At 51.8% G+C, this 72,089-nt stretch overlaps 1 protein-coding gene across 1 annotated transcript; it reads left to right on the plus strand.

The window, feature by feature from the left end:
* Positions 1 to 27,740: 27,740 nt before the first annotated feature.
* Positions 27,741 to 50,378, plus strand: FGF8 (fibroblast growth factor 8). The gene is made up of 5 exons (XM_078599431.1): positions 27,741 to 27,880; positions 29,239 to 29,275; positions 33,439 to 33,604; positions 43,341 to 43,447; positions 49,366 to 50,378. Exons 1-5 carry the CDS (start codon positions 27,843 to 27,845, stop codon positions 49,723 to 49,725), a joined length of 708 nt encoding a protein of 235 aa, XP_078455557.1. The 5' UTR covers positions 27,741 to 27,842; the 3' UTR covers positions 49,726 to 50,378.
* The last annotated feature ends 21,711 nt before the right edge of the window (positions 50,379 to 72,089 follow it).

The following is a 72,089-nucleotide window of genomic DNA, read 5'->3' on the forward strand; positions in this document are numbered from 1 at the left end:
ACGGGTAAACTGAGGCTTTACGTCGTTTGGGGTGGAAATCATTCACTCAAACCTTGCGAATCGATTAATTCTCACGAATCGGGTGTCACGGTTGGATTCGGCGATCGATTCTCATGTTGACTTTGCGGTGAGCGTGGGCGACCTCCAGCCGACTGGGGTCTCGCGCGACGAACCCATTGCATGCAACGTGTACGCATTGGGGGGGGGGGGGGGGACCAAACATCGATTCTCACGCTTGCAATTATTCGACGCGTGTTTCACGAGCTTTGTAACCGACGTGAATTTGATGAATTGGAGCATCATTATGTCCCCACTTGCCTGAGAATGGGAAAACTTGAACGCGTGCCCTCGCTGTCAAGGTAAAAAGTGGCGACTCAGGGCTTGTTACCTTGATTTGATGAGTCATGTCTGCACGGCTCGCGCAATCCATCAGCAGGGCTTGACGGGAAGGGCTTAAACCACTTGCAACTCAGCGAGTGGAGCAAAGTCAGCATAAATATACACACGCGCACGCACGCACGCCTGCAGAAGGACATTGCTGCCTGCCAGCCTGCCTCCTAATGCGACGCAAAGTCACTGTCAAGCACACACACGAACAAAGATCCCCGAGTGTAGCCTTGACAGACTGTTGGGGCAAGTGCTGTTAGCGAGCACCTATGAAGGCCGGCACGGCTCGCGAGGGGGTGGGTGGCCAACACCACGCCCGGCCGCCTTTGTCTCCCTAGTGGCGATGTTAACACACCGCACCAGGTACTCATTTGAGGCTGAGTCGACCTAGGGGAGGCCCAGGACCGGTTCTGATAATCGTCACTGGTGTTGGCCGTGAGCGGGAATCGAAATTCGACTCGCAGGGTTCTTAGCGCAGCGTGCTAACCGCTACACCACCGCTCCCCACACAAAGTCACTGTCAAGCACACACACTCACGTGCACACGTGCACACACGTACACACACGCCCACTCATGCGCAAAATTTGTTTTTTAAAGTCTTGCCCATTTTGCAGCAGTAAGCTTTTAACTATCATATTCACTTGAACATTCAAAAAAGATCAATATCCCCCTTTGGCCGTATTGACTGTTAAGATGAGTCCCACTAGTGAGCACCTATTAGGCCCAAAACAAAGTCTCTCCATTGCCGTTGCTTAAACACTGCAGCAGGTACTCGTCTAAGGCTGAGCCAACCTAGAAGAGGCCCAGGACTAGTAAGGATATCACTCGCCACCGATATTAACAGCAGCTGTGAATGGAATTTAAATCACACGCACACATACGCAGACAAGTTTCCCCTCTATAAGCTACATCAACTGTTGGGGCAAGTGCTGTTAGCGAGCGCATTATTGGTTCAAATATTCGCCACTGATGTTAGCTGTGGCCAGGAATCGAACTCAGGTCACCGAGTTCAACAAGCAGTGCGCTAACCCCTAGACCACTGCTCCACTGCACACAAAGACACGCACGCACACAGGCAAAGAGAAAGACCCCCCATACAGCCTTAATAGACTGTTGGGGCAAGTGCTATTACCGAGCACCTATGAAGGTCGGCATGGCACACGCTTGGCCGCCTTTGTCTCCCCAGTGAAGATGTTTACACACTGCAACAGGTACTCATTTGAGGCTGAGTCTACCTAGGGGAGGCCCAAGACCGGCTCAGATAATTATCATCACTGATGTTGGCCATAAGCAGGAATCGTACTCGGGTCGCCGGATTCGTAGCGCAGCGCGCAAACCGCTACACTACCGCTCCCCACACACGCAATGCCAACAGACGCACGCGCACACACGCGCACACACACACACGCACCACGATATCCACGAAGGAGGCACCCTCGGCTTTGCGGGCTGGATGTTGTCGAGCTGGGATATTTACGCTGCCCTGAGCCGCGTGAGCCAAGACCCGGCTCACCTGTCGGCGCGGCGTTTCAGCGAGCCAGCCGCACGGCAAGGGCACTCAACGATGAAATTAGAAACGTTTACTGAAAGCGCGCGCCATAAATCACGGCCTGAAAGATCCTCGAACTAAACGGTCAAAAGTCGAATCGGGGAAACGCCGGGCACGCAGCTCGCCGCTTTGATCCCCCTCCACATCGCGCAACGCGGTTTCGGAAACCGTCGCGAAAATAGAAAGTCTTACACATTTGAAATCCCTACCGGTTGAACGGTTGGCAGGATTGCCACGTCGGGGACGTGTTTGGACGGTGACCAAATCACCCGGAATGCGCCTGATCTCATCATCTCTCGGAAGCCAAGCGGGGTTGACCCTTGATAATGCTTGGATGGGCAACCGCCGCGCATAAAACAGGTGTTGCAGGCTGCATCGCTCCACGTTTTTTTTGTCCGCTCCCCCCTCCCAAGCGAGGCATTAGAAAACCTCATAGTCCTTTATCCCCCCCCCCTCCCCACCACCACCACATAAGTCCAGATGACAAACCCCTCTCGTAGGGCCTTGTCGACCTAAGTGACAAATGACGTCCCTCTCTAAGCAGGTGACCGGCCCACCGGCGGTGCCCAGCCTCCCTGCGCGCGCCCATCACTCGTGTCGCAGCGCAGCACCCAGCTGTGCTAAGTGCCCGCGTGAGCACCGGGCAGGGGACAACACGGCCGCCACTCCCAAAATGAAATACCCTCCCCCATCGAAGCCACGCTGAGGTCCCCCCCCCCTACAAATTAAAAACAATGTTCGTTGAAACAAATTTTCAACAATATTCATCGCTCCCTTGCGGTCTCGTGCGCAGATGCCAACGCGCTCGCTCTCCTTTTGGCGGCGAGGTGCGTCCTCGAAATGCCGTGCTAATTTTAAATGTTTCCACTCTGTGGGGAAGTCGCCCGTAGTTGTTTCTGTCCTGTGGTGGGACTCGCCCCTGCCATAGGGATGTGTAAGTTCCATGACGGGATCTGGGCTGTAGACGGTGCCTTTCTGGCATGGATCTGCCACCCAAAGCGCCATCATCACACGAGCACCGCCTTTATCATTTGTGTGAGGAAATGACCGTGATTTATTTATTTTAGAGTGCAGTTCTCCAATTGTTTTTACAGAACTGTTAATTCCATGGAGAATTAACTTACCCTATTAACAGTCTGTAATGCCCTTTCTATAACTTTATACATTATTACAATAAGGGTTCATAATAATTTAAACAACACCACTGAAACCACCAGCCACGATGCAATGTTGCAGCCGTGACTGCAGTGCTCGGACTCAACTGGGGCTGCCTAGGTCGGTATGCTCGTAGCGTTGACGCAGATAACAAGAACAATTTTGCAGGCTGTTCAATCTTTTTTTACTTTGGGAGTGCGATTGTAATTTTTTTCCCTCTAATTTCTTTCGGTTAGCAGGTAACCCAAATAACCCCGCGACACGCAGGACGCGTTATACCCACCTCCGCTATTTCGAGGGCGCACTGTAACCGCACGCTGGAATTGACATCTTCCATACCGCCCGCGATTGTTATTCGAAAGCAGAGTGATTTCTGCTGATGGTATGGGAATTCATCCTCGAACAAAAAATTCTACTTTTATGTTTCACCCGCCACTATATTTTATCATCAAAATCCGCGCGAGTGAATTTATTTAGAAAAGGCCCAATCAGAATTATTTTTTTTAAAGATGAGCTTAAGCATGACGGCAACGCGCGCGTGCGCGTGCTCAAAATATGCGGCGGGAGTGCTTTTCATGGAAGGTGGCCAACTTATGAAAAGCTCCGTCTCCCGTGCAGACCCGGACGATGTGGATGGCCGGCACCGAGATGGGAGTCGGCTGAGTGGAGAGACCCTCGTGGGGTCGTACAGCAACACCGGGAGGTCGGTCGGTCGGTCGGGCAGGCGGGCCGCGAATCTCTCCGAGTGGACTTGAACGCCACGTTAAGTGCCGGCGCGCGATGCGGACTGCTGGGGAACGGCGGCGACGTCGGTTGGCGACGCAGGCCGCCCGTTCTGCGCGGCGGATCGGCTCGCGCGGCCGATCCGCGTTGACGAGTGTCCTCGAGCGGCGAGCGCCGGCATTTCAAATTAAGTAGATGACGCACAGCTTGTTTGACAGTTGGGCTTTCAGCTTTTGCATTCTTGAGATGCGTCGAATGTTCCCGGACACTGTTCGCCTGCAAGCTTGGCTGACTTCGGTGGGGAAGTGCAATGGCGCGGTGGTTAGCGCGCTGCGCCGTGATACCCGGCTACACGAGTTTGATTCTTGGCAACGGCTAATGTCAGTGGCGAGGGACATCCGATCCGGTCCTGGGTGGTACCCCTGTTCAGCCACCCACACCTGACAAGCGTGGCAAACTTTTTAACCCCCCCCCCCACCACCCCCCATGACCAACACTGCATGCAGAGTCCTTCACCCAGCAGTGGATTTGACGAGGGGGTCAAGTTACTGTTACAGGCTGCGGTGGCAACGTCTCCGGTGCCTCGAGATGTCGTGCGTGGGAAGGCGGGCTGTGAATCCGAAATGATGATGATGATGATCCTCAAAACCGACCGGAGGGCGATCGAGTCTACGGCGGTGAAATTTCGTGGAATTTAGCACGACTCTGAAACGTGCCATTCCAACGCTTGTTACGAAACAACATTTGGCTCAATTGTGGGGGGGGGGGGGGTGAGGGGGGTTGGTGTAAAAGGCGGCGAGGCTGCCTTGGCAGGGCAGGTGGTGCCACTGGATTTGGCGGGGGTGGTGGGGCAGTGGTGAAGGGGGAGAAATGTGGCGTGAATGCACACATCGTGGATCGCACAAAAAAGAATCATACTCGGGAGTGGAACAATTTACCCGTGCCTCCCAGGAATCAATTCCTTTTTTAACATTGCAGTAAATGGTAGTGCCTCTAGTGGCTGCAGGGTTTGACGTGAACCCATTATATGCAGCATATACCAATGGAAATAGATTGGTTCTCATACGCACAATGCGATGTACGCACCTCCAATTTGATTTTCAGTATCAATCGATAAAGCGTTCCACCCCTAAAATGTCGCCCTTACATTTTTTTATACATTTTATAATTCGCTTGTACTCATTCTCACAATTCCTCAATTATCTTGCATGGTGCATAGAGCCACACATTAGTAGGACACCAGTTCACATTCAACCTGGTAGCCCTCCCGAAGTCATTCCCTTCCCCAACAGCACATATCTATTTATTGTATGATTATGAAATGGGCTCTTACCCCCCCGTACTGTGTTATTGTGAATGATATAGCATATATGAAGTGGGAGGCCTGAATTATGAGCAAAACAGCCCAAATTACCAGGTCAAATGTCTACATTTTTCAGAATGTTGACCTGGTTCACATGAACTGAATATAATACGCCATTAAATGATGCCTCGTTCATTAAAACCGGTGCAGCGGCCTGGGACAATCATATTACATGCAACCAGATCATCCCCTTGTTATGTACAGTACGGGGGATGCGGCCGTGATGAAATGGTAAGAACACTGCAGTTGCAATCCAGAGGTCGCCGGGTTCAACCTCCCGGCGTGGCAGTTAAAGCTTCTTAAATCCCGAGCCCCCGCCTCTGTCCATCCAGCAGCATAAATGAGTTCGTCGCAGCTCAATGATCGTAATGTCACGTTTGTGTGGGCCGCATGCCCTCCAGAGCAGCGGTGGCCGACTGGCGTCTCCCGAGCCACACGGGGCTCTTTAGTTCACCACGTGCGGCTCTTCATCGGTGGGGCATAACGTGGAACGTACTTCTACTATCACAGTAGCAAAGAATAATGGGATGACTCCCATTCTCCGCCGAAAACTGTCTATATATATACACGCGCATATTACACCCACACTTGGCTCTCTGCAGAACTCATGGGTACTTTTTTGGCTCTTGGTCTGTTACAGGTTGGCCACCCGTGCTCTCGAGCAGCTCTTTGGAGCTGCCCCGAGTGGAGTCCCTTTCCGCCATCAGTTGCGTGAGCAGCCAATTTCCCGGGCTGCATCTTTACCGTGCGTATGGACACAACGGGGTCAACTTCGCGGCACGGCATCCACGTTTCTTCCACTTTGCGGGGGCACGTGGATCTCTCTGTCCCTGCTGCACTGTGCGTGGTGATGCCAACTGCCGCCGCCGCCGCCGCCACTGCTGCCGTGGTTAAGTGCCACGTGGGCTCGGCTCCAGCGTTGGACGGGGCAACGTCTGGTTGCCGGCTGCTAATAATGATCGACGGTGGTGCCGAAATGCACAGCTTGCACATCGAGGGGGGGGTGGGGGGGGCAGCAGGCAGCGTAGGCGAGCTGGTATTTTTGCACTGCCAACTCGTACGCGACTCTGTCGCCGATTTTTACTCGCGTTGCCAACCTTCGGGGCCGATCTGTGCGGTCAAACTTTGCGTCCGCGGTCGGCAACTCTTGCCATGACCAATTGAGCAAAAACTGTCGTGGGACACAACTCGCTCTCGTGGCATTGAGAATTGCGTTTACTTTGGTGAGTACAGAGAGGGGAATGCTGGACGTGGATTTGGGGAAACGATCGCAAATCGGAGACGTTGTTTTTGAATTTTTTGTTTCCAAAATGTAAGTGGGTCTTCGTCCGGACAAATCGCTGGCGGGCACGATGGCCAGTGAGCGAGGCTGGGTCACGGAATAAGTAGCCAAAGGAGTGAACGACGTGCCCTGCAGGAGGATGGCGAACCACAGAGACGCGGCAGCGTGATCGGCTCATTTGGGGAGAGGCCTTCGCCCGGCAGTGAATGGACCATCGCTGATGATTGTTATTATAGATGGTGACAGGGCGGTGAGTCGACGTGACGCTGCACAGTGTTGTGCTGACTCACAGGAACACCGCTTATCGCCGTCCCAGCTTTGCTTCGAATCAGGAAACGGAATTGTTTGATTTCTCAATAGTGCGCGCTGGTTGAAATATCCCACGGCACTAATTGTTGTCCCATTTCCCCAGATGTTATCGGGAGAGTTATTTTGTTCAAAGGGCATGCGTCTGTTGTGCGTGCACACGCGCGGGCGTCTGGGTGTTTGGCCGCATTTTTAAGATCCTGCCCTTCTCGGTCGTGATATCGACGCGTCCTCTTTGGAAGGGGGGTGGGGAGGGGGGAGCAAAACAAAGTGACGTTAGTCACACACACTTAGGTGCAAGCGGCACAAAGCAGAAGGCACGCCGCCGCCGCTCTTCAACTTTGCTCCAGAAGTAACCACAAAAATAAAGAAATAAGTGTCTGGATCCGGGCAATCGCCGTCAAATATGCAATGTCAGTTCGCGATACGATCTTACAGTAGGGCTCTCTACCTTAAGAGTATCGAGTATCGGGTGGGATTAGCTGCCATGGAGAATGCGTGTGTAAGGTTAAGGTACAGTCTGGGCTGTGAGAGAGTAGGCTGGGTGGGTGTTTGTATCGAGGGAGCACACAAGCCGGTGGGGTGCGGGGGGGGACAGCGCGCGCCGCACAGGCTCTGATGAGTCTGGCGAGCTGAGTTCGATTCCCGTGCCGGCCGTTGGCTCAGGTCCGTGTTCCGTGGCGAGTGAGATCTTCTGAAGCCAGTTCGCGGCTCCGTTGTCGACCCGCGCTGTGACCACCGTCAAACGCGCAGCAGCCTCTTCACATCGCGTTTCGTGTCCGCGTTGCCCTGATGTGTTCACGTGACCTTTCTAATCGACGTTGCCGTGTTTCTACTCTCATAGACCCAGGTATCCGTTGGAAGGAGAGAAAAAAACACCCACATTGCATTATTTGGGTCTCATCGTCGGGTATGACCTATCCACTGCTGGGTGAAGGCCTCCCCCCAAGCTGTCACCGTACCTCATGGTCTTACAATCACAACAATCAAATCACAACAGCGTGCCACGGTGGAGAGATGTTAACTACCTCGCCTGGTATACAGGAGGGTCGTGGCTTCGATCCCGACCATAACACCTGCTCTATATTTGGAGTTTGCATGTTCTCCCCCGTGGTCGCGTGGATTTTTCCCTGGGTCGTCCACATTTAGAATCAACAGCACGCGTTTAAAGTATTTGCTCCAAATTTCCACTCGATAAAGCCCCTTCGTTGAGCTATCATCTGTGGCCAAGTCGCTGCTGAAAAAGATCCATATAGCTCATTGGGCCTTACCTGTTCAAATACAAAGTTTCGTTTAGTTATCTGACCAGCACCTGCCCGCATTCAAGCTGATATCATTGCTCCGTCTCCACGCTGAATGTCCTCTCTCGGGTGAGTTCTCTCCTTTGGTTCCCAACCTATTCGTTGGTCTCAAACACCGGCAACCACCACCACCGTCACCACCACCACCGTCACCACCACGGTCACCACAACCACCACCGTCACCACCACCACCGTCACCACCACGGTCACCACAACCACCACCGTCACCACCACCACCGTCACCACCACGGTCACCACAACCACCACCGTCACCACCACCACCGTCACCACAACCACCACCGTCACCACCACCACCGTCACCACCACGGTCACCACAACCACCACCACCACCACCGTCACCACCACGGTCACCACAACCACCACCGTCACCACCACCACCGTCACCACCACGGTCACCACCACCGTCACCACCACCACCGTCACCACCACGGTCACCACAACCACCACCGTCACCACCACCACCGTCACCACCACCACCACTGTCGCCGTTTAGCGACGCGCCCTGCCCGAGCCCGCTTTGTGATTTCTCGAACTCCTCTCTTCCATCCTCTCTGATCCATGTCTCGCTCCTCTCTGTCTCTCGGACCAATTTTCAAGCCTGCGCCTAATCCACGATTCTATATACACTCGACACAGAAGGCGGCAACAGTTTGTCTCAAGGTGAACAGAGCAAATGTGTTGTTCAAAAAAAAAGTTTGCAAGAAAAAAGTAAATTAAGTTAGATTTTGGAGAGACACGACTGTGACACCCTTAGGGCAATTACTGAAGGCAGACCAGAATCAAAATGAGGATATAAAGAGGTGTGGGTGATGGCAGCTTTGAGAGCTTTTGGAAAACTGATATTTGATCGCGAATTGCCTGTGATGACAAATGGATTGGAAACGTGAACATTGAGAGCATGAAATGGAACAAAAGCTGCAAAGTACACGAGCAGACATGCACAGGTGCGTGAAGAGGCCCATTCCACTGAGAGAAAGGAACGTGTGGATTAGAGAACACGTGCCAAGTAGAGACATCACAGTGACTGTTAGAGAAAGTTTGTGTTGGACTTTGGTAGAACGGCGTCGCAAGATGGAATGATGATGACCGGTGGTCGCGACTGACGATGGAGGAGGGTCCGTTATCAACGATCACGATCCCATCCAAGAATCGATTACTCATTTAAACTCTGCGGTTAAGGCCCCTAAGTGGTTGGAGCAGATCACGTGAAGCCATGTATAGACAACATGTTCGAATCGACGAACGTCGATGATCCCGCGCTGCGATGTCACACGTCGTGATCTTAAGAACACGAGGAAGATTACCAACGAGAGAGGAGTGGGGTTCAGTCCGGTCCATCTGGCTCATGCTATTGATCGTAGCAGATCGATTCTAGAATCTCGTCGTGGTGTGTATTGAAGAGTCCCAGTGAATCTGCTTCCAGCAGCACGTGGTGTCGCCGCGTGGGCAGGAAATGTTCCAAGACTCTCTCACCGCTCTATCTGCGCACACATCACAATCGCCTCCTCCTGGCTCTTGGTACTGAACTTTCCCACACGCGGCTTGCAAGCCTCGGCCTCCGGGGTCTCTGCGTTGAGATGAACGCAGTCGTCCGGATCGACGTGGTCGATATGATTTGTGGACCTTGATTAAGTGCCCCCCCCCCACCACTACACGGATTTCGTCTTTTCTGTTCAAGACGCAAGAGAAATCAATTGTAATAGATTAGCCAGCGCATCGTCAACGCACCTCGCATGTCTTACCTGCCCTGGTCGTGGCTTAGCCAGGCTCGCGCAGGTGACGGGGGGGAATGCACACAGCCACTGTACTCTCATGGTGTGGCCACGTGCTCGGCCCCTGTGAACACACGCGGTGTTGTGCGGTGCGTCACAGCGATGTGTAAACACGGCAATCGATCATACAAAATCAGGACGCCTTTAGCTGCAGGGATACGGCCTATCTTAGCAGTGCCCTATCCTTCCTGTTGCGCTGAATAAATCAATAAGTAAACTTTGTCACCGAATCGGAGCCATAAATCGGCTGGAGTGCGATGCATTAGCCTCGGATCCGTGCGCAAAATATTTCAGGTGAAGAAGTGCACTGTACTGGGAAAGCTGCACACACGTTTATTTTCACTTGTTCAATGTTTAATTTTCATAAATTGTATCAGCCATTGTCTAATCCACTGCTGGATGAAGGCCTTGCTAAGTAGTGCTACCTACAATCCATGTCTTGCACAGGTTCTCTTTTCGCTGCCATGTCACCACCGGTCTTGTCAATTGTGTAACGTTCATGCTTAGTTGCTGTTGTTGGGTCATTTGGCTCTTTCCGTTTCAACGTTTCATTTCCGTTTCGAGGCCAGACAGTTGTGCACTCGTACTGCAAAACATCAATTCATGATGAGATTCATCGACTCAATCATCAGTTGTCTAATCAGTTGCCTTCTTTGACTGTACAGTAATTGCATCTTCAGGCTTGTCCATCGGCCATCAATCATCCCTTTCTAGTGATGTGCCTACCCAAGAAAACCTACTTTGCAGGATTTTTTTCCCAATATAAAGCCCTCTGTCATTCTTCTGCTGGATCGGTTTGTGGGAGTCGTTTGACCATACTTCCTCACGCTGGTCAGTGCGAGTTGGTGAAGTGTTGACAAAGATGTTGAGTTTGGCCGGGACTCAAACCTCGGGTCACCCGGTTCATACGCAGTGCGCTAATCACTGCACCACCGCTCCACCCACAGTTAAAGACGGTTACGTTTCCTCCAATGGGATTCTTCCCTGATTCATGTTTTTGCCTGTTCTTTCCATATGCATGACAGATTGGGATAGACCGTACCAAAAAAAAAATATTGATTCAAAAAAACACACGCATTTAGTCTACATTTGTAAATGGCATCGCCGGAATGCCGGGCGCATGATTAGTGAACGCATTGTGCTCGCTAAGATAACATCAAAACACTCGCAGCTGACTGCAACAACAAAGCGGCAAAAAGGACGTGGCGATCCCCTTCATTTCGTGAGTCGCGGAAGAATTCTGTGCGCGATACGGGAACGGGGGTTCGAATTCGCGGGGCCATGGAGGAGGCATAACCCCCAACTGCCCCCCCTCCTCCCCGCCCCCTCCGTATGTCACCCCTCTTCCTGTGCCTCATACCTGCACTCGCTGGCGCAACACGAGTTAATCTTCTTGGTTCTTTCGGTAAAGTCACGTAGAAGGAGAATAATAAAAAAAATAAAACATAATAAAATAATTCTCACGACGTTTCGGCCACAACGCAAGCAGCCGTCTTCAGGTGGAGACAGACCTGCTCTCCACCTGTTCTCCACCTGAAGACGGCTGCTTGCGTTGTGGCCGAAACGTCGTGAGAATTATTTTATTATGTTTTATTTTTTTATTATTCCCCTTCTACGTGACTTTACCGAAAGAACCAAGAAGATGAATCCCTGCAGTCACGAAAGAAGCTTTAAATCGAAACACGAGTTCAGTTGATGTCGGCGCACGCTGCACGCTGCTGCTGCACACTAGCAACGGAGCAGTGATGTTCTCAGTTCCCTCCTAAAGGCCCCCACCCCCCCACACGCCTCAAGTGTCACACCCTCGGAGATGAGGCAGCTGATAAGGGGCAGTAAACATGATCGGGCGTCCTACGCATATGGTCTGGTAAATGTCACCGATTGTGACGTTGATGTAAAAATTAGGGTACGGCATACAGCCGGAATTTGAAATACGAGAGACACGTGCTGAAATTAATAATAATAAATAAAGGTTTTTTATAATCAGGAAATTCTCACTGCAGAGTCATCAATCCCTTGTTCAGTACGGTTCTGCTTTGGGTTATACAACATTGTGGCCTTAATAGGAAAAACATTTAAGAGGTGACGTTTCGGGCAATTGCCCTTCTTCATAGCGCATCGCATTTTAAGACGTCACCTATGTAACACTTTTTTTTCTTTTTACGGCAGTGTTATTGACGAATGTGTTGGGTGTTGTGTTTTTCTACTATCAAATATCTGTAGCTTTGTACACAATGGATGGCCGAAGGAGTCTGTATCGGGCCATGTCTATGTCTTGTCTTACCCCTTGGGGTCTTACAAGTCCGCTGGCTGGCGGCGCTCCACCGTGTCGTCTGTGCAAGGCGCTTACTCAGCTTCCCGTACAGATTTCACCTTTCTGAACACGTTCTCTGTCCAGGGTGCTTGAGCAGAGTTGGAGTGTTGCGTGTAGAACCGATCACCCCGCTTGCATTACAGTGTTGTGGGTAATGCACTGAATCAACAATTATACTCCCATCCTGTCTCTCCGCATAAAACAATCGCGTTGGCAGCAGAGGGCAGTGTTGTAATCTCAAGTGACATTGCGCTGTATTGTACTTAGATGTTGCCACGTGTCACCTATCCGCTTTCACCAACTCGCACTGACCTGCACGCTGTTTGGGAGAACCCTAATCCAGCAGTGAATTTATATTAAAAAAAGGGCTGTTCATGGAAATGTACGCCATCGAGATAGATCTATTAATCGCCTTCGTGACCAGTTTTGTAATGCGCGAGAAAAGAAAACGAACTATCACCGAATCACCAATCATGCAGATATTAGCCCGTCAGAAAACAAGCAGGCGGTTCACGCGAAGCAACACACGAGCCAATTGGGGATCACTCGTTGCATGGATCTATTGGCAATGAAGCGACGCAGTTTTTAACCTTCCGTATTGCAGCGCATCGTGGGGGTAAAGACATGTCAGAATGACTCCGTTTTCTCTTTCACGGACACATAAAACGTGTTCTAGGCCATCGGCCTATTTATTGTCTTTCCAGATCAACGTTAGCGGGCAGCAGTTGTTGGCGTGGTCCCATATTTTGAGCGGAGTTGCTCCAGCCAATGACGTCTGGTCGTATCGAACCTGCCGATGAGATCTCGGACTGTCGAAACCGGCCCAGAGTTTGCTTGCTTCGGTCGAAAATCTGCCGCTTGATAATAATAATAGTTGGTGTGGAAATCCAATCGGCTGATGAACTAAGACATTTTTTTTGCGTGTGTGTGTGTTTACACGTGGAAATCAAAACGGGGGGGGGTGGTGGGTGGGGTGGGGGTTCGTGATTACAGCAGTCACGTTTAAAAAAAAGCTCAGATTCTCACGCTCCGGGCTACAATGGGGCGAAGGTGGGAGGGGAGGGAGGCAGAGGGGCGGGGTGGTGGGGGAATAGAGGGCGACGCGAGGCTTTGAAGTTCAGGAGCGACTGATAAAAAACAACCGCTCGCCTGACGAGATAGCGAGAAAGCCCCATTACACGCCGGCTTCCAGTGCCGCGAACCTCTCGCTCTTGTGGGCCCCAACCCACCTCGCTCGCGAGCCGGGCATCTCCCATCGCTGTTGTTGTCGTTGTTGTCATCATCTAAGCGAACAACATCCAAACACCCTGCCACCCTCCTCCCCCCCCCCAGCCAACCCCCCAAACCTCGTCCCTAATCTCGGCCGAACCACCGCAAATCTGCGACGATGAGCCGAGAGATATGAAAGCTCTCAACTCATGCGGAGCGATTGGGCAGCTGGGGCCAGGCTGCCCCCTGTGTTATTGGGCCCCGTCCGTGTGTTTTTTCCCCCACCGTCACCACCACCATACATCCAGGTGCACACTCACGCCGCGATTCCAACTGCTGTTGCACCCGATTCAAGAGCCGAATGGCTCACAGGACTATGCCAAATAAATGAAATGAAAACTGAAACTGCTGTGGTGCTAGGTGCTCGCTAACACCACTTAGCCCCCCCAAAGAGTCTGTTTCAAAAAGGCTATACGGAGGGGGCCGTTGTCTTTGTGGTGTTGGGTATTGTCGTGAAACTTTGCTGGGCACTGTTTGCGATGCCTCTGGCGATGCACGTCCCTGATGCAGAATGTGGCGGCCACATTTGCCAATCCACTGCTGGATGAAGGCCTGACCCCACCCACGCCTTGTCGGTCCGTGGAGGTTGTTTGACCGCGTTGATGAGTTCACATATGACCGGTTCAGATATCACTCGCCGCTGATGTTAGCCGTGGCCGAGAAGTCATCGGGGTTATCGCGAAGTACGCTAACCTCTGCGCCACCACTCCACCAAAAATATACACAGCATATATATTACAACAGGTTAATTTGAATATTTACATGCAGACTTGCGGAGCTAAACAGAAAGACCAATGAGTCACGACTTCAAGGGGATATAGCCACTACGTTGTTCACAGACAACAGTATCGTGTAAGCGCACGTGCATTTACATCCACCACAGAGACGACTGGAAGATGCCGCGGCGGAGAGATGGGATACGCCCGACGAATTGTGGAAGGGAATACACAAAGTGTGGTGCAATTAAAGTTTTTGATGCCAACAAAAACTACCCGAGTGTGTTGTTTGATGTAGCCGCGCCTGCCATCGTACAGAAGATTCGCTGTACCCGTCTGTGCGGACAGTCGAGTGCTACCCCCCCCCCCCCGTACTCGTGGTGGGGTGGTCTCCGGGTCCACCGGTTGTCTTCCCACTCGTACAGAAAACGAGTTGGCCGAACGTCCAAACACGCGGCCCGCCTGGCCATGCATTGTGTGGGGCCTTGCTAAGACCACTGCGTTTCCTTTCTCTTAGAGCACTTTGGCAATCCACTGCTGGATGATTAAAGCGAGTAGTTTGACCGTACTTCGCGCTGATCCGTGCGGGCTGGTGAAGGTGGCGTGGAGGGCTGTGGGGGTGGGGGGGGGGTTGATCGGCTCATAGATCACTTGCCACTGATCTTCGCCCCCCCCACCCCCCCCGTGGTGAGACACTTGATGTTCAATACGCGCACATTTTTGTTCCCCTTCCAATTAGGCTCATGGGGTGAAGGAGAAGGAGCGATACAGACGAGATTATACGAACGAGACAGACTCGAGATGAGATCAACAATAGGGACGAGAGAGACAATACACACGGCACAGTACACATGAGACGGACAATAGAAACGAGACACTTTGCAGACGAAACCAAACAAAAATAATCAGTTGCTCAATCTAAAACCGCGGTGCTCGGAATCGTTATAATCAAATGGCAATATTTTTTGTTCACTATACGATATTGCGCAACACGATATGGAGGTTATCACGATATCAGCATTCCCATAATGCAGTTGTAATTGCGTTTCGCGTCGTCTGTATTGTGTCGTTTGCTTTGCTGGATTTTTAGTGGTAATGACCATTTACTCAATAAGTTGTACGGCTTTGGGGTTCGCCAAGCCTAAGCCTCTGCCACGAGTCTTCTTTTAATCATCGCAAGCTTTACAAATTCCCCAACGCCGACACGCCACGCATGCTGGCAGTCGCGCAACGAACAAAAAGCCCAGTGGACTACGAACATTTTGATGTCACGTACCATCAAGAGTGATTATAATTATTGGTCGTGAATATCAGAAAACGAGAATAGATATGTGTTTTTTTTTTGTTACCAGGAAATGCATAGGTTTTCAAGAAACTGGGGGAAGACAATTGAATTAAGTTACCTAAGTATCATTTGAACAATTGGATTCAACTAGAAGAACTATCTCATGCCAAGTTGATGAGTAAATTTCATGGACGGAGCTAAACTAAAGAAAACGTTTAATTTATTTTATCAGGTAAGGCCCACCGAGCTATGGAACTCTTTTTCAGAAGCGATCTGGCCACAAACGATAGCTCGACGAAGTGGTCTATCACGTGGAGATGTACAGCAGCCAAATTTTCTCAACGCGTGTTTCTAAACGTGGAGGGGGAAAAAACACGGAGGACCCAGAGGCAAATCCACGCGACAGCGGGGAAGAGAGACCACGCAAACTCCAATTATACGTCAGGGTCAGGATCGAACCCACGACCTCCTGCATACCAGGCGAGGTAGTTAATATCTCACCACGGGGAGAGAGAGAGAGAGACACGCACATTCCAATTATACAGCAGGCGTCAGGGTCGGGATCGAACCCACGACCTCCTGAATACCAGGCGAGGTAGTTAACAGTTATCGTGCCGACGTCTTTTAGAGAGGACACACAGAGAGATAACATGCCGCTAATTATGTTTACAACTTCAATCACGTTATTTTATTTACTCTATCAATATTCTGTGAGGAAATTTTGAACATTTACGCAAAAACGACAAAAAAAACATGAGCAACTTAACCCCATATCGCGATATAGCGAGATTTGGCAAAATAGAAAAATGACATGGTCACTGGCTACCTCACATCGTAGTATCGTCATATCGCGGCAAGCTTCACGATTCATTCCCCCTCGATCATCCTAGAAGTCTGCCCAATCCACACACTCAGCGGAGGCCTACCCATCCTCAAGTGGAAGCAACCGCTTGGCTTAGGGACTTTGCGTTCGCTCAATAAAATCGATCGGTTATTTTCATCGATTTACAACCTCAATCGATGCCGTGATTGTCACGCTTTGTATATCGCGATGCGATTCCGAATATTGTTCGTCATGTTTTGGAAATGTCGTCTCATATGCATCGTGTCTGTATTTCCGTCTTGTCGAGGTTTTGTTCTCTCCGCCTGCTCTCGATGTTAAATGTGCACATCATTCACAGAACACGTATGGCTGCTGCACATCGCATGCGATCGATTTCCTAACGCAATTTTTTTGTCACACTGCGTTGGCCAGTGGTTCTTAAGCACAAACAACAACAACGATTTGACACACTCGCTCTGAACGGAAACGAAATCATATAATCGGCGACGTTTCGGGCAATCGCCCTTCTCCTTCATAGCACGGAGCGCCGGCTTGAATGTGTCGATAAGTCACGCACGAGATTAGATGTGCGCATGTATGTCGAACCTCTTTCGCACCGTACGTAACCAACCGTGCTCATCGGAGGTGCCAATACGCGTCCTGTCGCGAGCGCATTAATGAAGTTCAACCGACTAATCGATGGATGTTGTGCCGCGGCGAGTCGCCGAGTCCCGTTTGCACGTTCCCTGCCGGCACGAGCGACACGGGGCGCTGCAAGGGGTGGACCTCTCACACGCACAGTGACGAGTGGCGGCTTGGAGGTCAGCGTGGTTCCCCGCCCAGTCAGTTTGACCCATAGGTTCGACTCCCACAACATAGGTTCGACTTCCACACCATATGTTCGACTTCCACACCATAGGTTCGACTTCCACACCATAGGTTCGACTTCCACACCATAGGTTCGACTCCCACACCATAGGTTCGACTCCCACACCATAGGTTTGACTCCCACACCATAGGTTCGACTCCCACACCATAGGTTCGACTCCCACACCATAGGTTCGACTTCCACACCATAGGTTCGACTCCCACACCATAGGTTCGACTTCCACACCATAGGTTCGACTCCCACACCATAGGTTCGACTCCCACCATAGGTTCGACTCCCACACCATAGGTTCGACTTCCACACCATAGGTTCGACTCCCACACCATAGGTTCGACTCCCACACCATAGGTTCGACACCTGCCGCAGGGCCGTTTCGTTGGTAGATTACGACGGGCCCGCATTCTGTATTTTCCAAAAAGAGACGTTAAAGACTGCGTTGCCGTCAGCATTCAAGAGACGACTGGTAGCCCGAAGCCCCCCTCACGTTCGAAAACGAGCTGCAAAGAAAACATGATATATATATATATAAATCGAGCACACTTAATGTGTGCTTACTGTGTACCTAGTTGCCTAAAAGTTTTTGGATCCAAATTGGACTTTCACGTATTATTAGTGGATTCAACAGTTCGTGAAATAGATCACATTCATTTGGATGTTCTCTTAAAATAGGCTTCTGGCGCCTTTGCGCTGCGACTGGGTTATAAATAAAGCATCCAAGTTCATCTATGCTTAGGCCGTACTATAAATAAGGAAGGAAAGGCCACTGGTTGTGATGGTAACATCACAAGTTGATGATGTCCGATATCGCACATAAATGTTGCTTCACTACGACAACTCGTTATGAAGGATTCGTCTTACAAATCACTTGTACCCATGAACGGGCGAGTCACTTATCAGATTAGTTCAGTGTGTGATTCATGTATTAATGTATATATTTTTTTATTTTATTTTGTCTACCTACGTGACTTTACCGAAAGAACCAAAGAGTATGGATTCCAGCAGTCACGAAAGCTTCAAATCAAGATGAATGTGTATCGATATTCCTTTTTTTTTACACCCTGCTCAGTGAAGTTCTCCCCAAAGAGCGTGTTGGTCGTGGTGTGGTGGTTGTGTGTTGTGGTGGTCGTGGTTGTTGTTTGTTTGTGGTGGTGTGGCGTGGTTGTTGTTTGTTTGTTGTGTGGTGGGCGTTGTGGTTGTTTGTTTGTTGTGGTGGTTGTGGTGGTTGTTGTGGTGGTCGTGGTGGTTGTGGTGGTGGTTGTTTGTTTGTTGTGGTGTGGTGGTGGTGGTGGTTGTTTGTTTGTTTGTGGTGGTGTGGCGTGGTTGTTGTTTGTTTGTTGTGGTGTGGTGGGCGTTGTGGTTGTTTGTTTGTTGTGGTGGTTGTGGTGGTTGTTGTGGTGGTCGTGGTGGTTGTGGTGGTGGTTGTGGTGGTGGTTTTTTGTTTGTTTGTTGTGGTGTGGTGGTGGTGGTTGTTTGTTTGTTTGTTGTGGTGTGGTGGTGGTGGTTGTTGTGGTGGTGGTTGTTTGTTGTGGTGTGGTAGTGGTGGTTGTTTGTTTGTTGTGGTGGTCGTGGTGGTTGTTTAGCCATACTTTACCACACTGGTCAGTGCGGGTTGGCGAGAAAGAAGGTTGGGGAGTGGAGGGGGAGGGGTTCTCATTTAAGGCTGAGTCGACATAGAATGAGCCCAGGACCGGTGGAGATCATCACCGTGGTCAAGAATGATCGAACTCAGGTGACCGGGTTGATAGCACGCTGTGCGAGCCACCGTCCCACCGCTCCCCAAACCCCAATGTCACTGCCAATCGTGACGTGTCCACTGTGTGGATATCACCGCAACAGTCTGCGGTGAGATCCACACACCGCACATCTTTGCTCTAAAGAGGAAGGTGCGTGTTTGATCTTTAGATCGCCGTCGCTTTTATCTTCGTTCGCGTTCTGTGCGCTTGTCGTTGAAAGGTTGCAAGTCCGCATCAACAATGGGGTACCGTGCGTCAAAACGTAAGACTATTTAAAAAAAAATAAAGTTCCCCTTCGTACGAACGCATTGTCATTGTGCTTTATTTCTTTCATTCTTTCTTTCCAACCCCCAAAGAGAAGAAGTCGACGACGACTCCCACCGAAGAAATAAAGAAGGCAAAATGCCACGTCTTGGAATGCCCTCTGAGCCAACAAGAAGCAATGTATCGGCATGCAAATGAGCGGGGGGAGGGGGGCATGCACCCCCCCCCCCACTGTCCCCTCTATCGGTGCGCGTGACGTGGAGGCAGCTCCAATCCACAACTTCAAGGAGGAGGAGGAGGAATCGTCACCGCTTTGTTTGGGTCCGGCCGCCTTTGTCTCACCAATGGCGATGTTTACACACCGCACCAGGCACTCATTTGAGGCTGAGATGACTTAGGGGAGACCCAGGACCAGTTCAGATAATAGTCCCCTGTGTTGGTTTCCGCTAGCAGTTCGCCGGGTTCGTAGCGCGGCGTGCTAGCAGCTACGCTACCGCTCCCCACACATTGTCACCACCACCACCAGCAGCAGCAGCAGTAGCAGGATCATCAGACGGTGCCTTTCCATCGTTCATCCAAACCACCAGCGGTCATCCCTTTTGGCGACATGTCCTAAGTCCACTAAATAACCATTCAATGCATTATATAGTAACAACATCAATAGACAGACAACGCGCCTCCTTCCCACATTAAACAAAAACCATAAGTTTTACACATCCCATCCTCTACACGGCCTCATGTGAGTGATATTTATTTCCCAACAGCATTGGTTTAATACGAGACAACTCGGTTTTGACACGCAGTGCCTCATCAGCAGAGTCAGGCTTTGTTTAAACCAACAATGTTGGCATTTGTTTGATCGGGAAAACGAACTTTGTGAACATTTTCAACGTCTTGTTTCAACGGCCGCCGCCGCTTGAACGTTTCGGGCAATCGCCCTTCATCGTGCATCCCCTTCGACTCCTCCGAGATGTGTCTCGCCGGGGCAGTGTGTGGCCCGTCAAGCAACCTGCCGCTGCGTGGCCTCGTCTTACAGGACAAGCAGGAGTCTACCACGCACACGAGGTGATAATTGTATACGCGGCGCGCTCAGCTTCACCCCCCCCCTCCCAAAAAAAAAACCGGTTCGCTAAATAATAAACACGGTTCCAAGTAAGCTCGCCACGACACGGAGACAAAATGTCTACACACACCCCTCCTCCTTCCATCGCACATGCTTGTAAAACATATATAAGCAGACAGACGCTCAACATTCCCGCAAATAGCACTGCCCTACCAGGAACACACACACACACGCGCGCGCATATTTATATAAATGATACGGGACATTTTGGGTAATGTCCCTTTCTCTGCTTCGAAGGTAGGGTCATTGCCAGAAATGTCGTCTATTATATATGTGTATATCGTTGAAGGGCAGTGTTATTGACGAATGTGTTGAGTATTTCTTATCTGTGCTTGTGGACTCACTGCCAATAGCAGTATCACGTTACCATATACGAGCAATATGCCGTCATTATGTCTCCACATGTAAGTGTTTAGACTATCAAGCTCTTGGCTTCACAGCCCAATATTAGCAAGCGGCATTATTGCGTCTGGACCGGTTTTCACGTTCTGGGTCTCATCGGTGAGCATAAGGCGGTGTTAAAGAAATACGTCTGGATGAGCCCATGTTTTAGATTGTATTTATTTCAACAGGAAGGGCCAAATGAGCTGTTCGGATCTAGTTCATGAGCGTCCTGCGACGCTGCTGACGATATTGGCAAGTGCACTCCATATAAACCACGGGGACCCTATTCAACTCAAAAGAAATACGATACACAATCTTATTTTGAGCATTTGCCTGCCAAAATTGTCCACGTGATAAGCCACTTCGTTTGAGCGATCATTTGTGGCCAGGTCGCTTCTGAAAAAAAAAATTCTAGAGCGCAGTGGGGCCTTACCTGATAAAATATAAAAACATTTTTTTAAAATAAATAGTTGAGTTTATTCCCTTCTTCGTTGTCGCGGAACACGTGGTCTAGACTGGACTCGTGGTCACAGTGCCCCCCCCCCCCGCCTCCGCGAGAGAAATCGAGCCAGCCAGGCCAACCCGATGAGGCCAGGGCCTACTGTGGGGATCACCGATCATGTCCTCTATAACCCAGGCGTGTTGAATCGAGGATTTGGTGTCCACGCCCCCCGTAATCTGGCCGGATTTCGTGTGTTGCTTGTAATTGCCCGTTTATTGTTGCACGCTCTGGGGACAGGGGTGGGTTTTTTTCTCTCTCTTCTTTTTGCTCACCACGCACAGACATGCTGCACGAAATCTGCGCGGTCGTGTGCACCGACGACATCTGGAGGAGATCCAATGATCCACGGCACACACAAAAAAAACGATTTCGGGTTTAGCAGAGCACGTAAACCTCGGAACGACTGCAATTTGCAAACAAGAAAAAAAACTCAACACATTCACCACTAAGCTTGAAATCTGACTTGACCACCTGAATGGGAAATCGTAGTCGTCGTGAAATCGTAGCCGTACGAAAGAAGAAGACTTCCTTAAAATAATTGTTTTTAAATTTAATTTATTTTCTTTCTACGTGACTTTACCGAAAGAACCAAAGCGTAAAAAAACCCATCTCAAACAGGCGACGTTTCAGGCAATGGCCCTTCCTCATTGCACTATTTGCATAAATGTCACGTGTGCATCGTAACTTTGTTCAGTGGCTCTGTCGGGAACGCGCGTGCAATCGCGTGGCAATTGATGGTCACGGTCATATCCGTCGCGGTGGACAAAGTTCGAAAGAACACGAATGAGGATCACGCATTATTTGGGATCCCAATGGGGTTACGGCCTTCCACGTTCTCCGTCAATGGCCACCTCTACTATTCACGTCACATCGGGCCATTGGTGTTGTATGCGTACCAATACATTAGCTCTGTGTGTGCCTACGAGACAATCGCCTGTGGACATAAGCGATCAGATTAAACATTTACTCCAAAGTGTGTCTGCCACGTTTTGTTTTCAGCTCGAAAACATAACGGGCCAACCACACCGAGCAGAGGCATCTTGAACATGTGTATTGAGACTCACTGAGATGTTCTTGGACACACAACCACACTGTGTATTATATATATAATATATGTAATAACATGTGCATGATATGTATAGAAGAATCGACGGATTAATTCAGCCCACACATACCAGACAAAGATCCATACTTGTGTCCCTAAAGGCTGATTGTTGTTTTTGCGAGCACCTATTAAGGCCGACGCGGCACGCGAGAGGGTGGAACAGCTGACAGCCATGCCCGACCACCTGAGTCTCCACAGTGGTTTAAGTCTGAGTCGACCTAGGGGGGTTGCTGGGATGGGGGAAGACATGATTTAGAATGATAATCACTCTCACTCGCCACTGATGTCAGCCACGGTCAGGGATTTCAATCAGGCAGTTCGGTTCATAGCTTAGTGCGTTACCCACTGCGCCACGTGCACACAGCAGCCGTCATTCGCGACGAAGTGGTGTCGCCACAGCGACTGTGCCAGGCTAGGTGCACGTTGAGGACACATGGCGTGTCTAAGGCTCGCTGGCAGGAGGTAACGGGACAGACCCAGGTGTTGTTGCTGGAGGGCGCCACTTGCAACCCCTATCTCCACAAACGACAAAGATCCTCCGTATGGACTTTGAACAGACTGTTTGGGGCAAGTGCTGTTATCGAGCATCTATGAAGGCCGGCACGGCACACGAGGTGATGGGTGGCCAAACACCACCCGCGGTCGCCTTTGTATCCCCGGTGGCGGTGTTTACACACCTTACCGGGTACTCTTTTGAGGCTGAATCGACCTAGGGGAGACCCAGGACCGATTCAGATAATCGTCACTGGTGTTGGTCGGCCGTGAGCGAGAATCGAACTCGGGAAGCTGGGGTTCGTAGCGCGGCGCGCTCACCGCTACACCACCGCTCCCCACCATACAAATACAAAGATCCCCGTATAGCCTGAACAGACTGTAGCGAGCAGCACCTATGAAGGCCGGAACGGCACACGAGAGGGTGGGTGGCCAGCACCACGCCCGACCGCCTTTGTCTCCCCAGTGGCGATGTTCCCACACCGCACCAGGTACTCATTTGAGGCTGAGTCGACCTAGTGAAGGGCCCAGGACCGGTTCAGACAATCGTCACCGGTGTTGTGCCGTGAGCGGCAATCGAACCCGGGTCGCCGGGTTCGCAGCGCAGCGTAGCGCTAACCGCTGCGCCACCGCTCCCCACATGCACACGCGCACGGGCGCGCGCGTGTGCGTGTGTGTGCGTGTGTGTGTGTGCGTGCGTGTGTGTGCGTGTGCGTGTGTGCGCGTGTGGGTGCGTGTGTGTGCGTGTGTGTGCGCGTGTGTGCGTGCGCGTGTGTGCGCGTGTGTAATTGGCGCGACGTCCGCGCGTCTCTTGACCTACCGCGTTCGGATGCGGTCACCGTCAGCCACGTGTCGATTGATATATTTTTAATTGCAGGGATCGCGTCAATGGCAGGGAGGCGGTAATTAAAGGCGATGGGAGCCGACGCGGTGGTGGGGGGTGGGGGGTGGTGGGGGGTGGGGGGGGAACTCTCGGCGCATATCTCGATCCGCCAAGTCTCGCACCTTGCCGCCGTGAAAATCCTTCGCAGTTTTAATCGCCACTGCAAGTTGTTTATTGCGACGTTGTACGCGGCCTACCGTCCGCCACAGATCTGCTCGACTGCCCAACACCACGACCACCCGCCTCCCCCTCCTCCTCGTCGCCCCGTTTTCTCTCTCGGCTCATCTCGCACTAAATAAACACATTAAGCTTAAAATAAAGCCCCCCCCTCTCTCACTCTCTCCCTCCCTCCCTCTCTCTCTCTCTCCGCAGCTTGATGGATCCGCTTATATGAGCGGCCCAATTTCGTCGCAGCGCTTAATCATTAATTGATTGCCTTTGTTTGTTGTGATTACCGCGCCGCGTTGTGTCCGGGACTTTGATTGCGGCGCTAAGGAGCGGTTTTCATTCGCGTGTCTGAAGAAGAAAAACATCCCCCCCCCCCCCCAATTATAATACGATTGTGGTGTCGGTATCACGTCGTTACGACGAGGAACCCGTTGGGAAGTCCCGCAAAGCAGGGTGTTATTAATGTTCCAAACAAAAAAAAGGGAACGTGGAAGAAGATACTACAGAACTCATTCTGAAATTGCTTAAAATTCCCTCTTTTTCACAACTAGGGAGTTGCTACACTTTCTCACACGCACCGCCGTGGCTACTGTTTGCCGTATATTTCACTTAAACCGATACACATGATCAGAATTGGACGTTTTGTCACCGTAAGTGAAACATCCAATTTCAACAAGATGGAAGTTTATTTTGTTGTTTTTTTGCACAGACATTGGGGACTGGGCTGAGACCAATCTTGATCACCCGCTTTAATCTCGGGCGGTTGAAACACGGATTCGAGCTGATGTTCTCAGCGTGACCGGCTCATTACTCAGGAGCCCTCAGCCACCCGACCGGCCTCATCACCCCACGTGTCCTCATCGTTCAGCATCAACAAACCCCGCTGACTTTGACTCTACAAAAGCGGCCAGACTTTCCACGTGCCATCCATACAAAGTATATGCGGAAGCTTGTTTTTAGGGAACTTAGAGTGTTTCTGTTGTCTCCTCGGCCATATACGGTACTTATCGGCACTCTCTAGGCGCACACGTGCTCGCTGATGAGCCCTGACGAGGGCGAAACGCGCCCACGTGTCTCATGCTGCCAGCTGTCAAATGCCTTTGTCGAATGTCTGTTGGCGGAATGATTGAGCGGTGTTGGTCAGGGGCACGAAGTTACCGAAAGTTTACGGGTCTACATATATCTAGCGTTCGTGCGCGGAAAAAATGCCCATTCTTTCAATTGGCAAGCAAGTCTGTTGGGAAAAAAAGAAACTTACAATGTAATGCATTAATTCAGTTATTCCTTCATTCACTCTTCTGTTTATCAAGTATAAGAACGCGCTTCAATGGCCCTGCGTTTGGCTCGAGATTAACTCCTTCCCTGTTTAGCGTGGCTCAATTTTTGCGGCATTAATAAGATCGTCCTGAGGCTCAGATAATTATCAAAGCAGCCATGGCGATGATGTGGATTTGAGCGTCAAGGTGACGAGATGTTAACTACCTCGCCTGGTATACAGGAGGCATCCCGACGCTAACGCCTGCTGTATATATTTTTTTATGTTAATGTTATCCCCGTGGTTGCGTGGATGTTTCTCCGGGTCCTCTGGGTTTTTGCTCCACGTTTAGAAACAAGTATTTGGCTGTGATACGTTTTCACATGATAAGCCACTTCGTTGAGCTATCATTTGTGGCCAGCTCGCTTCTGAAAGAGAGCTGTATAGCTCGGTGGGCCGTGTTTGGTAAATAAAAAAAAGTAGTTTAGTTTTAGATGACGAGCAATGTTAAAGAAAAGTCCGCTAGAATTGTGACTACTGTGCCCTTGTTCGATCGCTCTGCGAGTTGAGTTTCTCTCCTTTGAACAGCGGTCTGATACCGCAGCAGTCCACCTTGTCACGAAGCGCCCGAGTGTCGCTTTCACGAGGAGCGAACCAGTCGCAGTTTTGACCCAGAGTTTCCATCCACTTATAAAATGTACGGATTTATTACAACTCTGTAGTGGGGAGTTAGTATGCCGCAGTGTCGGGCTTGGTGCGCACAGAGCGTGCATGACATTAGAAGTGGCTTGGTGGGAGGGGGGGGGGGGAACCTGGACGAACATTAACATTCTACATTGCTAATGCGGCGCGTTTTGATTTGCAATAAAAGCTGATCGACAAATGCGCATCGCCGTAATTTGCGCAGTGAAGATTGCAGTTTTATAGTTTGAGTGTGCAGGTGAGGCCCGTGAATCACCCTGAATATCGTCAATATATCAGCCCCCATCACGTTGTATATATTGATATATGTACGCACACATCTTGAAGTTATTGACACACCTATTAATTTCGCATTATCACATATCCACTTTGCTAGGCATTGAGGACGACGCGAAACCTCAGCGCTTTTCATACACGTCGTACGCATTTATAGATTTCGTGTGTCGCATAGCGAGTGCGTGTGTATGTGTTTCTATGTGGGTGTGCGTGTGGGGAGCGGTGGTGCAGCGGTTAGCGCTACGCTGCGCTACGAACCCGGCGTGCCGAGTTCGATTCCCGGTGACGTTTATCTGAACCGGTCCTGGGCTTCCCCTAGGTCGACTCAGCCTCAAATGAGTACCTGGTTCGATGTGTAAACATCGCCACTGGGGAGACAAAGGCGGTCGTGCGTGGTGCTGGCCACCCACCCTCTCGTGTGCCGTGCCGGCCTTCAAAGGTGCTCGTTGACAGCACTTGCCCCAAAAGTCTGTTAAGGCTATACGGGGGAGATCTCTTTTTGTGTGTCTATGTGTGTGTGTGTACGTGTGTTGCTGCTGCTGCTGCTGTGTTTCATTGTTTCACTGCTATAAATGCTGTTGGAGAATCCCGGGTTACTATGAATAGCGTGCGCCCACGCAGTCCCACACAGCATGACAAACGCCTTGCTTGTCATCGATTTTTTGTTTCTTTCTACTCGACTGCTTGATTTGTTGTGCATTTGTGTTGGCGGCCCGGGGTGTTGGGTAAGGGATTCTAAGGGGGTGGGTGGTAAATGGTGCTTGCTGGTGCTGGTGGGTAAGGGGTGGTGCGGTGAGGGAGGTGGAGGGGAGGAGAGGGGGGAGGGATGGAGGGAGGGAGGGAGGGCGGGCCGGCTGGAGAAGCGAAATGCGTGAGTGTGTGCGTGAGTGTTGGTGGCAGGGGGTTGCAGAGGGGATGGTCTGGCGACGTCACAACCGGAACACAGGCAGTGGGCCATTTAAAAGTCATCATTTAAATGAGAGGCATAGGTCCAGGGAGGGCGCGGGCGAGGGACAGGTGTGGGGTGATAAGGGTCTGCGTCGGTCACCGCGTGCAGCCACAAGACCCGCGCTTGCTGTGGTGCATCGCGGACACAACGCAGCACGGCGCGCCGACTCGGGGACTGACTGCCGCCTTTGAAGAGAGACAGACAACGGAGAAGAGACAGAGTCGCAGAGAGAGAGAGACAGACAGACAGAGAGACAGTGACGTGCAGAGAGAAGACAGAGGAGTCTTAGACATTTAGTGCGGCGTCCTCGGGACTTACTGCGCATGTAAGACACGCAGCGGTGGCGTCGCTAGGGGAAATATTCGCGGCGAATTGATCCGCAAGGGCAGAGGAAACCGGCTCGCTCGTCTCATCTCCGGCAAATCGAGTCGCGGATCCCCGGACTCGTGGCCGTCTGCGTCGCTGCGGCTCCCAGCGAAGCCCGGAGCATCACCTCGCCACTGCCATCCTCACCCCTCCTGTTCCTAACCCCCGTGCCTCCATCTCCCCCCCTCTCCTCCTCCTCGCCCCCTTCTCATCGCCCCCACCAAGCAACTAACCAAGCCCCCCACGTCCTACGCCCCCCCCCCCTCTCCTACTCCCACCCCCCGCTCCCCCCCCCCTCACCAGAACCAACTAGCCCCCCCCACCACCCCCTTACCCTACCCCCCATCCTCATCATCACATCATCCTCCGCTTGCCCGGCCGGTCGCATTGCAGCAAGAGCTTGCGCCGGCGAGGATTAACTACCCCGCTGTCTACATCGACTGCGTCCTGCGCCGCGGCCAGAGAGCGCCGCGCGTCGTTCAAGATGCGACTCTCCCAGTACCGGCAGCCACTCGCGTCTCTGTAAGTGGCGGTGCGTCGGGCGCTCCTCGCCTCTGCGTTCATCCGGCGCACAATTTTGCTCGTTCTTTGCGCGCTTTGCCCGCGTGCCTAGGCTCATTGAGAGAGATGGATATTTCATCACGGCGACGTGCCGTGTGCGTGATTTGCGCATCGCTACGGGAGAGCTTTAAAGCGGACGGCACGCGTTGAACTACAGGCTGTGTAGAGGTTATGCAAGGGCTTGCGATGGGGGGTTAATATTAGCGGTGGACTAATAATAGTTATTTTACAGCGATGGTGATGATGATGATGTTGACGCTACTAACGATGCAGCGACCGAAACGTTTGCACGCGCGAGCTCGGTCCGATTGACGCTGTTTGTATCGCTGGGAGTGCAGAGATAAGAATTGTAAAATGTGCAGTGCGCGGGGGGGGGGGGGCAGGACAGGTACTCGGGCTTCTGTGCGCGCGATCTGACCTCTGTATGCGTGCGCGCGCGTGTGTGTGTGTGCGTGTGTGTGTGCGTGTGTGCGCCTGTTTTTGCATGCACGAGTTTGTATATTTGTCTATGCACGTAGACTTGTGCGCGTGTAAGAAAGCATGTGTATTGTATGAGTGACTGCGTCTGTGTATATCGGCAGTCTGTTAAGGCTAGACGGGGTAATCGTTGTCTTTGTGTGTAGGTATATGAAACTGCTTTTGGTGTTTAGTTTGTTGTTCTGTTTCACCTCCGATTAGTACATACGTATCCTGAATATAAATAGTGTGTATACACGTGAATGTATGAATGCGCGCACGCATGTGTGGATGTGAAGCGGGAATTGAACTCGATTATCTGAACCGGTTCTGGGCCGCCCCTAGGTCGACTCAGCCTCAAGTGAGTAGCTGGCGCGGTGCGTAAAACATCGGCACCGGGGAGACAAAGACGGGCGGGCGTGGTGCTGGCCACGCATCCTCCCGTTCGTCGTCTCGCCCCTTCATAGGTGCTCGCTTAACAGCACTTGCCCCAATAAGTAACTTTAGGCCGCACGTTGGGGTGGGTCTCTGTCTTTGTACGCACGTGTGTGTGTGTGTATATGTGTGTGTGTGTATATGTGTGTGTGTGTGTATATGTGTGTGTGTATATATGTGTGTGTGTGTGTGTCTATGAGATTGTGTGGTCGAGGCTCGCCGATAGCCTCCCGTCGCTCGAGGAGTCCCCATCGCTAGAGGCGCGTGTCACCTGGCACAACAGCAGCAGCAGCAGCAGCAGCAGGAGGAGCAGGGGGCACGTGTTCAGTCAGAGATCTTCCGCAGCGAGCGAGCGAGCGCGGGATTTGTGCCGCGGCTAAAGCTGTGTTGATGGATTTCTTCTTGTTGTTGTTGTTGTTTTCTCGCAGATGCCTACACTTCCTGGTGCTCTGCTTTCAAGTGCAGGTACGTGACCGCTGATTCTCCTTTTAATAGACGACGCGAGCAACAGTTGAAGCGTTCAATGTTTCAGCACCCAATAGATTTCTTTTTGTTCTGAGCGTACCCCGATCGTGTGAATTGTACACACACACACACACAAATACAACGATCCCCCGTTTAGCCTTGCCGGACTGTTGGGCCAAGTGTACACGCGCACGCACATATGCACGTAGGACACATATCCACGGGTGTGTCGTTGTTGCTGCTGCTGCCGATTTAGACTTCTCCTACGAAAGTTGTATTTATTTATATTTTGGGTGGAAACGGTCGAAGTCCGATGGCGATGTATCCCATCGGCGGCACTGGGTGGTTACGAATCCGACAAAAAGAGGCGAAATGTTTTGGCAGAGATGGTGCATCGCCACGTGCTGCCCACAAGCTTCTCGAGGTGTGAACAAGTCCATCGGGGGGGGGGGTTAGAGGGCAACGCAACCGCGCATTACTCGGGGGTAGAAACTAAAAAAAAAAGTTGGTCGAACGTATCGAGCGTTCTCACAAAAAAAAGTTGGTGCTCGGTGATTGAAAGTTTTTTTTTTTACGGATATGGGAGAAGAAAAGAAAAGTTTCCGGAAAGTTATCGATTCGTGATGCCTTCCACGTGATCGTAGCAGCTTCCGCAACCAGCCCCGTGGCACAGCCACTCTTAACTTGAACAGGATCGATATTGATGATGCGACGATTGGTCACGCCGTGACCTCTGTGCGATACAGCTGTCACGCAACAACTTCTGGATAAGATATTTATATCTATAAATGTGTAGCTATAACTGTAACTAACGGGAACACAATAGCGCACCACGAGTTCATCGTCACCATGAAAGACTAAACAACGACAAGAATCTCCCGTATAGCCCGTGACAGACTGTTGGGGCAAGTGCTGTTAGCGAGCAGCACCTATGAAGGGCGGCACAGGCACACGAGGGCGGTGAGTGGTCAACACCACGCCCGGCCGCCTTTATCTCCCGAGTGGCGATGTTTACACACCGCACCAGGTACTCATTTGAGGCTGAGTCGACCTAGTAACCACAACAAAAAAAGAACCCCCGTATAGCCTTTAACAGACTGTTGGGGCAAATGCTGTTAGCGAGCACCTATGAAGGCCGGAATGGTACACTAGGGTGTGGGTGACCAGCACCACGCCCGACCGCCTTTGTCTCCCTAGTGGCAATGTTTACACACCGCACCAGGTACTCATTTGAGGCTGGGTCGACCTAGGGGAGGCCCGGGACCGGTTCAGATAATCGTCACTGGTGTTGGCCGTGAGCGGGAATCGAACTCGTGTCGCCGGGTTCATAGCGCAGCGCGCTCACCGCTGCACTATCGCTCCCCACAGCACACGTGCGCACATGCATGCACTGCTTCGGAGCCGCTTATAGCCCCGCGACGAACTTAACGACCCGGGGGTAGCCCACACGGCGCGGACACTCGTAGAGAGAGAGAGAGAGTATCCCTCCTCATCTTGGAAGCTAGAAGATAGATGGCAGCAGAAGGCAGCGTGCTGCGTGAGTCGATATTCATCACTATCATGATGCGGCCTCTCCTGTGTTGCTACGCGAGGGAAGTTTCATTTTGTCGTTTCGTTTCCTATCTCTCTCTCTCTCCATCTCTCCTCCAACGCCGAGAGTTGCGAAAGGTTTAAACGTTTCGCGACGGTGGCCTGCAGCAGGTGACCTTATCCAGTGGGTTCGTTTATACCGTTTCAATTCTTAGAGCATGTTAGAGAGCCAGTTGAGAGCAGAAATCTAATTTTATGTTTTAAGGGAGACCTGGGAACACGTACAGGAATCATCTATGTGTTGAACTTTATTTGTACCGTACGTAGCCAACCGTGCTAATGGCTCGGGTCCTAGTGCTACAAAATACGAGTTAAATCATCTTAACGGCAAACGACCCAACATAAGAAATGTCAACATTTTAACTGATAAAAAAAAGTTATGCAATTGGCTGTATGTATTAACACCACACACCCGCACTCACCAGCGCGGTGAAGTATGGTCATCCGGCAACGGATTGACAGCAGGGCTGTACGCTTGCGTGCACTGCCACACAGTTATTTGTACCTGCGAGCGCTGTTATGGATGTTTTGTATCGGCTTCGGTCATGCTGTTAGCGCGAACACAAGACATATCTTGGCTGGCACGGATCAAAGCCCCTTGATGTGAGAGTATGGAAACACATCTCGCGTGAGAGCCCTCCAAAGGGGCTATCTATAGCCTCAATGAAAACAACACTTTATAAACAACAACAACAGCAGCAGCAGCAACAACAATGCAGTCGTCACAAATAAACACGCCCTCTCTGCAAGCAGTGACACGCATTGAGATTGATAACATTATTTTAAACCAGGTGAGAGCCCATTAAGAGCAGATGGCTCATTTTTTTTTGTCGGCAAGGGAGACCTTGGGTGCTCTTAGGTCAAAACAATATGCGAACATTTATTTATTTTCCCAGGAAAGTTTCACTGACTCCTTCCTTGGGACATATGCCCAATTCAATTTTTTTTTTGAGAGGGAGAGAAAATTAACGAGGGTGTCATTTGCAGGAGTTTCCGGAGAAACCCCGCCACGCAAACGGAGAGGTTGAACAACCCCAAAGGTCTACAAAGACCAACTTTTGTTTTGTAACACGACTATCTTAGAGAGAGAGAGAAGGGGGGGGGGGTAGCGCCGGAGATGTCATCGCGTATGTAAAACACATCGATGCAATGCCTGCACGTGTATGCCGAATGTAGCTATGCGTACGTTGGTGTATGTAACTGTATGTCCGCGCGGGCATGTGTGTGTGTGTCTGAATGCAATGTTCGTGCGTGTGCGAAAGCACGTTCACGTACGTGCGTACGCACGCGCGCACGCGTGTGTGTCCGTGTGTGTGAGCATTTGCTTGTACGTCAACTGTGAGTACATGTGCGTGCGTGCGTGTTGTTTGTGGGGAGCGGTAGTGTAGCGCTATGAACCTGGCGACACGGGTTCGGTTCCCGCCCACGGCCAACACCGGTGACGATTATCTGAACCGGTCTTGGGCCTCCCCTAGGTCGACTCAGCCTCAAACGAGTACCTGGTGCGGTGTTTAAACATCGTCACTTGGGAGACAAAGGCTGTCGGGCGTGGTGCTGGCCACCCACCCTCTCGTGTACCGTCCCGGCCTTCATAGGTGCTCGATAACAGCACTTGCCCCTACAGTCTGTTAAGGCTATACCGGGGATCTGTGTCTCTTTGTCTTTGTTGTTTGTGTGTCGTAAAGTGGTTAGCGCGCTGTGCTACATACCTGGCGACCCGACCCAGGTTCGATTCCCGCTCAAAGCCAACATCAGCGACGAGTATCTGAACTGGTCCTGGTGCGATGTTTAAACATCGTCACTTGGGAGACAAAGGCGGCCGGGCGTGGTGCTGGCCACCCACCCCGGCCTTTATAGGCACTTGCCCCAGAAGCCCTGTTGAGGCTATAGCGGGGGAGTGAGGGGGGGGGGGCGAATATTTGTGTAGGTGCGTGGGGGTCCGTGGGGCGCGTGAGGGTGCGCGTGGGTGCGCGTGGGTGCGTGTGGGTGCGCGTGTGGGTGCGTGCCTGGGGTGTGCGTGGGTGCGTGTGGGTGCGTGTGGGTGCGCGTGGGTGCGTGTGGGAGCGTGGGCGCGTGTGGGTGCGCGTGGATGCGTGGGTGTGTGTGGGTGTGCGTGGGTGCGCGTGGGTGTGTGTGGGTGTGTGGGTATGTGTGGGTGTATGTGGGTGCGTGTGGGTGCGTGGGCGCGTGTGGGTGCGCGTGTGGGTGCGCGTGGGGCGTCTGGGTGCGTGCGTGGGTCCGTGGGTGTGTGTGGGTGCGTGGGCGCGTGTGGGTGCGCGTGTGGGTGCGCGTGGGGCGTCTGGGTGCGTGCGTGGGTCCGTGGGTGTGTGTGGGTGCGTGTGGGCGCGCATGGGTGCGTGTGGGTGTGCGCGTGGGTGCGTGTGTGGGTGCGTGGGCGCGTGGCGGTGCGTGTGGGTGCGCGTGTGGGTGCGCGTGTGGGTGCGCGCGTGGGTGCGCGCGTGGGTGCGCGCGTGGGTGCGCGTGTGGGTGCGCGCGTGGGTGCGCGTGCGCGTGTGCGTGCGCATGCGCGAGTGTAAGTAATGGAGACCTTGCCTCCCCCACTCACTGACCAGGCGGCGCCGGATTTTACGCAGCATGTGGAGGCGCAGCTCCAGCGACCGGACGCCGTGAGCCGCAAGCACATCCGCTCCTACCAGCTCTACAGCCGCACGAGCGGGAAACACGTGCAGATCGTAAACAAGCGCATCAACGCGCGCGCCGACGACGGCAATAAGTTCGGTGAGTGTGGAGCGAGTGAGTGAGTGAGAGAGGAGCGGTGGCGCAGCGGTTGGGTTAGCGCAGGCGATCAAAATAGAAAGAAGGAACGTTAATTTTTTTTTTGGCGAATTCGGTAAACGAACAAGAAATAAAACCTCTGTAGTTCATGAGACGCAATGCCACCGCGTGTTACGAGACGGCCCTCAATAAATAACTGTCACGAAGCAGTCCCATGGGTTCACATTTCCAGCCCACGGTCCCCCAAATCAACTCAAACCTTAAAACGAATATAACACGAGTACGTGGTGCGTTGCCAGTAGGAGGGATACAAAGGCGGTCGGACGTGGTGTTGGCCATAATAGGTGCTCGCTAACAGCACGTGTGTGTGTGTGTGTGCTTGCAATACATAGACAACACTACACACCAGGGGGGACCTTTTGAGGATTGAGTTGAACATGTATTTGCTTTTCAGGATGTGTGGCCACGCTATATCAATAATCTAAGTTTAATTTTTATATTCACAACTGCTCGCTTGGAATGAATCATCCATCGCAAATGCACATACACACACACGCGCGCGCATACTTGATCGACATAATATGCACCTATCAACTTTGCATACTCATACATATTTATACATTAATTTACACCCCAAACTGACACACACACGTACATACGTATACACATAGGTGTATATGTGTGTGCCATGTATGTTGCGTGGCATGTATGTTACACGTGCCACGGACGTTGGTATCACCGCGGGTCTCTCCCCGCCATCTATCAGGCTAATCGATTTTAATTTCGTTTGCTAAGTGATCTGAACTTGCCCCATGCCTATAACCCTCCGCGCTCTAGGTCCGCTCATCCTCAAACGATGAGAGCAGGTGCACTGTGTACACGAAACAACTTCAACTTTAAACAAAAAAACCTTTCCCAACAGCTCGTCCAATACGGCAGCAATATATCCCTGTAGGAATTACGTACACGTTTTTTTTTTATTAAGAAACGTGTTGCTACTACCTGGTGTCTTGACGAACTTCGGCAGTGATCGATCCACTGCTGGATGAAGGCATATCGGAAGGTTCTCGATAGGTGCTCGCTAAAATTACTTGTCGCTGCAGTGAGTGTGTGTGTGCACACTATACGGTTAACAAACTGTGCGTGTGCATTAGCTCCCTTACATTGAATCGAGACTATTGGGGCAAAGTTCTTCTTTGCAAGCACCCACGTGCATGAAACACGCACACACGAATACCCAACCGAGAATACGCACGTTCAATTCAAACGCAGACAGATTTTTCCCGCAACCTCCGATTAGCACGGCTGGCTACACACCAACTATCGTAATGTATAAAGACACATGGTCAAACACAAAGGTACCCAATACAATGCTATCTGGACTTACGTAACATCTACAAAAAAATGCAACTGCCCCCTGAGCACGCTGTGCGAAGCATTGGGACATTGGCATCTTGGGGAAAGGAAGGTGATTTGTGTACACACACACACGCGCATATAGATATACCCCCAACACAAAACACTCACCGAACCACACACACGTACAAGCCTAAAATAAGGACAGATTCAGAGTGCAGTGAAGCTAACGTCTGGGTCACCACAAAGACAAAGATCCCCCGTATAGAGTTTTACAGACTATTGGGGCAAGTGCTGTTAGCGAGCGGCTATGAAGGCCGGCACGGCACACGAGGTGGGGGGTGGGGGGGGTGGAGCACCAGACACTCATTTGCAGACAGCACCAGACACTCATTTGAGGCTGAGTCGACCTAGGGGAGGCGCAGGACCGGTTCAGATAATCGTCACTTCGTGTTGGCAGTGAGCGGGAATCGAACTCGCGTCGCCGGGTTCGTAGCGCAGCGCGCTAACCGCTGCACCACGGCTCCCCCGCTCAACCCCCCCCCCCCCGCCCCCTCTATTCAAGAGTCACGAGAACGTGGACTCGCACGTGGTTCGTTCAACTTGGCACGGACGAAGTGCGCGCGTGTTGGTCAATGGCAGTGGCGCAGGAAGCTGCTCCTCACACCCCGCGGTGTAACTCAAGATAACATTGCGGATCGCACTGCCTGTGCCCGGTTATAATTAAACGCGGAGGGGGTGGGCGGCATTTGGGCGCTCAGCTGATTCACGCGACCTCGCATCCGCGCGCCCGGTGCAGGCAGAAGCCCATCGGCCCATGGCTCGCTTCGCTTGGCGAGTTAAATGTTGTTGTTGTGCCCACGATGCTTGCGCGGGCTGAAGCGTTGCTATCCCCCCCCCCTTTGCCTGTCTGGCCCGGCTGCGCCTCTTGTGTTGGGAGGGCTGCGAAGATACGTGGGTGTGTGAATTCATCACTCAGCGTGGCGGTTCGTGGAGCCGCGCACCGGCTCAGACAGGGCGTGCGGTGTCAGCTAATCGAGTGTGTGAGTTGAGTGAGTGAGTGTGTGAGTGTGTGTGAGTGTGTGTGTGAGTGAGTGTGTGTGTGAGTGAGTGTGTGTGTGCGTGAGTGTGTGTGAGTGTGTGTGTGAGTGAGCGAGTGTGTGTGAGTGAGTGTGTGAGTGAGTGTGTGTGAGTGAGTGAGTGTGAGTGCGTGTGTGAGTGAGTATGTGTGAGTTGAGTGTGTGTGAGTTTGTGAGTGTGTGGGAGTGTGTGAGTGTGTGTATGTGAGGTGAGTGTGTGTGAGTGTGTGTGTGTGTGAGTTGAGTATGTGTGTGAGTGTGTGTGTGAGTGAGTGTGTGTATGTGTGTGTGTATGTGTGTGTATGTGTATGTGTGAGTGTGTGTATGTGAGGTGAGTGTGTGTGAGTGTGTGTGTGAGTATGTGAGTTGAGTGTGTGTGTGAGTGTGTGTGAGTGTGTGTGTGAGTGAGTGTGTGTATGTGTGTGTGTATGTATGTGTATGTGTGAGTGTGTGTGTATGTGTGTGTGTGTCAATCTATTTGCGTGTGTGGGGACGGGGAGCGGTGGTGCAGCACTTAGCGCGCTGCGACGCTCACGGCCACCAAAACCGGTGACGATTGTCTGAACCGGTCCTGGGCAACCCCTAGGTTGACTCAGCCTCAAATTAGTACATTGTCCGGTGCTGGCCACCCACCTCCTCGTGAGCTCGTTCACTTTCACGTGTGCCATGTGTGTAACCACCAGCCTATAGGCTGTTGATGTTTAAAGACCAAATAGACACTCATTTGAAGACATCATGCAGACATGATGCCTTGTCTGTAAGTGTTTATTTTGGTGTTTGAACGTCTTGACACCTCCTGTATTTATGCCAGTAAGGGTTGAGCCCTTTTTTTATATCATGAATTATCTCGATACTAACTGAATGCTCCAATAGCCAGCCTATAATAGGCAATAGGGGTGATCTTTGTCTGTACGTATGAAGGTATGGACGTGTATTGAATTCCCTATACTCTATTTCAACAGACTCACGAGGCAAGTGATGTTTGCAAGCACCTATTAAGCCCAACTGCAGCCACCGATATTCCATAGCGATCGCAGTGGTTCGAGTTCCATTCCAGGCCACGGCTAACATCAGCGGCGAGTGATATCTGAACCGGTCTTGGGGTCCCTCTCCTCGAACAATTTCATCCCTTAAATGATGCACGTGCGGTGCGGGTGTGTCAACATCGGCACTCGGGAAGACAAAGGTGGCCGGACGTGGTCCTGGACGGCCACGCCCTGTGCCGTTTTGGACTTCGTATAAGAGGTGCTCGCGAACAGCACTTGCCCCCAGCAGGCTACACGGGTGATCTTTCCCTTTGTATGGCCACGACAGAAGCCGCTCGCTTCGTCAATCGACACTGAGCGCTCGCTGCGTCATTGCCGAACGCGTCTCGGCAGTCTGACTGACTCCCCCCCCCTCCTCCTCCTCTGCTTCTTCTTCTTCTTCTTGAGGAGTCCACCTCTCCCGCGTTTGTCTAAGGCAGGGGTCGGCAACCAAAATAACAAGAAGAGCCATTTCTTTCCAATTCGGTACAAAATTCAGTATTTCAAGAGCCGCAATGCATCTGAGTACATACTGTACATACGTACATATTGTCAAGAAGCAGCCCGTAAAGAGCCGCATGCGGCTCCGGAGCCGTAGGTTGCCGACCCCTGGTCTAAGGCTACTGCAACAACAACAACAACAACCTTGCCCGTCAATGAGCTTCACCCCGAAGCTACCGACGTTGACGTGCAATTAGCAATGTCACAGAGCAAGCAAGTGATGGGGAGGGGGGGGGGTTCTCCTTCCTTATTCTTCTTCTCGCTTTGCACAGCGATCACTCCCCTGGGTACTTTGACCCGCGACTCGTTAATCGCACCTTGTTGCATAATAAAGGGCAGTGGAGATTTTCTTGCGCCGCTCTGAGCTCGCCACCCAGCACTTTTGCTTGACACAGTCCGGCTTCAGAGTGAGACGCACGCGAACGAACCAAATCTACCACCTCCCAATCACTCACACGGGCTGCCGATACAATCCCAGGTCAATTTCAAGATCGCATGCAACGTTCTCACGATCCGTCCATGGGTTTCGCCCTCTGGCTACCTCTGTTCCTCTCTCATCTCTACCCCCTCCACACGCTCTCCTACCTCTCACTCCACACCCCTCCACGCACTCTCCTACCGCTCCCCTCTCACTCCACTCCCCTCCACGCACTCTCCTATCTCAACCCTCTCATCTCTACCCCCCTCCATACACTCTCCTACATCTCCCCTCTCACCTCACTCTACTCCCCTCCACACGCTCTCCAACTCTCCCCTCTCACTTCACCCCCCTCCACGCACTCTCCTACCTCTCCCCTCTCACCTCACTTTACTCCCCTCCGTACACTCTCCGCTCCAGCCAACCAAGGCTTGCCATCGAAGCCCCCAGTCAACCTTCGCTCGGCGGTAGATCGCTCATTCTGCGATGCTGCCCCCATTGTCTGGCACTGCTTTCCCACAGACGTCGGTGCTGTCGCTTCCCTGTCCCTGTTCGAGTCCAGGCTCAATCAAGACCCGACTCCCCTTCCTCTGCCTACAGGCTCGCATGCCCCTCTCTCTTCTGTATATAAGATAAAGACAAGCACTGCTCCTGCGATATATAATTGTGAATCGTATTGTGTACAGAGCGTGGAGTTGTCTCAACAATAATAGTAATACTATTAGGTAGCGTGGGTGCCTCTTCGCGCATTGCGCAACACGGTTCGCCGGGCGAATCGTTTAACGCCGGGCTCTAATGTGAGAGCGCGTGTAACTTGCTTGAGGGATGTGCGGCGGTGTATACGGCCCGCAATAAACACGCACGAGCAGCGCTTATGGTGCAATAGAAAAACCACCCAGAGCCCGTATACAGGACGTGAACATGGGGCGACTTGCCGTGGGCACAGAGCACAAACCAGCACCGCCAACACGTGCGTTTTAGCAACTTGCGTCGTATGGGCAGTTCAGTGCACAGTGAAGTTGGCGTTGTTTTATGCAGAAATGTCGAACCTCTTTCGCACGGCACGTAGCCAACCGTGCCGACCGGTTGGCGCTACACACATATGTGCACACACACAACGAACACCCACACGTATGCACATGCATGCATACACGTGCACATGCACGCAAAGAAGCACACGCTAACAAGCACAAAGACAAATATCGCCCTTGTAGCCATAACACAGCACCCGTGAAGGCCGGCACGGCACACGATGGGGGTGGATGGTCAGCACCACGCCCGGTCGCCTTTGTCTCCCGAGTGGCGATGTTTACACACCGCACCAGGTACTCATTTGAGGCTGAGTGAACCTAGGGGAGGCCCAGGGCGGGTTCAGATAATTGTCACCGGTGTTGGCCGTGAGCGTGAATCGAACTCTGGTGGCCGAGGTTCGTAGCGCAGCGCCCGACAAAATCCCTACACCCAAGCGTACGCACACACACGCACGGGCGCGCGCAGGCAAGCGTACACACACACACACATACACCCACGCTCACGCACTCTCGTTGCATGCCGTGTGTTGTGTTCGCTTGCCCAACGCGGTGTGCGTGAGCATCACTCGGCGTTGAGACGCGCTGTGCGGGTCACGGATACATCGTCGCGGAAACAATTAGCAATTTGCTCCGCTTAAAAAGCGTCGTCAGAGACGCCGCTATTCGCGAACGTATCAAAAGTTTACGAGCGATTTGGACCTCGTCGCTTCGTCATCACATTGCACGTGCGATCGGTTCGGTCGAGGTTGCGTTCGAGGTTGGTGTGGGTGGGTGGGGGTTAATAGATGTGAAGAATTGCAATGCAATAATTTGTGAATTCGAGCAATAATTTGTGAAGATAGATTATTGGGTACATGAACGTAAGGGTTGTGGGGGGGGGGAGGGAAATGCGTGACGGTTGAGGTGCCACTCGCCACTGATGCGAGCCTTGGTCGGGAATTGAACTCGGGTGGTCAGGTCCACTGAGCGCCCCCCCCCTCCCCCATTCCACCCACCACGCGCACACGAAATCGTATTGATAACAAAGTAGTCAATGAGGTTGGATTGGTCTATCCCTGCGATCATTTTATGATTAAGTTAGTTCTTGGATAGATCTGAAAGTAAAGGGAAATCGTCAACGTGGCAGTCGTCTGGCTCTCCGTATAAAAGTAAATAAAGAATGTGTACGTCTGTCACCCTGTGCGTCTTATGAAGCAATGTTTTTTTCAGCACACTGTTTTTGTAAGCAGGGCACGTACTCGATTCAACTGTAGTGCAATCTCATCGGCACAAGCCAGGCCTGCTCACTAATTGTTTGATGGGCTGCTTAATGGTACAGACTTGAGCGACAACATCAATGGTGCTGCCAGACATATTGATATCTCGGTATACTGTAATTCCTCCCACTCGTTAGACACGTGAGCGCTTGCGCTAGTCGGAAAATCCGCACCGCCGATTAGCACGGTTGTTTGCGTACGGTGTGACTGAAGTTCAACGTACACACACACACACACCAAATCTGGCCAATTTATTTAGTTCCTAAGCCCCATCTCACTAATTTCACCTGCTAAGAGTGGGTTCGGTGCAACTTTGGCAAAAGACCAACTCTTACCAACATTAGCATTAGGTAGGAAAATGCGGCCAAAGGATCGACAAATGATTTTGCCCTTCACCCGATGAAGAAATTACACGTTCACACAGAGGATCCATGTATAGGCTGGTGGACGCAAATGTTACTTTATTTTTTTTTATGATGAGACACAGATGTAATCCTGCTTATTTATTAATTTATTATACCCAGAAGTCTCCATCCACTTTGGTGCATGATACATATGTTATAACGTGTGTCATTATAATCGCTTTCATTGCAGGGTCGTTGTCTTATAGAATCCAACAAATACATTGCACTAAGTGGTCCAGTATTGTTATGAGATCACATTTTATAGCCATGACCTCTGAGTTCAGTGCGCCATCCATGCACACACTGGCGATATTCCTGCATTCCGTACAGCGTCTACAGCCGCCTTGAATTGGTTGAAGGACCTTAACGTTCAATACTGACATCATCGACACAAACTGTTGCTTGTCGTACGAAAGCAGACAAAGTTGGTGCATGCTCACTTCATGCTTTGCGGCGATTATTGTCCAGCACCATTCGTAAAGCTAAGGTGGCTGGGTGGCTCAGAGGTCAGATGCGCTGATACCTGGGTTCGATCCCGGGTTTTAGCCACTTGTGAGTGACCTGGATTCTCACGTGCAGCGAGTTGATGACTGCACAAAAATACAAACTCTCGATTTAGAACTTGATTTTGTTTATTATACGAAATTCAGCGCTGAGAATTCACAAATATCATGTTTGACACATTGTGCGAAGAGGAAAAATCAGCTTGAAGGGGGGGGGGGGGGGGTAACAGCAATTCATGACCGTTCTTATTGAAGAAATACAGACTCAAAATATACGCCGGAGGCGTTTAGAACGGCAAAACGCACGAAAGAAAGCCACAGAGTGCTTTGCGTGGCAAAGGTGACAACAGCATCGTTCTTGCATATGTTATGCGCACGGTCTGTGCGACAGACCAGCAGCCGATTGTAAGCATGCGGCTCTTCTCGTTATCAAAAAAAATTACATTTATTTCCACTGCAGTAGAAGTCATCTGCCAGGCCACACCGCACGCGTGGAATTGAAAATGCGGGGGGCTGTCACCAATCGCTACCACCACAGTTGCTATCTCACCTGTCGACATTTACAAGATCGCCGATAAGCTCACCCACAGACTGCTTCTGTGTATTATACGAAACCGGAGCAGACCCCCCGCCCCCCTGCTCCTCCAATCTCGCACGCACCCGCTAACTTATCGCGGTGTGGACAATACAAGCCCAAATCATAATTTATTATTTAGTTGGGAGCAATTGGGTCGGCGAGTTGGTGGTGGTGGGTTTACGGTGGCACAACGACAGAGGAGTGTCTTAATAACTTTTTTTTTACCATCGCGCTTTGGCAACAGAGGCTTCCTGTAACATGCGCACACGTCCACATACACACACACACGCGCGCGCGCGAGCGCATGCAAGGTTTGTGGTTTTGCGCGAACGGCCTCGGCGAACAATGATTCTCCTTAAGTGCGCGCGCGGAGCTAATCACGACGCAGGGAGGGTTCCAAACCGCAGGGCAAAGAGCGCTTAATCTGAAATGTGGCTGCGCGTGTGGCGGCAGCGAGGAAAGGAAGGGGGGCATTTGGCGCCCGGGTCAGAGCGGGTCGCACGTGGGGTGGAATGAGCGCTGCTCTAGCGGAGGAGCAGAGAGCGCAGGAGTTAAGGATGGCTTACGGCAGGTGCATGGATGTTTGAATGTTGTGGGTCTGGCTTTGTGTGTGCGTGTGTGTTTACGCCTGTTTGTTTGTGTGCGTTTATGTGCATGCGTGGTTGAATGGATGTGCGTTTGTGCCTCTGTGTTTGGGAATGTGTGATTGTGGGTGCGCGCGTGTGGGTGTGTGTGTGTGTGGTGGGGAGCGCGGTGGAGCGTTTAGCGCTACGCTGCGCTGCGAACCCAGCGGCCCGAGTTCGATTCCCGCTCACGGCCAACACCGGTGACGATTATCTGAATCGGTTCTGGGCCTCCCCTAGGTCGACTCAACCTCAAATGTGTACCTGGTGCAGTGTGTAAACATCACCACTGGGGAGACAAAGGCGGCCGGGCGTGGTGTTGACCACCCATCCCCTCGTGTGCCGTGCCGGCCTTCATAGGTGCTACTCCCGAACAGCGCTTGCCCCAACAGTCTGTTAAAGGCTATAAGGGAGATATTTGTGTGACCAACCACCCTTCTGGTGTGCCGTGCCGGCCTTCATAAGCGCTCGCTAACAGCACTTGCCCAAAAAGTATGCTGAGGCTATATGGGGGACCTTTGTCTGTGTACGCAATTCATAGAATACCGCAGCAGCTACCAATCGTACACAACAGCACACTTATCGTATCCAGCCTGCGCAATATTGCTGCGTTTACAACACGAAGTAAACAGAGCAAACACCACTCCGCTGGGCAATGCATTCGGCCGAAAAAGCGGATGTACAAAGGGCTGTCAATGATTAAATTCATTATATAACGCACACGCACGCGCGCATGCTCAGGTCGAACAACACATTTAGCAAATGCGCGGTCTATACCACAAACAAACGCGATCGTAATATCCTCCTCCTCGACCACGCCACCTCGGTTGCTGCTGGTGCTACTTTAACAGCTGCTGCTGCTGCTGCTTTAACAGCTGCTGCTGCTGCTGCTATCACCGCAACCTTGGCTGTGTACACCCCCCCCCCAACTCGTTCTCATCGCCTCCTCCTTCATTCTCTTTGCAGCCAAACTGACCGTGGAAACGGACACGTTCGGCAGCCGCGTACGGATAAAAGGAGCAGAATCCGGCTACTACATCTGCATGAACAACAAGGGGAAGCTGGTGGGCAAGGTGAGAGCTGCAACCACGCGCCTCACACGGAACATGCAGCCCGCGCACGTGGGCTGCAAGTGTAGCCTGACAATGGTGCCAGGCTAGGTGCACTTGGAGGGCACGTCAATTGACGACAGCTCGCTGACAGGAGGTCACGGGACAGACCAAAATGTTGTGGGTTGACATACAGCGACAAAGACAGACGTACAGGCACGAACGCAATGCACCGCACGCCTCCTCCCACACACAGACATCAACAACCGCCATTGGCCACTAAGTGGCGGTGACGTCACCACGTCGCTTGTGCCAGGCTATGTGCACGTTGAGGCCACGTGAAGTGTCGAACGCCCGTCTGCCACGGGTCGACTGACGGAGATGACACATACATGCACAAGGACACACACACACACGCAAACGTGCTACATACACGCGCGAACACAGCCCACGTGCTCTGCCAATAATTTGCTTTTTACGCACCTCTTCTCATTCACGCGCACACACAAAGATCCCCCGAATAAGCGAGGATAGAATGTGCTGTCACAGATCACCTGTTTAAGGTCGCCTTTGTCTAGCTCGCGCTGATGATTACACATCATACAAAGGAACTCATTTAGAGCTGAGTCGGCCTAAGGTGAGGGCCCGGGACAAGTTCAGGTGATACTACTTACCGCTGATATTACCTGCGGCCGGATATTGTGCGCGAGCACAGGCACATAAAAAAGGCAAAGATCCCCCGCGTAGCCTGAACAGAATGTTGGGGAAAGTGGTATTGGCGGGCACCTACGAATGCACATGGCGACAAAGATCCCCCCGTGTGTAGCCTTAACAGGACTGTTGGGGCAAGTGCTGTTAGCGAGCGCCTAGGAAGGCCGGCACGGCACACGAGGGTGCGTGTGGGTGTCCAGCAGGACCACGCGCGTACACACACACGCACACGCACGTGTCTCGCTCGTGTTTCGAAACAGACCACGTGACCTGCGGTTATAAGCTAGATTGCTTATTGATAGAGGAGGTGATGGAGGTGGCCTGTGGTAGGGGCGCGTTGGTTAAGTGCGTGTGTGTCGGGCAGGGTGGTCTGGGTGGGTGTGCGTGCGTGCGCGTGTGTGTGCACGCTTGACCCACTCATTCTCTTTGGCACCCGTTTGGCTGGAGAGTTGGTTTCAGTCCCGGCGTGTGGATTGTGGTTAGGGATTTACGCAAAAAAAAAACAAGTGCAAAGAGGACATGTTAAATTTGGGCGTGGAAACGGTTCTTTTTGTACGCGTTCTGTGTTTGCTCGAACGCCTGTTATTATTGATTGCGTCTGATAAAAGCGCGTTCCACACGCGGGCACCGTTTACCAGAGGTGGGACAAAGTCATTGTTATGCAAGTCCAAGTCGAGTCGCAAGTCATCAAATTCATGACTCGAGTCTGACTCTCGAGTCCAAGTCACATGACTCGAGTCCACACCTCTGCCGTTAACGATGCGCGCGCGCGGCTCGTTGCTACTCACGGGGCATTATTTGGGTGGAGCGGTGGCGCGGTGGTTAGCAACGCCGCTGCGCACTATGAACCCGGCTACCCAAGTGAGTTTCATTCCCGGTTCACGGATTCACATTGACGGCGATAGGATATTAGAAATGGTTCTAGGCCACACTCCCCGCCACACACACCCCCTCTCTCCGTCACCGGCGTGGTAAAGGATGGTCAAACAATCCCCCATGCCCTTCATGCGTTTTTATTCGTATTCTTTCCTGCCGTTAACCCTATGGCGATACTGTTGCTAGCCCTATCTTGTCGCTCGTCGTATTATGTCGTTGCTAGTAACTTTAAGTATTGCTCATACTTGACTGCACCGTTATTACATAATACGCACGCAGGGAATCAGAATTATTGATGCATCCGCCTACGTCCGAGGAATGTGGATTTCCCACCTCCAAACGCTCGTTTGACCTCGTCATTTAATCAGTGGGGATACTAAAGTCGTTTGCAGCTGTGACGCAGGGACAATGCAAGACACTTATATACTTAATAAAAATAAATTATTACGCTCATAATTCCACTTAATCCAAGCCAAACGTCCCATCATAACACTTGGATTATATGGTATACTACTAATAATGATTAACTGCATCGGATATTAATATTAGCGATTCGTTAAGGCCATACGTATGAGGAGCGCAGTGCTGAGTGGTGCCCCGTGAATGGAATGTCCGTGGCTTTAGGTGACCGACAAAGCTCGCATAACGCGGCGTTGACTTGTACGTATGTGCGTAGAACTTATTTCGCGCCGTACCTAGCCAAACGTGCCAATCGGGGGTGCGGAAATCAACGGAATCGATGACTTGCACACGGGGCATTCAGTGAGCGATCTCTATCGATGGAGAAACCCCTTGAAGGTCCGTTGAGACGGCGAGCATTTTCCTTTTGCATTCGTGCTCGAGAGAGGCCCTAGGCAGTATTCTCGAGAGGGGCTCGCGAGCACAAGCACGTACGGTGTCTCACAAGCAGCAGCAGCAGCAGAGTGAGACACGTACAAATCACCGCTGGAGACAGATCACAGGAAGAGAGAGAGAGAGACGATGCATGGGCCCGTAACATCGTGCCACGCTTTCGTCGCAGCATTCAGTGACTTATCTAGGAGCTCGCCTGTCCACATCCAGTGAACGCGAGCTGCACTGCACGCAGACTACAGCGCACGGGGCGATAAGGAGATCGGGGACCGTTCTTCCAGCATTAGGCGCGCCGATGCGTGACGGGTGACTTCCGTTGCTGCGCGATTCGTTCGGGCACCCGGTTCGTCTTGATACCAATGGATAGCGCTTGAGGCCCCTTGTCTAAAGTTGCGATGTTTCCTTACCGCCTCCCTGCACCGACGAGATACCCGCGTGTGCATTCGCAATCGCGGGTTGACGCATCGTCCATGCGTATGGAGCAAGGGCAGTTGACGAACGCCTATTTCGGTGACGGCGCTGGCTCGCAGCCTGCAAAGTGCGGAGTCGTCCCGCTCTCCCCATCGCTGACGGCGACCGACACGAGCGAATCAAACATTTACGACTTTACGGCAATTTGTCAATCCACTGCTGGATGAATGCCTCCCCAAGCCCCGTGTTGCCCATGGGGGTGATTTTGACGGTACCTCACCACGCCGCTCAGTGCGGGTTGGTGACGGGGTGGGAAGGAGAGGGAAGCGGGGACGCGGTTGGATATCACGCACCGCTGATGTTAGCCCTGGCCGGGAAAAAAAAAAACTCAAATCGACGAGTTTGTAGCGCAGTACTCGTTTGAACAATTGTGGCCATACAGCGTCGAGCGAGTAAGAGCCCATTCTGATCAGAAGAGAGCACGCACCTCGGGTGTTCATGATGCGCTGCGTTCACTCGATAGCCTTTGACCTTGGTGGAATAAAAAAAACGTGACCTAGATAAGTCACTCTGATTGCAGTCGCATTAAGGAATGTGTTTTCTACACAGAAAAGATCCGCAGGACGGTCTTCCATCGGCTTCTGACGGTAGACGTTGCATTGTAAGCTGTGCCGAATGTGCAGTCGTGGCTTGGGCTGACCTTTGACCGCGGGAGTGTTTGTTGATGAACTTGGACTGTTTGATAAATGCTGCTGCCTTAAATGTCCGTTGAATGGGCGCACGTGGTGGTGGTGGTGGTGGTGCGGGAACACGTGGTGTGTGTGTGTGCACGTGGTGTGTGTGTGTGCACGTGGTGTGTGTGTGTGTGTGCACGTGGTGTGTGTGTGCACGTGGTGTGTGTGTGTGTGTGCACGTGGTGTGTGTGCACGTGGTGTGTGTGTGCACGTGGTGTGTGTGTGTGCACGTGGTGTGTGTGTGTGCACGTGGTGTGTGTGTGTGTGCACGTGGTGTGTGTGTGCACGTGGTGTGTGTGCACGTGGTGTGTGTGTGCACGTGGTGTGTGTGTGTGCACGTGGTGTGTGTGTGTGCACGTGGTGTGTGTGTGTGTGCACGTGGTGTGTGTGCACGCGCTGTACTAGTACCCATCCCGCGACTTCTCCAGCTGTTCATGGTTCGCCGCGGTGGCTATGAGATGTGAACCACCTCGCCTGGTATACAGGAGGTCGTGGGTTCGATCCCGATGAGCTTTACTTGGTAAAATAAAATAGTTTCGTTTCGTTCACTTCATCAACCTACACGATAGACGCGGTGCCTTACACGTACGTACTTTACACGCCAGTGGTGGAGCGGGTGGCGCCGTGCTTAGCTGAATGAGCCGTGAACCTCACCACCTGAGTTGGATTCTCAGCCACGGCTAGCATCAGTGGCGAGTGGTATATAACGCCAGTGTCCCCGCCCCCCCCTCTGCACCCCCGCCCGCCCCCAACCCAACACTAACTCGCACTGACCAGCGTGGTGAAGTATGGCCAAACAACCCCCATGACTGACGTGACGCTTCGATGCCTGTATCTCGACATGACAGATTCAATAGAAAGTGCGTCACGTTTCCTTCACTTCAAGAACACGCGTCCGCTTCGATACGACTCTATAGCCGTGCGCGTGTATACCGCAGCGGCTTACAATATATCCTGCTCATGTCTGCAGAGTAAACATATTCAAATCACCACCACCACCACCGTTTTCTCTCAGACACAATCTCACCGCGAATTGGTATCAGTTCAGCGTCATGTGTCAGCAAGTCCTTTATTTATTTACACCCGAGGCTCGAGGGTTCATTGACATCGCGACGATTTGTCTATCAACGGAGTTAAATCATTGTCGTGTCTGTCCTCAAATTCGCCACATCGATTCGCGTATAACACGGGCGATTCTCCCCCCTCCCTCTCACCTCCCCCCACCACCTCCCTGAATATGAGAATCGTTTTGTGGCCCCGTGGTGATCTCCGCTACATGAACAACAGGCCTTGCATCGGCAATTCATCAGAACCGCAGCGGACAAATTCCACATTTCCCTCGGTGACATTCCTGGCTTCCGCGAGTTGCATTCCCGCCCGCAAACACGCATCCATCAAGCCGTGCTTGCACGTTCGCCAACAGTCGGTGTCTGCATGCCCGTCACTCGGCCAACGTGTCAATAATGCGACCCACACCACCCCCCTTCCCCTCCACCTACCTTCCCCCCCCCCGCATCGACCGCGTTGTTACTGGCAGACCGCTGTACTGGGCGAGCGTGGAGGGTGGTAGTGGGTGTCATTCGATGAGTGTTAAGGTGACTTCAAAGGTTGCCCCTTCCCCATATCTGCGTTCAAATCCTCTCCTTCTGTACGGTGTACGACTGCTGATCCCTCTCGCTAGCTTGACCTTGTGTAATGGGGGTAGGAGGGGGGGGGGGCATACAAACGGTGCGGGAACTGGAAGGCCGCGACACGGTCAATGCCACGAACGAACGTTAACGCGACGTTTGAACGGCGAACAGAATGAGTTACGCCAGCCGATTTTATTATATCGCTGTAGTCTGCTGTAGCGCTCACCCCCGGTGTGTGCGATGATCGTAGAGGTGCTTGGATTCACGAATCGACGTGTTGGGTTTTTGTTGTTGTTGTTGTTGTTGTTGTTTTTACATCGGTCGTGGCGGACTTCTCTCACCATTGGTGACTTATTGCAAAGCGGCACAGCACACAACTGCAGGGAGTGGGGTGTGTGGGGAGCGGTGGCGCAGTGGTTGACGCGCAATCACGGCTAGCATCGGTTGGCGAGTGATGTCCGAACGGGTCCCGGTCTCCCTTTACGCACCTTCAATAACCGTGCAAACCAGCCTGGTGAAATATGGTTGAATTGAAACACCCCCCCCCCACGCCCACTATGATTGACACAACACGGCGTGGGTAGGGGCCTTCATCCAGCCAGCCAGCAGTGGATTGACCTCGTCTGCTGCTGCTCATCACAACGACACAGATCCTCCCCAAACAGCCCCCTCCCGTCCCTCCTCAACTCACTAACCGCCGCCCCCCCCTCTCTCGCCGCGCGTGCAGAAGGAGGGCAAAGACACCGACTGCGTCTTCAAGGAGATCGTGTTGGAGAACAACTACACCGCGCTCGAGTCGGTCATGTACGGCGGCTGGTACATGGGCTTCACGCGCAAGGGCCGGCCGCGCAAGGGCTCGCAGACAAGCCAGCACCAGCGCGAGGTCCACTTCATGAAACGCTTCCAGCGCACGTCGGAGGAACGCGAGCGCAAGTTCATCCAGGTCGCCACGGGGGCCGCGCGCCGCAGCAAGCGCATGCACGGGGGGGCCGCCGCCGCAGCCGCAGCCGCTGCAGGATCGTCGTCATCGTCGTCTGCGTCGTCTAAGTCCGAGTCGTCGTCTTCGTTGGCTTCCCGCCCGCGGTAGACGCGCGAGGAAGGGAGCACGCGCGCGTGGCACGCGGCACGCGGCGCGGAAGAAGGACGGACGCGGCAGGAGGGAGGGGAGGAGAGAGTGGAGAGGGGGAGAGAGGGAGAGTGCAGAGAGATAGAGAGTGGAGGGGGAGCAGGAGGAGGGGAGATCTCAGAGGTTGGGTGCAGCAGGAGAGAGTGGAGAGGGGACAGAGAGAGGGAGGGAGAAAGGTTTTGAGATGTAGGGAAATATGACCGCTGGGGAGAAGACAGGGGGAGAGAGAGAGAGAGAGACAACGAGCGCGATGGAAGCAGCAGACAGCAGAGAGAACTGGAGTAATGTACATAGCGAGAGAATGTATAAAGCGTGCGTGTGAGAGAGACTTTGAGCAGAGTGAGTGTGTAAACAGTGTGAGAGCGTGCGAGCTGTGTAGAGAGACGCAGAGAGAGATGGGGGGGTGGGAGAGGTGAGAGAGAACGGTGTCTCAGAGGATATCGCGTGGCCTCATCTCGATCAGATAAACCCAACACCCGCATAATGCAGAAGCAGGAGCCGAGAAAATGAGACAACTAAGACATCTCCATTGTAATTATCATTGACAACAACAACAACAACAGCAACAACGGCGGTGGCGGGCCATGATGAGAATGAACAATACCGATCTACAAACGGAAGAGAAATAAGAAGAAGAAGAAAAAAAACGATGAAAAAAAAATAGAAGTAATTTTTTTACGACGAAATGTTTATTTTTGTAAAAACCCAAACCTCTCGATAAGACTGCGCTGTCAAGAAGAGTGGACGAGTTCTCCGTGTCGCCACCACTGCGCCTTCCAGCAGGGACGTTGCTTCCCTGCACGTGTTTGCCAATCTTCGCGTATTTATTGAACCAAACGAGCGAGCGATCACAGTAAACTCGACATGGGCAAGCCGACCCTTGTGTTATGTTTTTTGGGGGGTTATTGTTGTTATTATTATTTTGTAAGTTTTCTTTTTTTTTTACTCACCGTTCCGATTAGTCGACTGACACTTTAGCGCATCGCTGGACGGTACTATCGCGCAGAAGGGGTGGGTGGGGGGAAGAAGCAGTGTAGCCCTGTGCTTGGTACGTTGTACGTTGTCCGCCCTCATCGGAAGAGTCTACGCGATTGTAAAGTTTGTCTGCAAGTGCCGTTAAGAAGAGAAAGATTAAGGGGAGAAAGACGAAGATTTGTTGACCGAAGACTGCATACATAGAACTAAACAAGACGAACAAAACATGGATTATACAGAGACACGTTCGTGATGAACTCCATCACACACAGACACACACAAACACGTACACACGTCTGCAAGCAAAGAGACCACACAGAGAGACAGACCCAATGATGGCTCCGTTACATCTTTGAGAACTTTCATTTAAACTTCAGAAGACTGCTTTATTTTTATTTTTTTGCAAAAAAATAAGATAAATGTGTTTCCGAGGTATTGTAGATTTTTTTGTAAAGTTTTCCTGCCAGTAAAGAAAGAGAAACGGTTGTATCCTACACAATGTACACTTAAGATGATGCTCCATACGAACCTCACCGTTCACCCCGCAGACCAGTTGCAGTATTGGCTGTGGCTGCTTTGATCCCGCCAGCACACACACGCGCTAGCGGCCCCGTGTAGACTGCTCGCTTACACCCGCACGAGCTGCGCGTCCCACGCACGCGCACGCGCATCCCACGCACGTGCACGCGCATCCCACGCACGCGCACGCGAGACCCACGCACGCGCACGCGCGACCCACGCACGCGCACGCGAGACCCACGCACGCAGGCAGGCAGGAAGGCGCTCGCTACTTCGAGAAGAGAAAAAACTTAGATGCCTTTTTAAGTTGAATTCCGTTCCGTTGATATGACAAAAAATTAACATATCGTATTTTTTTTTATATAATGTATTTATTTATTGTTCAACCGACAAACTTGCATTAAAGATGAAAACACTGTAAAGCTACCTGGCCCGAATTCATTTGTTGTTGACGAGTTGTATTTTGTAAGCACCCTTTAGAGAGGAACAAGCAACGCAGTGTTTAAAGGCTTGCGAGACTTTGAGTGAAGCGCCGCATTAAACAGATGTTGGCTTAACCGATTAAGGGATTCCTTTAAACGTGTCCAAGCCGTTTTGCCTCGCTGCCTAAAACGAACGTGTTTAGCAAACATTGCCGCGATGATCTGAACCACTGTTATCGCCTTCGGTGAATGCGTCGCGCGCTGCTAGCCACGGGCATGACCCCCGCGTATCTCTTCCCGTTCTCACGTGCCAAGGCAGATCTGCTTCGCCAGTCGCTGCCCTATTAAAGCAAATCAAGGCATGACAACGCAGTGACTCTCATTCATCATCGTCATCATTCATGTAACGTGTCCATCCACTGTTGAATGAAGGCCTTACCGCTTCCGTGTCGATCATGTGGATTATTTGACTTTACATTGCAGCACGTCGACTAGGCAGGACGGGTGCGGGTTCGTCAAAGGAGAGGGAGGCTCATGAGCCGTTCGGATATCGCTGGTCGCTTCGCCCTTGGCCGGGTATCGAACTCAGTGGATGTCAGTCGCGTTGCGTCGCACAATTGCGCGAACCGCTGCACCACCGTTCACCAGCGTGGCATGTACAATATAGGGCTATGAGCGATCGTGATTTTGAGCGAGTGAATTGGTGAGTGATGCAAATTCTAGTTTTTTTTTAATATATATATAGAAGGGCAAGTAACCCAAAGTTTGGTACAATTATAGTCGAGACCTTGATTATATTTTAATTTAAACAATTCCGATAGACAATGTTCGCATTTTGGTCCTACAGACCGAGTTTGATTAGTTTAACTCTTGGTAATTATTAAAACGATCATCATCGTCGGTGAACCAAGTGCTTCCCTGGATAGAGTTGGACGCACAGAAAACAGGCAAAGCCCGCTAGCAGTTACTCAAACGCAAACAAAGATCCCCCGTATAACCTTAACAGACTTTTGGAGCAAGCGCTGTTCGCGAGCGCCTATGAAAGCCGGCACGGCTCACGAGTGGATGGATGGCCAGCACCCTACACCCGGGCGACTTGATCTCCATAGTGGGTTGTATCTAACACACTCACTCCAGACTGAGTCGACCGAGGAGAGGCGCAGGACCGGCTCAAATAATCGTCACTGGTGTTGGTGGGCGTGAGCGGAAATCGAACTCGGCTCGCCGGGTTCGTAGCGCAGAACCCTAACCACTAAAACACTACCGCTAGCAATTACAAAGACCCCCGTATAGCCTTAACATACTGTAGAGGAAAGTGCTGTTAGCGAGCACCTATGAAGGCCGGAACGGTACACGAGGGGGTGGGTGGCCAGCACCACGCTCGACCGCCTTTGTCTCCCCAGTGGCGATGTTTACTACACACCGCACCAGGTGCTCATTTGAGGCTGAGTCGACCTAGGGGAGGTCCAAGACCGGTTCAGATAATTATAGTCGTCACTGGTGTAGGCCGTGAGCGGGAATCGAACCCGGGTCGCCGGGTTCATAGCGCAGCGCGCTAACCGCTACACTACCGCTACCAATTACACATACACACACAAACACACACCGCGAATTTGTGTACTTTGTGATGGCTAAGTTATGGATCGACGGTAGAAGTACGCACGTGACCAGTAGCCACAGCCACAGCGAGAGGTGAACAACAGCACACGAAATGAGGTGTCGATGTTTCCTCCGTAAATGGAAGGACCAGGGACTCCACCAAACTGCCATTGCGGTGAGGTGCAAACCATCGGGCGAATGTATCTGACGACTGCCCCAATACAGCACGCGTGTCCATGGTGGAACAAGCGAACTATTCCACTCCGCTCCCCCAGTACAGCACGCGTGTCCATAGTGGAACAAGCGAACTATTCCACTCCGCTCCCCCAATACAGCACGCGTGTCCATAGTGGAACAAGCGAACTATTCCACTCCGCTCCCCCAGTACAGCACGCGTGTCCATAGTGGAACAAGCGAACTATTCCACTCCGCTCCCCCAATACAGCACGCGTGTCCATGGTGGAACAAGCGAACTATTCCACTCAGCTCCCCCAATACAGCACGCGTGTCCATAGTGGAACAAGCGAACTATTCCACTCCGCTCCCCCAATACAGCACGCGTGTCCATAGTGGAACAAGCGAACTATTCCACTCCGCTCCCCCAATACAGCACGCGTGTCTATGGTGGACAAGCGGTACTACGCCACTCCGCTCCCCCAATACAGCAAGTCTGTCCATGGTGGAACAAGCGTTACCACGCCACTCGGTTACCACCCCCGGATGACGTGCAGGAATGGCTCACTCAAAATTCAACGAACAATTGTAGTTTGTTGCTGTTTTTCAAAACGCTACACGAAAGCAGAGGAATCGTTGGCTGTGCCTGTGTAAAGGAGGAGCACTTGGGTAGAGAGCGGACGTCTGCAGGGGACGGTCCGATGTGGACCGTTGTTTGTTTCGAGAGTACAGGGCTGGTTTTAACCGCGGTGGCGAGGAGATGTTAACTACCTCGCCTGGTATGCAAGGAGGTCGTGGGTTCGACCCCTACCGTTGTCACATGTACGTTTGGAGTTTGCATGTTCTACACATTTGCAAACATGTGTTTAGACGATTTTACTGCTATGACTTTGCACATGATAAGCCAATTCATTGGACTATCGTTTGTGGCCAGGTTGCCTCTGAAAAGAATGTGTATATAGCTCAGCGAGCCTTACCTGGTAAAATAAGAATTTTTGTGTTTCTGCTTACGGAGGAGATAAGAACAGACACCTTCATATAGGCGGATTCTATTCAGCGTACAGGACAGTTTGCGTGGTAGTTTCCGCCACGTGTGCGAGCTAGTAGCGATATGCAGACAGCCACTCAGCCAGTTTGCAGGAAAGCAACCGATCGATTGCTGACACAGCCGCTGACAACAGGCGATCGTGATATCCTCTGGAATTAGCAATGCGGACAAATGATCAAAGAAGGCCATCGGAAGCCATTCGCATTCGCAGGCAGGCAAAGTAACGTGGCTATCGTCCCCACGGTCTAAGACCAGCCTATCATTATTTATCTATCCATCATCGATGTGCTAATGGATTAAAGCGTTCTCAATATTTCATGTGGAGAGACCGACGCAAGGTTATTTATTTATTTATTCATTTTACAGTAACCCAGGTCAACCTTTTGCAAAAACAAAATGAATTTCATCTGCGCGCGTCTGGTCCAGCATAGCGTTTCGAGTTAAACTTTAGTCAAGTTAGCATTTGCGTGTGTCTGTTGAACTTCTATCGCACCGTACGTAGCCAACCATGCTAATCGGAGGTGCGGGGGAAGAACAAACTAAACATAAAAAATAGTTCTGAAGAAACGAGTTCTCAATCGAGTTGATTTAAAAGTGTACAGCTCCAGTGGCTTCCCAATATCGGAAGCAAGAGCGTTCCAGACGGCCGCAGAAGCGCATTTGAAAGCGCACGTTGCAGTGAAGTGGAAGAGGTGGGAGCTCGATTGACTTTTTAACACTTGGATCACCGTAATAATGCAAAATAAATGCCCCTTCAATTCATCATCATCATCATCAGCAGCAGCAGCAGCAGTGGATTTGGCCACTGCTGCACTGCCACTGCGGGCAATAGACGTGCCAACTCGGCTTTGTATTACACACGCTCGCGTCTGTGTGGTACCCAGTGAAGTCTCACTGAATCTCAAACAACTCATGTTCAGGAGGTTCCCGCATTGGGGATGGTTGCTCAACTTAAATGCAACGCGTTTGCCCTCATGTGCGAGATAATCGGAATACCAGGATAAAGCCCAACATTCACATACGAGGGACGAACATTCACATCTCCGCACAGATGGATTCAATAATCTGCTGATGTGTTGTTTTTTACTCCTGACTACCTCGGCTTAAAGTGCATGACACGTGTTAGGAACCGCTGACCACACATGTCACCATCAGCAGGATGTTTAGCTCATCCTCGCAAAAATAATTACGAGCCAGATAATGATGTGCGGTCCTGCTTAAATCCACTGTTGGATGAAAGGCTTCCCATTACCGAGTTGATCGTTTGAGTTATTTAACTACAGTACGGATTGATGAAGGGCCGCTCTTTGTAATGCCTTGCTACGTGGCGAAGCTAGCACTCGCCACTCGTGATAGCCGTGGTCGGGATTGGAAATCGTGAATTCGGATTCAGTAACCCAGTTTGAGAACCACTCAACGTCACTGCTCTCTCGCGTTAAGCACACTCGTCAGGCTACATTCGTGAAAGTTAAATGAACTCTTTGCAACGTGGACCATTGCTCAGCCTAAACCCCCACGTGGTCGCGCGGCGTGCCATGGATAGATAGAAAGATCATTATTCACTGCGGCAGCTTCGTGAGAGGCGGCGGCTTTCATCCAGCAGCGCATTGGCCATGTCTGATGATGATGATGATGATTGATGGTCACGCCGCCTGTTGTGTCACGTGTTGTGCCGAACAAATACACAGGGCAGGATCGGAGTTACACGAGGAGCAACAGCAGTGCAGCTCTACGCTGGGTATGAAGTGAACTTCTTGGACTGACTCCCACATCAAGAAGCCGTTTTTTTTTCTTCAATCCAACCAGAATGGCTCGTTGTTGTTTGCTTGAGAATAATGTAACGTACGTTGAATTGAGCGGGGAGGCTTTTTTGGCTACGATAATAGACCTATAACGAACCTTAACAAAGCGAGAGAGAGATCTCCACAGCCAAAACCCACGGCGTCTGCGTGACCGACTTTTTTTTATTATATAAAAAAGAATTCGGCTCAAAAGTCAGAGGACAAAACACTGTAACTTACAACAATAACCCCCCCCCACCACCCCCACCCCCCACGATTGAATAGCCAGAAAACTGCCTTTTAACTCTTCCACGCTTTCTTCTTTGCGCTCTCTCTCTCACACACAGACACACACACAGACACACACACACAGAGAGGGACAACGTTTCTGAGTTTCTGCTGCGGGCGAGTCTGCTGCAACACATCGCACCGAGGTGCTTGGTGAAATGTGCGTGCTCTCCAACAACAACAACAGCAGCAGCAGCAGCGACTACAACAACGATAATTACAACAGGAACACAAACAGCAGCAGCAGCAGCGGCGGCGGCAACAATTTGAAGGCACAGGCATATCTGCACCAAGGTATTGACGACGCACCGATAGAGCCCGCCTGTCCGGGCCCTCTTGTGATGTGCAGCAGCAGCAGCAGCGGCAACGGTCAGGAGGAGCTTCATCTGTAGACGCGGGCAATGGGCGAGTTATTTGTTGACGTTGATCGGCGAGGTGAATTGGCAATGTAAATGTGTGTGTACGTTGAACTTCTTTCGCATCGTACGTAGCCAATCGTGCTTTGTCGGAGGTGCGGAGGGACGGACACACGAGTTACGTGTGGGATTGCGTCTGTTCATAATAGTGGAATGTATTTACTCGGGAAATCCTCAACTTATTTTTTTGGTAAAATTTAGTTTATGCTTATATAAACGTCCTGCGTTTGGGTGTTTAGAAAAAATGTTCACCCAGTTTCTTTGCACTTCCGATTGGCGCGGTTCGTTACGTACGGCGCGAAAGAAGGTCAACATACGTACGTACAAAAACACTGATTTTGTAGCTTCTTTGCGAATGAATCCATTGGTTGGAGGCAGGCCTCCCCACGCCATCTTGGTCATAGGGTTATTGGACCACACTTCGCCCCTCTGGTAAGTGCAATTTGGGGGAAAAAAGAGAACCAGGACCGGCTCAGTTATTACCGATGCTTGCCGTGGCTGGGAACCGAACTCAGGTAGACCGGCTCCATAGCGCAGTGCGTCAATCCCCCCCCTCCCCTCCCCTTCCTATTGTGTGCATGCTAAATACACACGCACACATACACAGTCCAGTCTCTCACTACTGCATAACTCGTACATGTGTTTATCAGCAACTACGCGTTATCTTGTTTGAGCTGCCGGGAAGAGCATATTTGGTTAAAACCCGTGGCGCGAGAGAGCGCTCATTTGGCATTCTCATTCGAACAACTCAGAGGCAATTTGAGGCAGCTATAGCCACTGGCGTAGGCCACGACCGAGTGAGTGCGCAGGGGGGTGCAGTGGCCCAGGGGACCACGGATTGGAGGGGCACAAACGCCGTGCCGCGATTAGACGGTGGTGCCGAGGGAGGTTTGGGTGGGGTTCATTGTACACCGAGGTAGAGGGGAGGGGTGGGTAGCGTTTCGTTCATTGCAGGGCCCCAAAATAAGTCGATGGGACAGGTCACGTGTGGTGGGGTAAATGTGTGGGTACTGCCCCATCTCTTGCGACGCATTCTGTGTCAGCGTGGACGAGTAGGACGACATCACTCACTGCAGCCGGGAACCCCTTCCTCCGACAGTGGCCGTGAGCGAGCAATTGCAGGGCCGCGGCTTTACCGTTCACCAGAGCGGGCACCATTCCCCGAACCGCGCACGCGACCGTCACTGGCCACTCCAGTGGTGGGGTCGGCAAAACGGAAACAACACGAGGAGACATTTATTTTCGAATTTCAAGAGTCGCACCGCGGCTCCGGAGCCCGCAGGGGGGAGGGGGAGGGGGGGGAGGGGGGGTTGCCGACCCCCCCTCCCCCTTGCGGGCTACGAGAAAGAGAAACGAAGAGCAGAAGTCGCCACAAGGGTGCCTGCCGCGAGCAAGCTCGGGTTGCGTGGCTCGGCGGCTCTGCGTGTGCTGCGAGTGCTGTGGGTGCGGTGTGTGCTGCGAAACGAGTGCTGTGTGTGCGGCGTGTGCTGTGTGTGCTGTGAGTGCTGCGTGTGCTGCGAAATCGAGTGCTGCGTGTGCTGTGCTGGTGCTGTGCGTGTGCTGCGCAACGAGTGGCGGCGCGTTTGGATGCGGGCTCGTCCTGGTGTGCTGCGTCTCTCGCGAGCTCCCACCCCGCCCCCCCCCCCGCGCGCCCCCCCACCCCGCCCCCCCCCCCCCCGCCCGCCCCCCCCCGCGCGCCCCCCCACCCCGCCCCCCCCCGCGCGCCCCCCCACCCCGCCCCCCCCGCGCGCCCCCCCCACCCCGCCCCCCCCGCGCGCCCCCCCACCCCGCCCCCCCCGCGCGCCCCCCCCACCCCGCCCCCCCCGCGCGCCCCCCCCACCCCGCCCCCCACCCCGCCCCCAACGCGCCTCTCCCGCGACGACAGCAGCAGCTGACGTCATCATCATCATCATCTCGCCTTCCCAGTTATCGCCACCGGAGGACCAATTACGTTTTAATTAGCGGCAGAACGCGGAGCGCGCGCGTGTGCGCGCACACAATGGGAAATAGGTAACGCTTTTATTGAGTGCTGCATAATGCGCTTACTTATTTGTAGACGTTGTATAAACAGGTGCGTGCGTTAAGAGTGTGTGGTACATTTCACGTGCACGCGTAATAATACTTAACTACGTTTTAGTACTTAAGGCAAACATTTTAAGTATTTTTTTTAAAGAAAGCATGCATGTGTGTGTGTGTGTGCGCGCGCATGTCTTGGGGAGCGATCACGTGCTCGTTAGCGCACAGCGCGACGAACCCGGCCACCAGAGTTCGATTCCCACTCACGACCAATAGCAGTGGCGAATATTTGAACTGGTCCTGGTTTCCCCCCTAGGTCGATTTAGCCTTAAATGGATACCCGGCGCAGTGTGCGAGTCTCATCGCTGGGGAGACGAAGGTGGCCAGGCCCTAAATATGAACCCGGTGCCTTGTGCAAAACATCGGCACTGGTGAGACAAAGGCGGCCGGGCGTCATGCTGACAACCGCCCCCCTCGTGTGCCGTGTCGGCCTTCATAGGAGCTCACTAACCGCACTTGCCCCAACAGTCTGGTGGAAAGGCTATCGGTGGGATTATTTATCTTTGTGCGCACGTGTGTGCGCGTATGTGCGCGCGCGTGTGCGCGCACGTGTGTATGCGCGCGCGTGAAGAGTAAGACATCAACACATCGCGAGGCACGTTTAAGCTCAAGCCTTTTAACCCCTCATCATTTATCCTTGCGGTTGCGGTCACACATACACACATACACACACATACACACACCCAGCCGGCACAGCGGCTCTCGCTTCAAGCCCAGGGTCTCGCCTCTCGACACGTGGTGAGTGGCCAGAGTGGTGCTACTTTGACAGCAGAATGAAGTCCCATGAGGTCCACGAAGACGCATGTTCAGCCTACAAAAGTAGAAAATGCAGTGGTACCCCCCCCCCCCCACCGACCCCGGTTTACGTCGGAGGATGCGTTCCCTGAAAGGTGCGACGACTATGTAAACGACGTGAATAAATGCGTTTTACAGGGTTGAGTGGAGGTGAAGGTTGAGAGGCGGCGGACACGAGAAAGAACGGACGATCCTGTCAGCGACGTCAGTGCGGGTTCGAGGCGACGCAAATCAGGTAGCGGTGTTCATAAAGCGACGACGTATTTGCGAAACGACGTTAAATGGGGAGACGTAAATCGGGGTATTCCTTTAATTTATATAACAATTCACAGTCCCCTGGTGCTAGATGATGGCCTCCCCCACGCCGTGTTGGGCGTGGGGTAGTGTTCCTATTTGTTGGCGTAATAACAACAAAACCAGTAATGATGGTGCAACGATAGCTGTAATCAATAACAATAATTCCCAGCTGGTGTTGCTCCATGTGCTATGAAGAAATGCGATGGATTGCGACATCTTAGGACGGTGCTGCATGGTGATGCGGTGGGAAGGCATTCATCTGACAGTAAATAGATAACGGTCAATTATGATGAAGTAGATCTAATAGGCAATGTGGGTGCTGTGATATCGAAATTTCCGCGTGCCATAGGCGTACAGGATGTCACCTGCACAGCGCAATATATTGCCAACTGGGACACATGTACGGCGAGTCTGATGAGCGATTTCTAAGACACGCTGGGGTACATTGTCTGAGAATTGGTAACTACGAATGTGTCAACCGTGACCAGAAACAGCGGCATTGATCCAATCAGGACGAGCACTCATTGCGTACCTCCACCTGCACATCCCATCTGCCATTTGTGGATCAACTGTGTATCTACGTGTGTATGTATGTTGAATTTCTTTCGCACCGTACGTACCCGACCGTGCTAATCGGAGGTGCGGGGGACGGCAAACTTGCTATGATGTCATTCTCTGGTGTTGTGATTTTACGGGAAGCAACACTGGCACTTCCACTTACGATCTCTCTCGCTTCCAGGCCATTAGTCTTTTGGGCCATTGGGCCACAACTCTATCCTTTACCCATACTTCTGTGCAGAAATTCACGGCGCCGCGCTGTTTAGTTGCGGCAATGTTGCGTCGCGTGCAAGACGTGACGGGAGGGCCTTATTGAATGGTCACATCGACACCTATTGCCGTCTAGAGATCACCTATTGCGTGCACTCTCACCCCGAGTTCTTACCAGCCCGCACTCAGCTTTCTGAAAATTAAGAATGTCTCATTAAATTTTGATTTAAAGCTTTCGTGACTGCAGGGATTCATATTCTTGGTTCTTTCGGTAAAGTCACGTAGAAGGGAAATAATAAAAGAATAACAAAATTATTTTATATTTTTCTTATTTTACTATTTCCCTTCTACGTGACTTTATCGAAAGAACCAAGAATATAATGTCTCATCATTCCCAGCAGGTGCTACACATTGGGTTAGCCGCGTGTGCTGGTAGATACAGATCAGTGGCTTAGCGGCGCAGGTTAGCGCTGAGACCTGGTTGGTGTAAGGGACGAGATGCGGTCCGCTCGTCCACGTTTCCCGTCACCCTTTGTAGCCCGACGTCTGGTGCCCTCCGGCTCGCGGGCCAACGCGCAGTTCCACGCCTACACACTCGATAGCTACGTCACTGACGCACTCCCCCCCCCCTCCGCCATGCCATGCTCTATGCCAGGCTTAGCTGTAGGCTACTAACTTTGGTGATAAATTAATTTCGGCTTCAGTCTTGCATCAAGATTCTAACGCCGTGTTGCAGAGGTCAAATGCGTGTTTGAACAATACATCGTTCACGCGCGACGCTTCTCATGCATGGACCACTTGGGCATACATTGATTGCGCCCCGTTTAGTTTGTGTTGAGTTCTGAATTTTAATTCGCCACTTGAACAACCCGAAATCAGCGTCGCATGCGTTGGTTGAACTTGTATCTACATGTTTATTGTGCCAGATTCTTCATTAAGGCTGCCTCAGAACAGACAACAGATACGTTAGAGCAGTGTGGTTCTTAACCTGGGGTGCACGCTGTACCCCCTGGGGGTGAGAGACATGGCCAGATTTCTTTCGAAGGTAAATCATCGAAACACAAATTAAGCACCGGCACGTAACTACAACTATTTTGTTTGATCACCATTCATAATAAAGGTTTTTGGGTGAGATCGCGTTATTTATAAATGCGTCGTAACCCTCCACCACCCGACAAGGCCAATCAGCAAAAAAGTGTCACGTTGACAAAAGACAAATAGTTCACTACTTTATAAATAACGCGATCTAACCAAAAAAAACGTTTATTATGAATAATATTGGTCGCGAAAGCCCACGTGTTAAACTTGATCACCATTGTACCCTTTTTTACGATTGAGAACCAAAGGGGTGCAAGGCTGCAGTAAAAGTGAAGCACCATTCCGTTAGACTAACGATTCGGGCAACGATCCTTCTCCAGAGCAGAACGGAGCAGAACAGATCAGAAAGAGACGCATTCTGCTATGTGGAAGGGTCGCTGCTGGAAACGTCAGCCAACTGACGTATATCCATTTCTCGAATACGACAGGGCTAATGATGGATATTGGTGACGTAAACAATGTGCTTGCGTCTCCTTGTTCCACAGTCTGTTGTGTTCCTTTCCCTTCGTACCTAAATTAAATTCATAAAATTTTCGATAACCGCTTCTACATTTGAGATCGTATTTTTTTTTATGTGTCAGGTCCCTCGTACAAAAACATATCAATAATGTATCGCTCTCAATGGGCTCTCTCCTGACTTTCAGTAAAGCGGTGGCTTGGCGTGGTTAAGCATTGGGCTACCGCGGAATGGAATTGGGTGTCCCCTGTCCAATGTGCACCACCCCCCACCCCCCTTTTATTCTTAGTGCACGTGGCCCGGCCCTTAGGACCACTCGGGCCGCTGGGTCCCGCCGGTGCAGTTGCACCGCCTGCACACTCGCTGGGCTATACCACACCGCCAATGCAGGTCATCTCGACCAAACCCCCCCCCCAACCCCGTCGATGAATCGGTGCGTCGCCGCGTAAGATCTCGGCGCGGACTCGCTTCCTGACACCTCCTCGGCGTGCGCTCTCTCGCTCTCTCTCTCGGCAGGTGTCCGCCGCGCTCGGCAGATTACACGGGTTCCATAAAATCACCGCGACGATGAACTAAGCTAAATTACAAAGTCTACAATTACGACACGTCTACAAAAAGGAATGCGTTGTTACTCTGTTCATTTTGCCGCGGCCTTTCATCTGCCCGGAGCGATTCAAAGAGGCCTTTGCTGGCTTTCAGCGCGCTGAATGGAGCGCATTCCTATCCAACCCTTGACAATGTCGGGCAATTTAACCCTTGTGCCGCCCCCACCGTCTCCATCTTTGCACCCCCCGCCTCCCCGCCCTCGTCTCCCACCCCTCCTCTCTCATCCACAAGCCACGCTTAAGGAGGAGTTCGGGTCGGATCGATGCATTTGGCGCTTCGAGTCCCGCCACCCTCCCCTTCTAACCATTTTCCCCCCACACCCCCCCCCCCTGCTGATTTCAGCAACACGCGTGTGACGATGCTAACGCCTGCTGCAGTTGCGGTGACAGTGAACGGCCTGCGACCAAATCCACGCGACCGATCGCGTCGGGTCTGTGACGCTAAACAGGGCTCGGCGCCTGGTCAGCACTTACATATCGGAGAGACTTCCTCTGTCTGTGCATAACCAGGTGTTACGGGCTTGGGCTGCGAGGTGGCCGGCAGACGGCGGCGTTGAGTGTCGTGCGTGCTCATGTTTACTCCCCACCTGAGGCCACAGCCGAACCAATGGAACCGGGCCAAGGATCCCCAATGTGGCAGCAGGGACCCTCCCGAGAAGGAGTCTTGACTCGGCGAGGCTGGATGCGTTCACCACGGGATGAAAACGAGCTGATAAGTATTGCAACTGTCCACGGTTAGATCATGAACCCAATTGATGTGCTACTGCAGAGCGACCTTGCATTACGCACGCGACTTCGCCATCTCTATGCAATCCACCAACCCCGCTTCTGTGTTGTACACACGCGCCTCGACTGCAATGCGTGACTGCTTCGTAGGGAAACAGTGCTGTCTGTCTGCACCTTAGCGCGTTTGCCAATTGCTCTCTTCACACGTAGGCGCTGCAAACCCGCCGACCTGAGTTCGATTCCCGCTCAAGACCAATATTCAATGACAAATAGCAGAACGGGTCCTATGCCTAATCTAGGTCGACTCAGCATTAAATTAGTAAGTGGCGCGGTGTGTGACCATCAGCAGCGGGGAGACAAAGGCGGCTGGGCGTGGTGTTCACCACCAATCCCATTCTGTGCCGTGCCAGCCGTCATCGGTGCTCGCTAACAGCCCTTGCCCCAACATCGTGTTAGACGCTATACGGGGGAGCTTTGTCTTTTGTATACAATTCTGCGATATTAGTTGGATTCCCAGCCCCGTTTAACATCATTGGCGAGTGACATCTGCACTGGTCCTGTACTCCCGCACAATCTTCACCAACCCGCACTGACCAGCGTGGTGAAGTATGGTGAAACAAATCTAACGATCGACCACGGCTTGGATGTTTCTTCATCCAGCAGTGGATCAACACAAAGGATGTAAGTAAAGTTATTGGCACAAGACAGAGGCAAGTGCAAAAACAAATTACGGAACGTGCAGTGGAACAGTGGACACCTACGGGCTGTCTGCTGATGATGGACGTACGTGAAGTTGCAACGAATATGCAACGCCTGTAAAGTCATTTACAGTCGGGCCAATTGACTTGATTCCCTTACCATTAACACTCTCACCCCGAGGCGTTTCCATAGCTGGCAGCTGCATGCTAATGATATTCTATGGTCCTTTCGGTAAAGTCACAAAGATAGAAGAAAAAATAATAATAACAATACAATAAAAAAAAGATTTGTATTATTTAAAATAATAACAATAAATTAATAAAAATATAAATGAAAATAAAGTGAACAAAACATAATAAAAATATCAAAAAGTGAATAAAAAAGAATAATAATATTTTAATAAAAATCTTTTTTTTATTCACTTTATTTTCATTTTTATTATTTTATTGTTATTATTTTTTCTATCGACGTGACTTTACCGAATAACCATAGAATATGAATTCCTGCAGTCACGAAAGTTTTAAAGTCAAAATTGCATGCTATCTAATTATATCGAAGCCGGTGGTGCCTGGCTACTATGCCGATTTAAATTGGTCGAAAATATCGATCGTTCCTCCCCCCCCCCCCACTTTCAATGAAGTGACCCTATAATGAATGTTGCGCGTCGTTAATGTAGACCCGCGTGGTGAAGTATGGTCAAACAACGCACACGACTCGCTCGCCTTGGGGACGTCCAGCAGGGGATTGACACACAAAGGCGCCTTATTTGTCCGGATCATAGGACGCTCCGGAGAGTGAGACGCACCGCAAACCTGTGCCCGGTGGAAACAAAGTTATACAAGCCAAAGGTAAGACAAAGATCCCCCGTGTAGCCTTAACAGACTGTTGGGGCAAGTTCTGTCAGCGAGCACCTATGAATGCCGGAACGGCACGCGAGGGGGTGGGTGGCCAGCACCACGCCCGGCCGCCTTTGTCTCCCGAGTGACGATGTTTTGCCATCGCACAAAGTACTAATTTGAGACTGAGTCGACCTATAGGTGGTCCAGGACCGGTTCAGATAATCGTCGCTGGTGTTGGCCGTGAGCGGGAATTGAACTCGGGTGGCTGGGTTCGCATATTCGTCTGGTCACACATACACACCCAAACTACACATACACGCGCATCTACAAGAAACAAAACAAAGTTGTTCAAGGCCCCCTGAGCTGTATCGCTCCTTTTCAGAAGCGACCTGGCCACAAATGATAGCTCAACGAAGTGGCTTATCATGTGGGAATGTATAACAACCAAATACTGTAAACGCGTGTTTCTAAATTTAAAGGGAAAACCCGTAGGACCCATCGGGAGGAGATGATGCAAACTCCAAATATACAGCAGGCGTCAGTCGGAATCGAAACCACGACCTCCTGTATACCAGGCGAGGTAGTTAACATCTTGCCACCCTTGACGCCCCAAGTTGGCAAGATTTTTGGACGCGCCTCCGACTTTTGCTTTGAAATTAAAGTGGGGGGGAGGGGGTAAAGGTCGCGTCTTACAATCCGGAGAATTCGTTGCACGAGACACAGGCGTGTGAGTCACACACGTGTGTGAGTCACACACGTGTGTGTGTCACACGTGTGTGTGTCACACGTGTGTGTGTTTGTCTCCGGGTGAGAAGCACGTGGGCGTGAGAGTGATGCCCGCGTTGGGAGCTACGACACTGGCGAAACATCACAATGTAGGACTTTCCTGACACAAAAACATAACCTCATGACTCAGTGCGGCTTTGCTGGGCAAAGTAAAACAAAAAGTGTCATTGCAGTTAATCATACCGTTCAGAAAAATCACATTCAGAAGCGGGGCTTAGGCAGAACACGTCAGTGTAAGTACTAATGGCATGGCGGTCAATACCCGAAAGCAGAGTGGCAGCCAATAGCCGGGAATTGCCTTGCGACATCGCCCCACCGTGATGAGTGATAGTTGGCGACGGCGTACGAGATATTCATCCAGCAGTGGATGCATCATGAGCGACCATGACGATGGTGGTGATGGTGTTGGCGACAATGTAACACGAAATACAACAGCTGACCGCGACACAAAGCGTTATAATTTCACATCGTGACCTCTGGCCCGCTCTCTCCTTGTCTGAGCGCGCCGCCCCCCCCCCCCAAACGCTCAACCAGCCCCCCCCCACCCCCGATTTTTTTGAAGTCACCAAACGCGAGTAATAACAAGTGGCTGGATTAAAATTCCAGCCCCTATAACAGTGCGTGCCTGTATGGGTTGCGCGTACGCGTGCGTGTGTATGCACGTGTTGCGTGTATGTATCTTCAGAGGCAGCGGCGGTAGCGAGCTGGGAGACCCCGGGGTGCCCTGCATTGGGATTGCGCTGGGAACGCATGGCAGTCCGTTCAGGTCTACCTGAAAAGCACAATGATCCAAACGGAGCGCCGGCCCTCTTATCAACCTCCTCCTTTCCCATGCACCAGCGTCCCAGCCGTGCTGGCCGCTAAATAAACACAGCAGACAAAACCTGCCCAGACCATAGAGTCCCTCCCTCCCTCCCTCCCTCCCTCCCTCTCTCTCTCTCTCCCCCACCAGCACCATTCTCTCCCCCCTCTCTCTCTCTCTCTGCCCCCTCCCTCTCCTCTCTCCCCTCTTCTCTATCGGTCTCTTTTGTCCCCCGTGCGCCCCGTCTGATGCCTTCTGATGCGCTCGCCGTTTCACTGTCCTCGAGATGTCAGTTACGCATCGTCCACTCGCTCAGAAGTTGCTTCAAGGGGGACCGATCTTTGGAAGAAGAAGAAAAAAGAATAAAGAAAACACACAAAAAAACAACAAGAATGAGAGCGAGAGGGGAGGGAGGGAGAGAGCGAGAGACATGGTGGTCGACGCATTCACCATCCTCTGGATCTTTATGCATCTTCAGATCTGCCGCATTAAATGGGCCGCTCGCCAGGACCAGGCGTCAACGGCTTTCTCCCGGTGTGCGTCTTTGTTGGTCTGTAGTGAGATGATACCTGCTCGGCCCATGCGTGGCGGCCGTGTGTTTTTGATGTCATTGCACGGCCCCTGGTCAAAGCATCATCGTCTGACGCCCGCTGATGTGAAATTAGGCTGGTGGGTGGCGCAGGGTTTGTGAGAATGGTGGCGATCCCCACACTCTGGAGATTTAAACGTGTCGCACGCATCATCATCATCATCATCAGTTGCATCGGCATTATCAACAGCGTCATCATAATCATCAGCAGTGTGATCATCAGGATCGTCAGCAGCATACTCAGCAACTTAGCATCCCTGAGCATAATTGCTATACAAACAGGCAAAGATTCCCTATATAGGCTCCACCAGACATTTGGGGCAAGTGCTGTGAGTGCGCACACATTAAGGCCGGCGCCGGGCAACAGTAGCAGGTTCTTATATATGACTGAGTTCAAAGATGGGAGGCCCTGAACGAATTCTGATATCATTATGTTAGCCGTGGCCTGGAATCAAACTCAGGTTGCCGGGTTTATAGCGAAGTGGTGCTAAAAACTGCGCCACCACTCTCCACCCCGAGTCGTACAATAGCTGATAATCCTAATGCTGCAGTGACGATGAAGACGATGACGTGTTTATATTGTGAGCGTCATCCAGTAAAACAAAGCCATTGTCTCGCTCATGTCCGTTGGGTAGGACACCGCTTTGTTGATTTCCCAGCCACTCATCGGCGCTCTGCAGGTGGTAAATGAATAAATAAATGTGCACAATTCATACCTGCGGCAGAACACGTTTTTTTCTTATTCTTCCACCAAAATATAATGAAGATTCCATCCTTTGTGGGTCCCCGCGATGCCTTTTATGAGTTATGAGTCATCACGCGGTCTCTTACGAGCGGGTTTGATTGTTCAATATCGTGCATTGTTCATCTCGGTTGGACAAACTCAAATCTGTCATCATCTCACCACAAATGCCAACAGGTGCTGTTTATCCAATGGCTAGGAGCGCGCAAGGCAGACAGGACATGCACGCACACAAACAAAGACAACGATACCCCGTATAGCCTGCAACAGACTGTTGGGGCGAGTGGTGTTAGCGAGCACCTATGAAGGCCGGAACAGCACACGAGGGAGTGGGTGGCCAGCACCACGCCAGTCCGCCTTTGTCTCCCGACGTTTAAACATCGCACCAGGTACTAATTTGAGGCTGAGTCGACCTAGATGAGGCCTAGGACCGGTTCAGATAATCGTCACTTGGTGTTGGCCGTCCGTGAACGGGAATCGAACTCGGGACGCCGGGTTCGTAGCGCGACGTTTCACCACCGCTCACACAGACGCACCTATAAATAGACACCTTTAGAATGCATCGCATTCCATTCCTCGTGCGCAGTAATCTTCTATAATTGATAACAACAACAACAACACAAACAAGACTCTGAGACAGAAAAAAATGACGTGACGGCCTTTGGTCTGCGGCACCCTCTTGCCTCGCTCGTTGTGTGCACGGGAGGAGACGATTGACGCCGATGTTGACCTACGCGGGCGACGGCGCTGAGAGACGTTCAGTGTGTGAGGTGGGATGGAACAGCGTTTGCGTGCAATCCGCGCCCTGACATCATCACCATCAGCAGCCGTGATCTATTTACTGCTGGACGAATGCCGACCCAAAACCGTCGCCGTCTTTCAGTCGTGTGATGAAACAATTGATCGGGCGCGTTTCACTCCTCTGGCTGTTACTCCGTCGTTAGTCTCGACCACGGGACATCCGTCCCTGCCAGAGACGGCTCCTGCCCAAGCCCGCTCACCGTTCTTAACAGTCAATATGTTGAACTTCTTTCACACCGTACGTAGCCAGCCCTGCTAATCGGAGGTGCGGGGGGGGACAGCGAACTCTAACGTGCGTGTGTTCTCTGATTCACGTGGTCCTCTTTCCTGCATCTCAGTGCAGTTCCAAGCATGCACCTATCCACAATCCTTTGCGCAACTTATAAGACGTTTCGCTCCACCTTCTTTGCCAGTGTCCACGTTCTAAGCCACGCGCCGCACGTAGCGAGCAGCACGCACCCGTTAAATACTTTATACTCTTCACACATCGTTGTTGGTACGTCACTTTTCAGAATCAAAAGTCAACATTATTCCGTGATGTTGCGTTGTCAGTGAGCCTTGGCAATAACAATAATTAGTTTTCCCCTCTCTAAGGCAGTGCTATTATCGAATCAGTATGTTAATACATACAGGCAACATTTGAATCTGCTCTCGTCCGTCTCGTTTCATTATTTTGATATCGGCCCGCCTTCAGTTGCTGTCCAAGGTACGCAGAATTTGCTGTACAGTATCTTCGAACGGTGTCCCTCCGATAAAAAAAAACCCCGGCACTTGAGTGTCTCGCACGGTTTGGCGAACCTGTTGTACAATTCACAGCGATTTGACGAGCACGCTCGCCAACTTAATTACGAGGGTAGTGAATTAATAACAACAACAACAAAAGCAAGATACAGTGACAAGCGCTATCCACTCGCAACGGCGTCACCGCTGGGACGTTGCGGTTGACGTTCATTTCCTCGCTTCGCGTTTGCCAAATGCGAGGTCCGAGGCGCTGCGCCCCGAAGATCTTGAGCGGAATATTCCGAGTTGAGAGAAGATGCTCGGAAAGCCGCTGCCGACACCGCACGTAGCTGAGGTAGGTTGGTCACTCGATGTTTTATACGAGGCGACGTCGGTGCCGCATTATCCTTAGCAGCAAAAGCAGCTACACGTGGAGCTACGGGCCTCGCACTTTCAAGCGCCCCGCGCTAAACGCTTTCAAGCTATCAATTCCGGTTCAGCGATTCTGCACTTGCTCTATTACTATAGTGCTAGACTGCCTTCAACTATTATGAACGACTGGCTGTTAGCGATTTGTATTATCTGGCTGTATAGCAAATAAAAACACACAATTACTTTACTATGCGAAGTTAAAACATCACGTTTTCATCATCATAATCACCAGGCACGCGTAGCGTGTGCCTGCTATAGGTGAATGACAGAGCTGAGGTGGCAGGCCAGGATCGATGAGAGAGAACTGGTACCGGTTCAGATTTTGGCCGTCTGTAATTAGCACCAAATGATTAAGGTGGTGGTGTTGGCGGCGACTATCCACGTGGCCTGTAGTCCAGCACTGTGGAGGGGAGGCGAGGTTGTCAGACTTTCCCTTGCCACGGGCATCGAGAAGGCAGTAACAGCGAGTGAACTCATCGCCGTCCGTTTGCATCTGTACGGCGATGGAGTTTTGCCTCTTTTGCGGTTGGCTACGTACGGTGTGAAAGAAGTTCAACATGCGTTCGTGCGTTTTGTTCTTCTTCCCGCTGGTCTGGTTTTCACCCGGTTTTATAATGAACACTCATCGATTAGCTGGAAACATCTTGAAATGATAACCAAATGTAGGACCCTCGTGAAAAGGAGTCCAAAGACCTAGTGTGGCTTTCTTGGATAAATAACATTATTGAAAAGTATTAATTCCTATTATTTTGGTGATTCTGCGTGGCAGCGGTGCACAGCCACAAATAAAAACGACTCAACACGTTTGTCAAAAAACACGAACTTAAAAGGAAAAAAATATATCGTGGACATGTGCCCGAAACGTCGCCTATTATATATTTGTCCCCCTTTTAAGGCCACGTAGTCTTATTGACGAACGTGCCGAGTGTCTGTTTTTTTTTTCTTCCTCTGTGCAAATAAAAACTGGATTCTCGAGTGTGACGAGTTGAAAATGTCTCAGCGCCTGTCCTCAATGACCTGCCCAACGCCAAACCCCCATCGCGTTTAATACCGCGATGGGGGGGGGGGGGTTTTGCAAACGGACGCGTCACGAGCACTTGCGATGCCACGTCGCGTGACGTCATCCTCGTCCCCGCTGATGTTTTAGAGCTCCGAACGGAGCAGAGCCTGATCGCCTCTGCGCTACCTCCTGCGCACATCGGACACGGTCGTGGAGCAGCGTGAGCGGCCTCGAAGTTCGAGAAGGGGCTTGAAGGTGCGGCCATCGGAGTGCGGGTGTGGGGACACGAAATATATTGAGGGGGGTGAGTGCGCAGCCTTGTTACAGCGAGTCCTCGTTTAACGCCGCAGTTAGGTGCCCTCCTGGAAAAGTGCCGCGCTTCAAGCGCAGGACGCGTTAAGCGAAGACAGTTTCCCCAAAACATAATGTAACGATAAAGTTGGACGAGATACGACGCACGCGCGGCGAGATGGCGTATCGTGCCACGTACTGTGCCGTACGACATAAACAAAAGCAATCAACGTATTTTAACTGGTAAATATAAATGATGTACTGATTTTCTGAGTTTCAATGCGGGGGGGGGGGCGCTCCATCGCCCGCCCCACCCCCTTGGGTGGTTGTGGTGAGCGGTAACGTAGCGGTGTTACCGGTTTCGTGCTCTGCATCACGAACCCGGCGACTCGAGGTCGATTGCCGCTCGCAGCGAACACCGGTGACGATTATCTGAACCGGTGCTGGGCCTCAAATGATTACCTGGCGCGTCAACATCGCCACTGGGGAGACAAAGGCGGCCCGGGCGTGGTGTTGGCCACCGACCACCCCCTCGTGTGCCGTGCCGGCCTTCATCAGTGGTGCTGCTCGCTAACAGCAA

This window comes from Lampetra planeri, chromosome 12 (genome assembly GCF_965212315.1).
Source record: "Lampetra planeri chromosome 12, kcLamPlan1.2.h2, whole genome shotgun sequence".
NCBI classification, from domain to species: domain Eukaryota; kingdom Metazoa; phylum Chordata; class Hyperoartia; order Petromyzontiformes; family Petromyzontidae; genus Lampetra; species Lampetra planeri.

Coding starts and splice junctions, on each gene's coding strand:
- FGF8 (XM_078599431.1), top strand. CDS start 27,843: ATGCGACTCTCCCAGTACCGGCAGCCACTCGCGTCTCT. Junction 29,276..33,438: donor TGCTCTGCTTTCAAGTGCAG/GTACGTGACCGC, acceptor CTCACTGACCAG/GCGGCGCCGGATTTTACGCA. Junction 43,448..49,365: donor AGGGGAAGCTGGTGGGCAAG/GTGAGAGCTGCA, acceptor CCGCGCGTGCAG/AAGGAGGGCAAAGACACCGA.